This window comes from Papaver somniferum, chromosome 2 (assembly GCF_003573695.1).
Source record: "Papaver somniferum cultivar HN1 chromosome 2, ASM357369v1, whole genome shotgun sequence".
In the NCBI taxonomy this organism is placed as follows: domain Eukaryota; kingdom Viridiplantae; phylum Streptophyta; class Magnoliopsida; order Ranunculales; family Papaveraceae; genus Papaver; species Papaver somniferum.
Window position 1 is genome coordinate 198,842,221 of NC_039359.1, and position 66,653 is coordinate 198,908,873.

Sequence of the window (66,653 nt, forward strand, 5' to 3'; positions counted from 1 at the left end):
TGGCATGCTCCAAATGGATCTTGATAACTATAAAGAAGCCGAGAGAATCCTTTTGGAAGGCTTAAGGATTTGTGATGAGGAAGAAGTAGCTGAAAATGACGATGGGCGAAGCCGGCTTCACCACCACCTTGGGTACCTTTACACTCAGCTGAGGAAGTGGGAAAAAGCGAAAGACCATATACAGAGGGACATTATTATCTGTAAGAATATTGGGCATTGTCAAGGAGAGGCAAAGGGATATATTAATCTAGGGGAATTATATTATCAAGCTCAGAGATTTGAAGATACTAAACTCTGCTATCAAAAAGCTCTTGACATTGCAAGGTCCATGGAAGATGAGGATGCTCTAGTTAATCAAATTCAAGAAAATCTTGGCATTGTTGAGACTGCTATGAGAGTGTGGGATGACATGGGGAAAGAAGCGCAGAACCTCAAGAAGCTGAGCAGAAACACAGGCACAGCCATTGCTAGAGGTAAACCCGACGAAAGAAAGTGTCTTCTCCAGCAGATTAAGTGCCTCGACACCCTCATTGAAAATTCCAGCCGAATCTTTTCGTGGGACAAAGTAAGTTTTACTTTTACTTTCTAACTCGTTTTGTTCGCCTGCCTGTTTACCTGAAGCAAGTTGCATTAGTATAGCTTATGAATATAATTCAAAGTAACATCTGTTTGGGTGCAAGCCTAACTTTAAAACCAAGATGCTCTATTATATCTTAATACATAAAACTTAAGCAACTTAAGCATTTGGTTGGTTGCAATCTTAACTTGAAGCCCAGATTAAGAATAAGCCAGAGAATCCTTGGAGTGAATTTTTTTGATCTGAACAACCTGCAGCTTTGGTTTCTCTTTTAGTCTTTGTTTCTCCTGGAGGAGACCCTCCTTCTCTTCCTCCTCTCAGTCTCAGAAGCTCAAGAAGCTGTGGATAGTTGCAGTACAGCAACACTGGGGGCTTGTAAGCATTTCTGTTTTCCGGGGACAGAATTTCCTGATTTGATGTCATTTTCTTGTGTTCTAGCATCTAGATTTTGCGAAAAAGAAGAAAAGAATAGCAAGAGATCTCGGTGATAAGGAATTGCTGAGTGACTCTCTTCTGGCCATTGGCGAATCATACCATAAGCTCAGGAACTTCCAGAAAGCTCTTAAATGGTACAGAAAGAGTTGGGACACATCCAAGTCTATTAGGAACTTGGAGGTTAGTGAGTCTGAAGCTTGTTTGATTGGTTAAATACAGTCCAGATATAGTATTACCAATCAAGTGATCCTTTTTTTATCTATGCTTAATCAGTATATCATAAATTAGCGTAATCTTTAGTGGATTCTTATCCGATGTTAGTACTTTCAGGGGCAAGCACTAGCCAAGATTAACATTGGAGATGTCTTGGACTCACAGGGTGATTGGATTGGTGCACTGGAGGCATTTAAAGAAGGCTATAGGCAATTATTTCCACTCTATATGTAGCTTTCTTAGTTCTTTTTTATTCGAGAATTGATACTTCCACTGGCAAGAACAAGTTATGTTACCAGTGGTCTCATGGTTCAAAAGTTATACATTGTTTTTTCACATTCAACACTTTGCAGAATTGCAGTTCAATCCAAAGTGCGTCAAGTACAGATTTCTGCACTTGAAAATATGCATTATAGCTACATGATAAGGTTTGACAATGTTGAAGAGGCCAGGTAATTCTGCTTCATGCTAAGCTGCTAACAGACTAGCTAAAGCTTCACAGTTTAGGCCACACGATGTTGTACTCTATCTAAGTAAATATTCTATATTCCAGGAAGTTGCAGCTCAAAATTCAAGAAATGAAAAAGCCTCAAAATGCAAACCATGAAGAAGAAGATCCACTTAGTGAGTGTGCTGAAACTGATACAGAAGAGTTTGATTGCCCATCTAATGAATGCAATTCACCAGAGTTCAGCGAATGTGCCTCTACAAGATCAAAATCACTCAGTACCACTGAAGATGATGTCCCTTTGAGTTCATTACTTCGACCCAGAAAAACATTGTCCAAACAAAAAGTTTCCCAGGTAGAAAGACCCTTAACTACTCCAACTGAAAGTTCCCCTAAAAGTATGAGTAATTCAACAGGTAAACAGAAGATGTTCAGTGGTCGGAAACGTGTACGTTTAGTCATTTCTGATGATGAAAGTGATGGTGGGGACAAGTCCAAATATTCAAGAGAAAAATGTCATATCCCAGATGAGAACTTGCCAACTTCTTATGATTGTTAGTTCCTTTAACAGATATCACCTCTTGCTATTATTTGGGATTTAAATTGTTTTACTGTCTACAAAACTTGGTGAGCTCATGACTTGTTTTTTCACAGCTAGGAAGAATGATGAACTTGCCAACGGAGTTCAGGTAACAATTATGTAGCTAATTAAGTCAACCTCCACATTTCACAATGCTTCTACTTGTGTCGTTTCTCGTGTGAGTTAAGGAGGGTGGAGCAACTTATTTGTTGTATTAGTGACAAGCTGATTTGATTCTGCCAGGCAAGCTTCCATCGGATTGCCTCCGAAGACATACATAGTGTTTCCACTCCTATAAATCATGAAGAAAGTAATTCTTCTTACAAATTGGGGAGCTCTAAGCTCGTGGTTAGAAATGACACATATTTCAGATCTTTCGGCGACAAGGGAGTTGATGATGCTTCACATTTTTCTACGAGTGGGTCTAAAGCTGATGGTGATCATATCTCTGATAACCTTCTTCAAAAACGTAATCCTGCAGATTTTTCTGATGACAATTTGTTGGTAAGTTGTAACAAGTAATTGATAATCACTTCCTGGATGCTCACTCCAGACTTTTGCATTAGACTTTTCTGAGATTCTGTTTTCTGATCTGATTGCAGCATAATATCACATTTAGAATTGATGATAAAGTGATACATCTGGATGCATTCTCTTGCATGGTTGATGAGATGCTAAGCATTGAATCTATCAAATCTGAAGTTGCCTGTCTATATTATTTACAGCTGTCTGATGAGAAGAGGTCCAAAGGTATGCTTATTATCCAGTTTTTCATTTTCTATGAGAATGTTGTAAGTTTCCTCACCGCCTTCAAGATTATTAAAATAACTCTTTTAATTGCCATTATTGTGTTTGTGTCTACAAAATTTGTTATCTGCGTGTCACAAGAAGGGACTAAGAGGTGACTAGAAATACTGAAAGCAATGGGTAAAAAAAGAATATGATGACATTAAAACTACCACTACAAGGAGACAGATGATCAAGAAGCAGAGAAGTTAAGAATGTAAAGCTAGCAAGTGAAAAGGTTAGGCAGAGGGTTTCCAAATAGTAAAGATAGAATGGGATGTGGCAGAATATTTTAAGAATGATTTAGATTGATCAACTAGATGGTAGAGGTTTACGCCAGTGGTACAAGTTCTATACGTCCTACTTTTAAATTCATTCATATCCTCTTATTTTCCAAATAGTAAAGCTTGATGTTAAATCCAAAGGGAGAGTTTTGTTTTATTTTAGTTTCCGATGGTCATGGACTCATGGCTTGGCTAGTTCATAAACTTGTTAAAGAGTCAATGTTTTACCTAGCACGTGAAGAAGTGATAATTCCTGAGCCAACATTTTATAAATTTCATTAAGTATATAACCCATTGTTGCAACCAGTAATAGATGTGTAGATCAAAGAAAATAACTAGCTACTTCTACACATATCTTCAGCATATGACCCGTGGTATTTGAATTCTTGACATATTTTTATCTTCCTTTACATAAATTGGCCTAAGGAGCATCTTTAGTTCGACTTTACAATTTGTGTGTACCTTATCAGGTCTATTGCCTGTTATTCGGCATATGATGTGTGGTGGTAAAGTTCTAGAATCCTTGGAACCAGCCACATTGAAGGATTATATATGGGGAAAAGGCTGGATTGAAGTAACTATTGACGGTATGGTTCATGTCATGCTGTTTAAATCTATGAATCATGTCGAGGACCTATTAAAGTTTTCATGCATCTCTAAGTGGTGCGTAAAGTACGTAGTTACACGTACTGAGCTTTTGTATAAAACTATAAACGTATTTCTGATTGAGTGCATCTGATAGATCTGATGTCGTTGCTGTCGGAGTGAGCGTATCTGATGTATCCGGTTTTGCAGTATGGGTCCAGAAACGCTTGATAAAGTTGTATATTGATTGGTGCAAGAAGTTGTCTGAGGCACCCAGTATCAAGTTGCTTAAGAAATTATACAACTTAGAGGTTAGTCTATTTTATACTTAGTGCTTCAAAGCCTTTAATATTGATACAAATATGCTCTCAGTTATTGCCGTGGGACTAAAGGTATAAACAAACAAGATGGAAAAATCTTCACGACACTGATGATGCATTTTATTTGTTTAACTTCTACGTCTCTGCCTTGAGTTTTATTTTCGCCCAGGTATCAGAAGATGAAATCCTTGGATCTGAATGTGAACTGCAAGATATATCAGTTGCACCCTTATTAAATGCATTAAACGAGCATAAGGCAATCGCATTGTTAGACCTTTCACATAATCAATTAGGTAAAGTTTTTATTTCTGTTCGATCTTTATATTTCTATTTGTTGGTTCTCTCTATTGTTTTTCACAATTCGTACTGCTTTGCTACAAAGTTTTCTAAGAAACATATAGTCTCTCATGTTTTTAATAAGCCATTTATCATCTGCTTATGATTTCCAGGAAATGAAACAATGGAGAAACTTCAGCAGATTTTTGTTTTATCAAGCCAAAAATATGGAGGCTTGACATTGGACTTGCACTGCAACCGATTTGGTCCAACTGCTTTATTTCAGGTTATTTGATTGTGATCTTAATTCGTCTCACTTTCATATTTCCAGCTCTTCACACATGCATTTTCTATTTCGTATTTATTAGATCTACTTGATCATTATTCAAATTTTAAGAAGATCAAATGCAGTAGTGTGAACCTGAAGCTATAGTTACTAATATCATGTTTTCACACGCTTATGCTCTACATCACAAGACATGCACACAAATACACGATGCCTAGAATATCTGTGCAAGTATACTTTGAAGTGTCAACATCTGTCGGTCACGAGTGTCGGTGTTGGCAAGTACTGGCTACCCCTGGTTCTTAGAATCTTCGCGCATTAGAGAGCCGGATTAGTTTCATGTCCCTGTTACATACGGCTAAAGATGTCAAAGCACCTCTAGTAGTATTATAACCAGGTGGAAAGTCCACTTATTTAAGTTATTTCCTAGTAACCAAAATATCAAATGCTCTTCAATCACTTCCATGACAGCATTTCCATATTTCTCTTCACCAGATCTGTGAATGCCCTGTGCTGTTTGCGCGGTTAGAAGTGCTAAATGTCTCAGGGAATCGGCTAACAGATGGATGTGGGGAATACCTCTCAACCATTTTAGGAAGCTGCAAAGGTATGATACTGTTCCGCTGTTTTGTATGGTCGACTTTTGGTTACCTGGTTTATTTATTGAACATCAATTACATTCACAAAAGCAAGTCGTATAAGAAAAAAATTAAAAATGCAATTTATATTTCTAGCATCTTTGGTGTTTATGCCAAAAGCATATGCATGTTTCATATTCTGATATTATCTTCTTCAGCCCTTTATAGCCTGAACATAGAACGATGTTCTATTACATCTAGAACAATTCAAAAGGTTGCAGAGGCAATAAGTTCTGGTTCTGTTCTGTCTCATCTCTCAATAGGTATTGCTCACAATCTCGTCAATGACTGGTACTTCACAGCAGATTAGCTAATATTTACGCCATCTTTTAACAAAATGCCTCTCTTGAAGCGCACAACAACCCAATCTCTGGAAATGCGATGATTAGTCTACTGAGCAAACTTGCTACATTGAAGAGGTTTAAATTTTTTTTACTTTTGTTTTCCAGACATCCTTCGATGACTTTGTATATTTCCTTTTCTTAAACCTTTCTTTAATAATTTGGTGCTGTTAGTGATTGTAACTGTAATCAACTAATGCTTGAATCATTTACGTGACTCTAGATTTTCAGATCTAAATCTAGGTGGTATAAAGTTAAGCAAATCCGTGAGTGACAGCTTATGCCAACTCATGCAAACATCATGCATGTCAAGTTTGATTGTTGGGAACACAAATATTGGTGCTGTGAGTGATTCTTTCGTGTTCAGTTGCCTTTTTTCCTTTTATTCGAGAAAAGAAATATCAAAATGTCAATGTAGGATGGAGCACTGGAGGTGGCGAAAGCATTATCGGTTGGGCCTCAAGAGCTTAATACTCTTGACTTATCATTTTGCGGTATAACATCCTGTCATACTGAGAGATTGTGCACCAATATCTCTTTAATCGGGGGTATTCTGGAGTTAAATCTTGGAGGAAACCCCATTGGACAGCAGGTTTGTCTCTCTTTGATTCTGGTGCTGTGTTTCTAAAACGTTTAACCTATATCTGCTTGCCCTGCAAAGTGCAATGAGTTGGTTTCTTCAGGAAGAATTGAAAGCGCTGCAAACTAACAGTATTGGACTAAACTACTGCAAAATTTAGCATACTAGTTTAATATGTAGAAGAAATATGTGCCCTAAATTACCCCTTTTTTGTTTATATTTTGCATTTTGTTCTCCCTAGTCCTTGACTCTCTTTGTTAAGTGCACTCGCCCTCATAATTTCCTGTAAAATTTTATCTTTCTGTTTAATGGTTCCAACACTAGATTTTATAAAGATTCAATCATATACAAACTTCTAATAGTAGGGTTTTGTCCTCGTCATGGTCTGTTTTATACTTTTTGGCAGAATTAGATTGTATAATATAAGTCAAGCAGCTGAAACATTTGGTGGCCAGAATGGTATAGTTTCAGGCATGGAAAATGTGGTTGATTGTTGACAATGATCTCATGTAGTATTTCGTTTGTTGTAAACGACACTATACATTTGTTTGTTTCTTGTGGACGTCAATATGCAGTATGGGCTGTTTTTTTCTCTTCTATTTTTGCTGAACTTATCCAGGGGTTTCATCTTTTAACACTGTTGGGGGGTTAAGCCTCTCTTTTCCCCCGAGTTATGAATTTAAGAATCCTCCCGTATCCATGAAAGCAGGGTGCCGATGCTTTGGTGTCTCTACTAACGAACCCAGAATGCAGTTTGAAAGATCTGGTTCTTAACAAGTGCAATCTTGGGCTTGCTGGAATTATTAAAATACTGCATGCTCTAACAGGTAGACACTTCAACAATTGTCGTTTTTTTTTTCTTTTTTTTTCCCCAACTTGACTTTGCTGTTACTCCCTATAGAAATGAAAAACCAACCTGTGTTATGCTTTTCATTTTCAGAGAATCAAGTTCTAGAAGAACTCAATCTTGAAGAGAATAGTGATTCAAAAAAGGATAATACTTCAGAATCCGACTTGATAACACAAGGTAGCTTGAAATTCTTACAAGCAGAAGTTGAATCATCGGATGCTAATCCCAATAGCTGTTCACTGAAGGAAGTTGAGGTTACTCATCAAGAAAAAGAAGAATGTATAGTTTATTCTGAAATTGAACTTGAAGTTGCTGATAGTGAAGAAGATCTTCCAACGAAGGGGAAGGCAGTCTTATCTGGTGGATTTGAAAATAGTTGCACCAGCTCTTGCCAAAAGAACAGTTCATTTCAAGGAAGTCAATTAATTGAAGAACTTTCTTCCTCCATCGCTTTCGCGAAACATTTGAAATTACTTGTCCTCAGTAATAATGGATTCACGGCTGATGTCGCAGAAACTTTATATACATCATGGTCTTCAAGTTCAGGTCGCGGGTTGGCACGGAGGCACATTAAGGATCAGACAATTCATTTTTCTGTGGAAGGAAAGTCATGTTGCGGGATTAAGGTTTGCTGCAAAAGAGACTGATATATATGTAAATTGGAATGTTTTTTCTCGTTGTGTTATCATGTTCTAGCAAACTGCAGCTCATTTGCAAAGGATTTTAGGCATTATAAGTAAAACTCTTTGAATATCTTCCACACTGGTTTGTAATAAACTAATACGTATGGAACTTGGAGCCTGGAGATATATATTCTCACGACATGCATGAAAAGACCCCAACCATACTCTAAAATTGCAATTCCAATTAGAGATACCTGCAGGGAGATTCGGAGCAGCCATGCGATTCCTTCAACATGCTAGAAATAAGAAATGCTAGAAATAAGAAATGTAATGCAGGTTGGGGATTCTTTCATGATATACTGGGTGAATCAACTTTAGTACCAAAAGTTAATCTTGAGAATGGTAACTTGCACGGAGTGAATTTAGTAAAACAAAAATTAGCTTCTCGCCCGCAGGATAGTGGTCTAGAATTAGTAGGTGTTTGTGTTTGCTGGGTCAAAACCCTCAATGTTCTTGTGTGTAAGCATGTAAATGGAGTTTGTAATGGTGTTGGTCATCAATTGGAACTGCCATCGTTTTTTAGGAAAAGAAACTAGGGATCATTTGCATTATTTATACTCAATTCGTTCTCCTGATATCATTTTCCTATCAGACTAACACCATGGTTGTTTATTCCTGACTCATCTAAGTCGTCTGGATATGAGTCATCTGGATCTGAGTGAAATCATTTGACTCATCTGGATCTGACTCAATATGTTTGTTGTGAGTCAGATCTGACTCAACTAAATCAAAAATATGTGAGTCAGTGGTTTGATCCTATGAGTCACTGGTATTTTGTTACTGACTCAAACGGGTCCGAGTCAGAAGTTAGGTCTGAGTTAGAGGTCGAGTCAGATCTGACTCAAAGTAGAAAACAAACAGTCTGACTGCTGACTCAGCGCGAGTCAGGGGTTGACTCAGACCCAGATGCCGAGTCATCTAGAAACAAGCAAGGTGTAAGCTAACTGATGATAGGATCCTTAACCTAACTAGCTTTCGAAGAATGCCAAGTAGGAGATATGTCCTTTCTAGAGGTTAAGCTGGAGGTATTCTTCTTCTTTGGAAGGATGGATTTAAGTTAGATGTTGTCCATTTGTCTGATAATATGATACACGCAATAGTTAACAATGACCCTGCAAAGGGTGATTAATTTATATCTTGCATGGTACACCTTATAGAACTGACCAACTTGAGTAATGTCAATACATTAGGAATCTAAATTCTTCAGTTTCTATCCCTTGGGTCCTCATAGGAGACCTTAATACTACTGTGCACATGTTAGAAAGAAATTCTAGTTCAAACTCTACTTCTTCTGAAGTTCTTGAGCACATAAGAGAATCTAACTTGCATGACATGGGTTTTAGTAGAAACCCTTTCGCTTGGACTAGTAATAGTCATGGAACAAGTAAAATAAAATCCAGATCGGATAGAGCTCTCACTAATAGTGAATGGACAATTAAGTATCCTAATGCCACTTTATCTCATCTTCCCCAAATGGGTTCAGATCACTCACCCACTCTTCTTTCTCTCTATACTAAAACAATAATATTAGGGAGAATTAGAAGTTCTTTGAACACTGACTGCAAAATGATGCATGCAAGAATGAAATTGTTAATGCTTGGAAATCTAATAGTTTTGGATCTGCAACTTATGTTTTATCTGATAAATTGTCAAATACTAGACATTTTTTGTCTAAAATGGAGTAAATGTACTCTTGGTTATATTCAAGCAACCATCAACACTCTTCAACAAAAGTTATCACAACTTCAAGCCATAAATGTGCAAGGAAATAACACCATTGAAGTCCTAAAAATTGAGAAAGAGATTGATTCTCCGAATGAAATTCAAGCTTCTTCAAATAGGCAGAAATATAGAAACCATTTGTATAACAATATGAACAAGAACTCCAAATACTTCCATATTAGAGCAAACCAGAGAAGAATAAGAAACATAATTGATTCATTGCAAGCCCGGAATGGAACATGGTGTCAAGATAGAGACTCAATTGAGCATCCGCTTCTCTCTCATTTTCAAAAGATCAGCACCACTTCTAGCCCAACAAATAGTATAATTTTATTCAATATATCTGCAACTGTATTTCTCAAGATCAAAATAATGCTATCCCATATGATCAATTTTTTTTACCAAGCATTAATGTCAATGGGACCATGGAATGCTCCGGGTCCGGATGGTTTCCCTCCGGGTTTTTATGAATCACAATGGCAAGTAGTCACGGAAGATGTTTGTAAGATGATTAAAGATTTCTTTCACTCGGGTTTGCTTCTCAAAAAGCTCAACAATACAAGGGTCAATTTAATTCCTAAAACTTCTACGGATCATAATCTTGAAGATTTCCGTCCAATTTCTTTATGTAACACAATTTACAAGTTAATCTCCAAGATCATTGCTCTTCGTCTTAAAAAGCATATGGTGGATATCATTTATCCAATGCAATCTGCATACATTCCCGGTAGACTGACTTCTGAGATTAAATGGTTCAATAACTGGTTAAAGCTATAAAGAATAAAGGAGGAAGGAAGGGTCATTTTGCTCTAAAAAAGGACATGTCGAAAGCATTCGACAGATTAGAATGTGACTTTTCTCTTGGAAAATTTAAGAAAATTTGGTTTATGTGAAAAACTCTGTCAGCTCATTTTTCAAAGTATCAACACCACTCACTTGGTTTAATCCAAAATTGAATACTCCCAGAACAAACTTCATATAGTTGAGACCAAGCAACTACCCTAGTTCACTTAGTTTCCTCAGTATCCCTGCGCTTCCAACTTCAATGAGTGCATGCACTGGAACAATTCCTTTGGATCGTATTCCAAACAGTAAGGAACAACAAATTTGTTTGGTAACAACTTTTTCGATTCTTCCAAGATAAAGATATCTCAAGTCATACGTAAAAGCTCTTCCGTTTAATATAATAAACTCCTTTGCCTGGTTAGATCAATCTATCCATAACTACCAAAGTAGTCAAGTTTAGATTCGCACTCAATCAAAATAAATCTCAAAGAGATATATTTAGAATACCGATCTTACGCAACTAATCAATCGAATAATTATGATTCTAGTTGGATCCCAGCCGATCAAGGTTTGTGCACACCCAAAGATTTGAGAACTAATAAGAAATCTTCTTCGTCTTCAAATCTTCTTTAATCTTCAGTAAACACCTGCACAACACCACTTGAATCTCTTGTAATCAATCACACACAGAAAGGAGTCTGTTAACAATGGATTATCACAAGATGTCTTTAGATCTACAAACAGTTCTAAAGATCCCGTCGATACCTCGGGATAACAAGCTTGAGATAGCAACACTTGTGAGTTCGACCGAGCAATGCTCTAACAGTCTCCCTAATATGGCGTCGAGTTTGATATTGGATACATGTGTTGCAATTGAGTCGTTTTTTGTTGTCCGATACGAATGTCAATCGGTATCCATATTTTCTTGCTTCTGCGTTGTCGCCCTTTTTTTATTTCTTTTCCTTTGATCTCTTATCATTTGTGCCTCTGTAGTATTTTCCCTTCTTTCTCCGATATGCTACGTGCTTATTTCAGGTTGATCGTGTGGCATTTTTTACATCGTCGTAGGTGATTGTTTCGCTTTAGAGGCGGAAGGATTTTGTGCGAACCGTGATGGTTCCGTTTGAGGTTTTTAAGTATCTGGTTGTAGCTTTTAATGATCAGATCCGAAAACTATATTTACTCTTTTTGAGGGGATCCGAACGTTTTTGGATACTGGCATAGCTATTGGTTAGATAGTCAGCAAACCGTAGTTCAAGATAATTGTGAAAATATAAAGTTTATACACATTGAAATTATAAAGACCACACTGACTGGCTTAGGTATACCACCACATATGCTAACTTTTGTTTTCTCAAGGTTATTCCAAGATAATATTCGGAGCGGATACGCTTTATGGACATGCCTACATGTTTTCGGACTCGATACAATGTTTTGCATTGGACGAATATCAACAAGACAACTCGTAGTTCTTTGTTGGAAATCTTAAATAACTTATCTATAAATATTTTAGTTGTGGTTTTTAAGTAAGTTTTCATATATGTGTTCCCCGAATGGATAACTTACAAAACAACATCTCTTGCAATGATCTTATGTAAGTAAAACACATAACAAGTTTTTAAACGACTTAAAACAACTTAGGCGAAGCAAAGACAAGCACAATAAAGTAAATATGCGGAGTATAAACTTAAAGAACAACGGAAAGATAAAGAACCATAATAAATAAAAGAATGACTAACTAGCATTTTCCCGATTGCATAAAGTTGAGTTGAGAAATCCCCTTAGTCGGCGCCAAAATGTAGTTGCTTAAAATCTAACCACTACACCCAAATAGAGATAAACTCATTACAAAACTAAGGACATAAGTAAAGGGACACTAGTGAGATAATTTGTACTTCATTGATATAATCTTGAGGTTTTCCTTGAGAGAGTCAATGCCATGATCCTTAGCTTTGAGGGTAAGATTACATATTTGCAGGTCGAGGTGGCGCCATCTTCTCAATGAACCGATGCTCCTCAAGGCTAAGTTACATATATTTCAGAGTATTCCTAGATTTATGCACGGGATTTCCGTATTTACGAAATACTAGCCCTTTTGGCTTAGAAGGACACTAATTTGGAATATGGTATCTACACCTAGCCTTGAATATGTGCCAGATAATTAAGCTGCATAATTATGACCATCCTATCATGCCCTTTACCTTTGTTTCATCACTAAACCAAGCATTTAACCATTCATAGAAAATGTTGCACTTATTCTTTATATAATTCATGTCAAAGTTCAAGTGATTATGTACCTGAACTGTAAAGTTACATGTAAAAAAGAGGTGGTTAAGGATTATTCTACCTGGTTGTATAGGTTACATTTTATATCTATGTCAGCGAGAAATACCGAAACTCTCATACCTGTTAATAAAATAATGTAGGCCTCTTTCCAGATAAAGATTTTTATTGTTAACTTATGTTCAGGTTCCAGATTCTCCCCCAGTCAACTGTGTTGTTAGTTGTTGCGATAACTTATGGAATCATAAAGAGAATGAACTGTAAATTTATTATGGTATTTAGATTCCAATGAGCAATGTCTTCCATATCATGCATAGGTATTTCAATATCTTTTTTTTTTATCTTTTATATTGTTTTTGGTTCAAGATAAACATTCAATTTATTATATCCCATGTTTTATTGTCAGTTAACTAGAGCTTAGCACGTGCTGTAATGGCACGAAAATTGATATATGTTGTACTGAATCTTCTTATGGTTAAATTTTATAATTGTTTTTGTGGAATTGATTTGATGGATTCTTACCGTCACAAAATTGATGGTGTGTTGATAATTTTGTTAACAAAATTTTAGACACATTTTTGTACAAAAAATGCAAGTGCTATTGACCATTGGTTGAGTTGGAATGGCCGCCGGGAAGAAAGACAAATACAATTTATGAAAAAGAAATATCAAATAGATGAGTTTAAAAAAACAAAAATTCCCTTCCCGTTATTACATATACATGCTACACTAAAACTGCATAAAACCTGAAAGTTTGGTTGCAAAATAAGCTGCATACAACGATGTCGTCCTAGTTATCTCCAGTTACAAAGAGAATATTCTTATCCACAACCAAAAGACCTATGTAATAACAACAACAATATACGTATTTGTACACCAAGAGATATCACGTTTAAAGACGTAAATTATCTAATTCAAACCAACAATACCAAAACTGAATTAGAAATTAGTTCGTTGTGTTTAACGAACAACTACATCACGTGATTTACATCCTCCAGTAATGCTAAAATGCTAGATTATCACACATACATCAAATTACATATATTTTTTATTTACACTAATTTCAATGTGTGTGCAAAAATGAATCACAAAATTCACCATTCCATAGATTTCATTATATGTTCATTTGTTATATGCATTTGGAGAAGGAAATACAAACCCTCACCCTCCTCCAATAATTGAATTCAATATTAAAACCTTAATAATATTCAACAAACGCAGTATAATTGCAATCAGAAACAATCAGATTGCGTGCATCACTGCAAGATCAAATTCTTGTACATATATCAGCAACGGGACATTACCTTGGATTTGATGTTGGTATGCAGCGACCCACCCAGCTGTAACTATAAGCATTTGCCACCATGTTAACGTTGCATCTTCGGGGGTAATGGATATATCTTTTCCCTGGATGAATTCGATCAAGCCTTTAACAAGAAATTTTCTAAGTCCAGCGTAAAAATATCCTTGGACTAAATGCAAATTCGAAGTATTTCTAATTTTTAGAGAGCTACAATAATGTACTACAACAATGTACATACTCAGTTCAAAAACATAAACCAGCTTCTAACCTCATTAAGATAGAAATAACTGGTTAAGTATCCTAAAAATGAGAAACAAGTGGTCTAATCCAAACTATACTAAATAAATTTCAACTAAAATATCTCAAGTAGTACGTATGATATCACTATATGTAGATATCAATTTTTTAACCTTATTAGTCTTATAATCTTGTATGATATCAGTATGTGTAGATATCAATTTGTTAAACTTATTAGTCTTATAATCTTGTCATGGCGAATGTTGGAGCTATATAACCAAACAAACCCAATAAATATCAAAATATGAACAAAAACAAAAGTAGAAGAAAGAGTCACAGAGTCACATATATATTTTTTTTCCAAGTTCCCCTTAATGCAGAACAAAAGCGTGAATAAAATTTTTTGATATCCAAAGTAGAAGAATTATAGAGCAAATCAATATTGATTCTGAAAAGGAGAGGGTACCAAGTAAACCACCAACTTTTTTGTTCGACAATCTGTATGAAAAAAAACTAATGAAATTGCAAGTAAACCAACTTAATGATCCATGAGTTTATATCTCTACCTCTTCTCACTCAGAAAGTCTCGACAATGATGTTCGTGAACCTGATTGTTAATAAGAGTACTTGGACGATCTCAAAAATCAATATTCAAGATCAATCAAGTCAAATCCAATATATCCAAATCCAAATTCTGCCAAGCATCTATGTTTCAAAATACGAATTCTACAAGAAATGCGTCTGGTAGTTGATGTTAATTATATGGAAGTATTTATTAGAATTTAACATGTACTACTTGTATAAATCCTATTATGAAGATAAACACTATAATACGGAAAAGGAAAAACACAAGACAACAGAAGTTTTGTTAAGGAGGAAACCGCAACTGCATAAAAACCCAGGGACCTCGTCCATATTTGAATACCAAACTGTATTAAGCCGCTAAAGACACTATCCTACTATCAGACTTCGAAATGGAATGTAGTTGATACCGAATTCATCCTCCAAGCAATTCAGTTACGGTCGCACTCCATACGTCTCTTGAACCTCGCAACGCACTACAAAATTGATTCCCTTGGCTGATGTCCTTTACAGCCTAGGAGTTACTTCAGCCTATGGAAGACTTTTGATACCAATCATGCTTCACAACTAACTGAGTTTAAGTGTTTCAAATTTGTGAGGTTTATTAGGTTTTTCTATTGCAAACAGATTTTCAAGCCTTGATCATTGATCTAGAGGGAAATCAAGGCTTATCTGTTAGAGGCAGATTGGTATCAAAAGTCTTCATTAAGGCTGAAGCAACTATTAGGTTGTAAAGGACATCATCTAAGGAAAACTACTGCGTAGAGCCTTGCAAGATTCAAGAGACGTAAGAAGCGCCATTGTAATCGAAATGCTTGGAGGATGAATTCGGTCTCAACTACATTCCAGTTCGAAGCTTGATAGTATGCTAGTATCTGTAGCGGCTTAATACAATTTGGTGTTCAAATATGGATGAGGTCCCTGAGTTTTTCTGCAATTGCAGGTCCCTCCTTAACAAAACTTACGGTGTCTTGTGTTTTTCCTTTTCGACATTATATTTTTTTTTTATCTTTATAATAGGATTTACACAAGTAGTACGTATACAATTCTAGTAGATACGTACATGTAATTTAGATCAATTACGAAACTCGTTTTTTGTAAAATTTGTATCTTGAAAGATAGATAACAAGTTTTATGCTTGGCAGAATTCGGATCTGAATATATTGGATACAACTAGATTGATCTTGGATATTGATTTTTGAGATCGTCCAAATACTCTTCTTAACAATCAGGTTCACGGCTAGTTTGATCTTGGATATTGATTTATAAACTATATATACATATATTGTCAAGGATCACTAAGTTGACATACTTGCAATTGTATTAGGTTTTGTCCATACAGGTTGCCGAAAGAAAAATTGGTGGTGTACTTGGTACCTTCTGTTTTTCAATTGGTACCAGAACAAGCAATCAATAATAGACCTAATAAGTCTGTGTTTGTAAACACTTTAAACATATGTCCATTTACTGTAAAATGACACCTCATGGTTTTGATTATACCAAGTGTTTGGGAATTACCTCATAAGAGTATCTTGACTGACTTCTCCCTAGGTAGAGGCGTGATGGTTAACCAAGGAAGATATGATGTAGTAAATCTTGATTTTTTTTTGAAGCGTACATTAAATTAAAGACTTAAATTGTTATTACATGAGGAAATTGGATCCCCCTAGAGTCACTTAATATTTTTATAGATGCAAGGTGGGATTGCATAGTCTCATATCGTAGTCGATAAGTTTCCTGCTTGGATTCCGTCCGCCGCAAAGTTTTCTAGACCGTCTTTCGCTTAGTTTCCTTCCCGATACGAGTGTTGGATATCGCAACAAGGGATTCGGTGTATATGTTGTTTTTATTTCGACAATTATTTTTGCAATATACCAAGTTGCTTCTGTTGGGGTCTTTATGAATCGCATGAGATTTTTCGAGTCCGTTTCAAACAACACCTTGTTCCACTATCTTTCCGTCGCCGTTCTAGTTGCAAATACAGTCGCCCATGTTTTTGCTGTGATTGCATCCGTCATACCTAAAGGTTGTGCAACAGCTATGAAAGTGTTCGCATCTGAGTTCCTTCAAATGATCCCTGCTCCTGCCATCCCTGGGTGTCCTTGAGCAGCTCCATCAGTGTTTATTTTAATCCAATTTGGTTTTGTTCTGATCCATCCTATGAAAATTGTTTTTGTTATTCTGAGGTTGTTTGGAGTAATCTTGGATGGTGGGTCCCCTGGGAGAATTGGTGGGGTTATCTATTTTGCCCATCCAAATTCTTCTTGTTGTTGTAGGGATCGCCTTAAAATGTCCTCTGGAGTGTAGGTTGTTTGTCTGAAGACGAGTTCATTTCTGGCTGTCCAAAGTGACCAAAGGAGATAACAAACATATGTGATGGTAAAAGGATGGGGAGGACCTTGGATGATTTGGGTTATTGTTGTTTGAGTTGTGGTAATAATTATTTGGTGATTTTTGGTGGGTTGATGTGTTGATGTGTTGTTAGATGATTGGACAACATGTCCCATGTGTTTAATGCAACTTGGCAGTGAATAAGCATGCGTACAACAAATTCTGGAGCGCTTCTGCATCTTGGGAAAATGTTGGAGTTGGTGAGGTTGATACGGTGTAAAAGAGAGAAGGTTAGTCCTTCATTAATAGCTTTCCACAAGAAAATCTGAATTTTTGGTGGACATCGTAAGGTCCATAGAAATTTGGTATTTGAAAGGGGGTTCAGTTGAGAGAGATTATCTTGTTGGATTAGACTATTGTAGCCAGATGCGGTTGTAGTTTTTCCTGATTTTGAGAGCGGCCAAATAATTCTTTCTGGGGGTTGGTCACTTGGTAAGTGGATATTTATTACATGTTGGATCGCTGAAGGTGGAAGTGTACCTAATTAGTCATGTCTCCAATCATGGGTAACAGGGTCAATAATGTCTGCTACTGTTTGGATCAGATAATATTGGGAAGGATCAAGGGTTTGATGGTAAGGTATACATTAGCTTGGATTGGGGTGTCTAAATCGTTTCATATGCGATGAAATATGAGTTGTTTGAAGAGAGGTATTGAGATGCCATTTGTTTCCATTGGGGGATGGCGTAATTAGAAATGGAGATTGTACCTTGAAAAATAGGTTGATGATTGAGGTATTTCTTGGTAAACAGTTCGATGCAGATTGAGTGAGGATTTTCATGGATGTCCCATAAGCGTTTCATGAATAAGGATTTGTTGTGATGGCTACTCTTCCTAATTCCTATCCCTCCTTGGGCAATCAGTTTGTTTAGTTTAATCCATCCTAAAGGGTGAAGTTTTTTAACAGAGGAATCATGGCCCCAGAAAAAATTTCTTGTTATCCTATCAATCTGGTTATGTACATGTGTTGGGAATATTTTCTATTTCATGAGATGATTAGTTGTAGGAGTTAAGGATGTTTTAATAAGAACTAATCTTCCTGCATGATTAAGATATTTTGCCATCCATCCTTGAGACTTTCGAGCCAACCTTTGAAGTAATGGTGCAGATATGTGTCGAGATGTTCTTCCATGTTTAAATTGAACTCCCAATTATATAGGGGGTGTTGCTGTGGTTGGCATGTTGAAGAATTTGTGGAGCGACTCTATATGATGAGGTGGAAGTCCCTGGTGGTGAATGATTGTGGATTTTGCAGCATTGATGTATTGTCCTTCTGATGAGTTGTATGACTGAAGTATTTTTTGGAGATTGTTGTTCCTTTCTTGAGATGCCTTGAAAGAGATGAGAAGATCATCTGCATACATAAGATGTAGTATTGGTGGAGATTTTTGTGATATGCGGAGTCCCCCCTATCTTCTTTTGGCTTCCGTATTGCCCAAATTTGTTGATAATATTTCTGCACATATAACAAAGATATAGGTTGAGATGGGATATCCTTGTCTGATAGTGATTCCTCTTGACGGGGTGATGAAACCATGAAGGGTTCCATTGATGTTGATTGAGTAGGTGACTGAGGAGATACATAATAACATAATACAATCCACAAATATGGTTGGAAAACTTAGTTTGGAAAAGGTTTTTTTGATGAAACCCCAATCTAGACTGTCAAAGGCTTTCTTAATATCTAGTTTCATAGCGATTTTAGGATCTTCGGTGATCAGTGAAGTTCTGATATAGTGAAAGCACTTTGGTAAGGACTTATTAGGAATGGGAGGAGGGGTCTTATACGATTGTCTAGAATTTTTGATATCACTTTGTAGGTAACATTGCAGAGACTGATAGGTACAAAGTGAAAAGGTTTTGTTGGTGTGCCCACTTTTGGGACGAGAGTAATGTTTGTATGATTCATGAGAGGATGAATATTATGTACTTCAACAAAAAAAATCCGTACCATGGCTAATTTGTGTGGTTTCCCAAAAAACTTTAAATAATTTACTGGTGTATCCATCTGGTCCAGGAGCACTTTCATAATTTATTGAGAACAAAGCTTTTTTGATTTCTGCTATGGTGACTTCTGCTGAGAGATTGTCACATTGAGCCGGCGTTAATCTTGGCTTGATTCCCATAAATAGAGTCTCGTCTATTGTTGTGGGAGGAGTTGTTTATTGGTTAGTGAAATGATCGTGGATAATCTGAATTACTTGATCCTTTTCGCTTACCCAGTTGTTCTGAGGATCCTGGAGTTGCTGAATATTATTGCGACTTCGATGAATAGTTGCTCTCCTGTGGAAGAATGTCGTATTATTGTCTCCGGATTGAAGCCATTGTATCCTGGATGTTTGATTCCAATATGTTGCATGACATTCAAGTAAGTTTAGGTGTTGACTTCGAAGTTCTTTCTCCTGTGTTATTTAGTACTCCGGATCGTCCTCATATGTAGTCGCGCACTGATGCTGGGGCCGTTGGATTTGAGCTGTTGATTTTTTAATCAAGTTTGTGATATGACCAAAGATTCCCTTGTTCCATTCCATAAGAATTTGTCCAGTTGTGATTAGCTTTAGCTGGAGATTTAGAGCTGGTTCTGAATCGTTCTGATGAGACCAAGCTGATTCAACAACTTGCTTGAGATGCGGGTGGGTTAGCCACATATATTCAAACTTGTAATTTTTTTGTCCTTGCCAGCAATTGTTTTGGTGTGCAGAAGGATGGAGGCATGATCAGATGCGATTCGTGGAAGACGCGTGACTGCTGTGTGAGGATTTACGGTACGCCAATACGGTGTTGCAAGTCTTTCCAAAATGTTGGCTAGGCCTTGCTGATTGTTTGTCCAAGTGAAAGGGTCTCTATGGAATCCTAGGTAGATGAGTCCCATTTGATCAACCATTGTGAGGAATGGTTGAGTTTGACTATATGTGACCGATCTGCCACCTTTTTTTTTCCCTGATTGATCCATTATCTCATTGAAGTCACCTAATAACATCCAAGAAGTGGAGTTGGTGATGTTGGAGAAGATGGATAGAAAATCTTGCCACAAATTAATCTTAGCGTCTGTATGAGGAGGGTCGTAAAGCCCAATGCATATCCATGGCTGCCCCGGAGAAAGAGGAGTGAAAAGAGCATGGATATAACTTTGGGATTGGAACATTATTCTAATGTTGATGTGTTTTCTCCATATAAGGCAGAGGCCTCATCGTCTTCCAACTTTAGGAACAATTGATAGGTTTTGGTATTGAAATGATTGAGCAAGGCCCAACATATGCCTTTCAGTTACTAAGGTTTCTGAAAGGAAAAGAATGTCAGGTTTGTGTAAGGAAATTAGTCCCTTCAGGTGTTGAATTGTAGTTGGGTTATTAATTTTTTGACAATTCCATGCCAAGATATTAATTTTTGGCTTTTAAAGAAGGAATTGGATTGGGTGTGAGAAGAAGTTGGGTGATGAAATAAAGAGAACTTAAACCAGAACAAGCTTGTTTCCTAAAGATAATGAATAAAAGTATTAAGATGAGATTCTAATAAGTTGCTTTGGTTTTTATTGGGCTTTAATGAGATTGTTTGATAAACGGAGTCTGGGTACGAGGAAGGGAGGAGAAGGTTGAATTTTTGATTAATGATAAATTGGTTGGACTTACCTGGGGGTTACATATAACAGAGGAGCATGGGTTCGAGAAAAGGATATCATTTCTTCATATTCAGCACAAGCGAGAGAGGCGCTAAGGGGTTAAAATAAAACAACTTCTAATAAGAAAACCAAGAAAACTAAGACAATGAAATGTTTGAAAACTGTTAGAGCATAGCTCGGTTGAACCCACCAAGCGTTGGTATGTCAAGTTTGGTTATCATATTTTGATGAACCAAAACTCATTTAAAGAGTCGCTTGATTATGTACTAGAGTCAAATTCGTATAAGATAACTTGAAAGTATTAGGATATGAGACATGACATGTATTGCGAAGACTTGAAGAAGTGAAGAATCAAGGAGCTAACGACAACATCATCCTTCCACTTGAGGTTAGTGATATTTGACTTGAACTGTTTCATTCCATAACGTATCTTTCAAGTCGTGCATATTGAAAACATAACTGCGAAGCATGAATAATTACACTCTAGTTAAACGTAGTATTAAGGAATACAATATGAAGTTTATTGCTTAAACCGTTAAACTTTGTATATAAGACATTGACATAATCGTTTGAATGCTATTGTGATTATGTATGGGTATGAGGTGAAGATTTCATCCTAGGAAACAATGTTTTACATTCGTTTAAAAGAAGTACATTCATAAACTCGTTTTGTGAATCGAAAGAGAAATCGCTACGCTTATAGGTATTGTGATTCATTGAATATCTTTTGAACTACCAATATGTGTGATTAGTATAACCGCTCATGACTTGTTTATGTTCTTGGTAAAACTATTCACAAGGCCTGACTTTTGTATTGGTGTGGCTTTTATTAGTGAAACCGATCTTAAGTAATCACCTGAGATGGTATGATCGATTTAGTGTTATTGGTATGACCAACTCTAGGCAAAGGGGAACCGATCCTATGAAGAGGTGCAACCGATCACAAAGGGGAATCGATCCTTATAAGAGGTGCAACACGTTGGGACCGATCCTATGAACATGTGCAACACGTTTTTAGTGAAAGGGGAACCGATCCTATGGACATGTGCAACAAATAAAAGTAGTTACCATAAGTATGTGGGGAACCGATCCTAGAACTTAGTCAACCGAAATTTTGGAAATCTAGTGTGACTATGCACAATACTCACATGGAGGTAGAACCGAAACATGTTTTGGTAGAACCGTTAAACCCATAATTTGTGATTGAGTGTTCTTAATCAATCACATAGTTATTGAAAGTCAGATGAACCAATTCTAAACTTGTTTGGAAGTGCAACAAATCGGTTTCAAGATTGTAAGTATGATAGAGGACTTATAAAGTAAAGATGTCAACATTCTTTGAACATGTGCAGTAACGCTTATCTTTTATTGTTCAAAGATATTCCTTAATAGCTAAAGGAAAATCCCGGATCGAAATACAAGTTAAGAATATTTTAATTAAGGTTGTTAATTTTATTTTTAGAAAAATGAAAATGGGTAATGTGCATTTACTAATTGGAGATTTTTTAAGAGATTTTCTGTCAATGTCTGGACAAAGCATTTCCAGGAATTATGAAAACCGAATCTGGAATATATTGCATATCTTGAGAATATTTTCGGTTTTGGAAATTCCTTGGTGTCCAAACTTCCTTGGTCTATAAATACCAAAGTTTGCATTTCGATCAAACTAATCCTCAGCGCCAGCAAAACTACCTAGTTGTGTTGTTACTCGTGGAACCGCCTATTCGGAGAGGAAAGTAACCTAATTAAGCAAAATCTCTTACGGCCGTTCAGTTTAAAAACTTCTTTGGGATTGAGAAGCTCTGTTAGTACCGTTAGTGGGAAACTAGATAATTGCAGTTTATTATTAGTTTTCGATTGATTTGATTGACTAACGGTTGTTGAACTTTGATTGCACCTAGTTTGTTTGTGCTTGAGAATCTTCTCTTATGATATAAGATTCACTCAAACTAGATTGAAGTTTCGACGGGGATCTTTAGACTATTTGTAGATCTAAAGACGTCTTGTGATAATCCATCGTTAACAGACTTCGTTCTGTGCATGATTGATCACAAGAGATTCAAGTTGATTGTGTGCAGGTGTTTATTGAAGATCTACGAAGATTTGAAGACAAAGAAGACTTTGAAGATTTCTGATTTGGGTTCATAATCTTTGGTTGTGCACAATACTTGTTTCAGTTAAAGATGATCCAACTATAATCGGTTTATCCTTGTGGTAGATTTGATTAGTTGAGTAGATCGACATCAATACGATTCTTTGTGATTCAAGTTATTGATTACAAAATCTAGGCGATTACTTTGGTAGTCGTTAGTGGATAGATCTAAGGACCTGACAAAGGAGTTTATTGAGATAAACGGAAGAGCCTTTTGTCGAACTCACATCACTTGGTTGAAAAGAGTTGATACCAAACAGATTTGTTGTTCCTTTACTGTTTGGAATGCGAACCAAAGGAATTGTTCCAAGTACGTGACTTATTCATAAGTTGGAGGCGTGGGAATACAGACGGAACTAGGTGAACTATAGGTTTAGTTGCTTGGTCTCAACTATACGGAGTTGGTTTGATTTTGTATAGCGGCTTAATCCTGAGAGTATTCAATTCTGGAAAAGGTCCTAGGGTTTTTCTGCATTTTCGGTTTCCTCGTTAACAAAATCTTGTTGTGTCTTTTACTTTTCTATTTATGCAATTATAATTGTTTTTATTTTAATTAGAAGTAAAATACACAAACGTTAATTCCTATTTACTTGATAGTAATCCTTTTGTGTTTGTTTAAGTCCGAACCTCTTATCAAGTAAAAATACTTCGTTGTTGTATTGTTTCGATCTCGTGTCCATAGACAATAACAGAAAGTGTGAACCGATTAGTTGTATTGTGTCGACTCAGTCCATAGACAATCACTTTCGGAGAAAGGACTTATAGGAGGAAAAGTTTTAGATTGAGGTATATTTGGGTACCCTCGTCTTTTCAATTGGTATCAGAGCAGGCAAACACGAAAGATCTAACAATCTGTGTTTGGTGCGATCCAACCTATAAGACATGAGTCAAAAGAAAGTTAAGCGAGATAGAAAACCAAAGAAAGACTCAATTAACGTATCACAAAACATTGGAAGTTTTGATTTTAAGAAATGTTTAAAAGGGGCTTCTTCATCAAGTTCTACTTGCTCTTCTGAGAATAAGTCTGAAGGTTCTCTAGAGGAGATTAAGTTAATCCCTGTATTTGCAATCAATGATTCAAATTGTGAAAAATCACTTTTTGATGACGAGAATTTTTTGAGTTATATGCTTGAGATTTCCGATGAAAGATCAAGTGTAAAAACTTCTGAACTAAAGGAATTGAGTAAAAAATTTCTTACTTGTTCTAATGAACTTCTTTCAGCACTTGAAAGAGAATGAGGTTTAACTTTAAAGTATGAAAATCTCGATGAAGAGCATAACTTGCTGAAAGAAAAATTCTCACAAATACAGAGTCTTAATGACAAAGTATGTGCTAGTCTTTCTCGAGCTGAGAAAGATCGTAATACGGCTCTTGAAAAAGTACGTTTGTTGGAAGAGAAACTTGTTGAATCTGATGCAAGGATTAACTCTCAACAAAAGAAATTTGAAGACAAAGAAGGAGAATATCTCTCACGAGAAATACGTCTTGAGGATGATCTAGCTAGTGCTCTTGATAAAATCAAGACGCTAGAAGAAGAAAATTTGGACCTTAAAAAGTTCAATGTTAACTCAAACAATTTAACCTCAATGTTAGAAGAAAGTAGAAATCATCGTGATACACGAGGATTGGGCTATAAGGGAATAGATGCTTCAAGTATCAGCAAAGAGGTAAAATTTGTTAAAGCTACAAATTCTTCTAAACGAGAGGCTTCCACTGAGGTAAAATATGCTCGTATTCCTTGTGAAGAAGTAAAACCAGTTAAGCCTAAGAATCATGTTCAACCATACTCTTCAAGAACGACAATCAAAGAGATCACTTCTGCTAATGTCAAGAAAGCAACAAAGTTGAACAAATATAAGAAGAAGAAGAGGAAGAAGAAAAATCATCGAGCTCCAATGCAAGAGGATCTACAAAAAGTTAACATTAAAACTCACACTTCGTATGTTACTAAGCATTGTAGTTATTGTGGTAATAAAGGGCATGTGGAATGGGGATGAAATATTCGTAAGTTAAAAGACACAATTTCTTTTGTATCAAACGAATTGGCTAAGATTGCTCCCCAAAGGAACTCAGACAGGTATTGTCCCAAGTTTAGGAAAAAAATTTATCATAATGATAGTTCAAATTTTGCATATCACTCGACAAGGTCGTTTCATAAAAAACCCAATTATAGAAAGAGAGATGACTTTTTAAATGCAAAAACAAGATCCGATGATCCAAATTGGAGAAAGGGTGTTTCGCAAAATATTCAAAAGGACAATGATCCTAATAGTATGAAGGAGAAAGCTGCTCCTGCAAGATGAAAATGAACAACTTGTTCATGATCTTTCCTCCTTGACGGCGGAATTAGAATCCCTCAAGAATACATCTTCCTTGGAGATCCAATCCTTGGAAGAGAAACTTGATGAATCTAAAGCAAGGATTAACTCTCAACAAAAGAGTTTTGAAGAGAATCAAGGTACATATCTCTCACGAGAAATATGCCTTCAAGTTGAGCTAGCTAGTGCTATTGATAAAATCAAGACGTTGGAAGAAGAAAATTTTTACTTGAAAAAGTTCAATTATAGCACAAAATATTTAACCTCAATGTTAGAAGCAAGTAGAGATCATCGTGATACACGAGGATTGGGCTATAAGGGAATAGATGCTTCAAATATTAACAAAGAGGTAAAATTCGTTAAAGCTACAAATTCTTCTAAACCAGAGGCTTCCACTGATGTAAAAGATGCTCGTATTTCTTGTAAAGAAGTAAAACCAGTCAAGCCTAAGAATTGTGTTCTACCAGCAGCAATCAAAGAGAGCGCTTATGTTAATATCAAGAAACCAACAATGTTGAACAAAGATAAGAAGAAGTATAATAAAAATTGTCGATCTCCAATGCAAGAGGATCCACAAAAAAGTAACATTAAAACTCAGACTTCGTATGTTACTAAGCATTGTTTTTATTGTGGTAATAAAGGGCATGTGGAATGGGGATGCAAGATTCGTAAGATAAAAGATATACTTTCTTTTGTATCAAACAAATTGGCTAACATTGCTCCCAAAAGGAACTCAGATCGGTATTGTCCTAAGTTTAGGAAAAAGAATTATTATAATGATAGTTCAAATTTTTCATATCACTCGACAAGGTCGCTTCATAAAAGGCCCAATTATAGAAAGAGAGATGACTTTTTAAATGCAAAAACAATATATGATGTTCCAAATTGGAGAAAGTGTGTTTCACAAAATATCCAAAAGGACAATGATCCTAATGGTATGAAGGAGAAAGCTGCTCCTGCGAAGCCCAAATCTAAATGGGTCTGAAGTCCTCCATAGCCAAGAAGGAACCAAAAGTTAGTCTCAAGAATGACTCTCAGTTGTTAATTGTTGGTGACAATAATTACAAGAGTTTTCTTGAGAGACTAAAAAAAGACATCATGTCTGAATTCTCTTGCACTAGTGGACGTTGTGATAATGACACTCTTCATCACAAGTCAAATAAGAAAAAAAAGAGATGGAACAAGAGAAAACAAACCAAGCAAGAGGTCAAAAATGATGATTCTGTCTTAGTCACTTGTGACGAACAAGACAAGGCTCAACTCAACACAACCTAGTTGTGTTAGAATGTGCATACTCACCTTAGTGCTCAATCTTTTTAAAGGTGAGAAAGCACATGAAAAAACTGAGCACATGATCTCTCGATTATTTTATGACCGATTCCTAGAAACAAATTCATATAAATGAATGTTTATATTTTTGTTTTGAATATTCAGTTTATGGATGTTTGATTTCGGTTTTCTGACCTTAATATTCGATCTCATATGTTGTGAACCCTTATGGTTTGGGTGACTTTTTGGTTTAGCAGGATTAAGTTCTATCCCTTGTTGGTAAGCTTTATGAAAGGATCATGAGGGGTTCTAATTGAAACAATATGTGAAAAAGTCACAATATGTTGAATCGTTTGGTTTAGCATAAAAGCATATGTGTTTCACGTTTTTCAACGTTTGCTTGCAATAGTTAAAACCGGTTTTCAACCTTTCTCTGGTAAAGGTTGGTTGTTGTTATTCTTTTGTTTTGTATAAGGATGACAACATTATTTCGGTATCAATTCTCCCTGGAAGAAGATGCAAACATATTGGAGAAGTGGATGCGAAATTTGAGGTAACGACTTTGTTAATTAATCGTTTTCCTGTTTAAGAAAAGCCTGAGTTTATTGCATTTATTTATTGCTTTTGCTTAACAAAATTTCGGTACGATTTATGTATTATCCCATTATTTGTGTATGGATGTGTGTGTGATTCAATTGGTTCCGGTTAAGAAAAACTATTGTTATCTTGCTTTATTGTTTGATATCAATTGTTTAGGCTTACAAAATTTCGGTGCAATTGCGGTGTTTTAATGTCTATGTTGTTTCAATTGCTTCCGGTTGAGGTGAATAATTATGCAAGTTGATTTATTTGGTTTGTATGAATTGTTTATGGCTTAACGAAAGAAAAGGTTTACGGGATGAATTGTTTAGTCCAATTCGATTCCGGATAAGAGAAACTAAGTTAATTATGATCTTAGTTAGACTTATCAAAGTGGAGGTTTCGATTATTCAACTCTAACTGAATGCCTTGACAATGAATGCTAATTAACTAACCTAGTACTTGTATTGTTTAAAATTGAAAGGTCTAAGTTATATGGATAATTAGAACCCGATGAGAAAAATAGAGTTATCTTTATTTTGGTGTACAGTCGGTTTAGCAAAGAAACTAAGGTGCTTAGTCGATTTTTTGGTTTACTAAACTATTAGGGAAATTTCTTCGGGAAATTGTTTCCTTGGTAACATATCAAAACAAAATTACTTTGTAGTTTCGGTTTTGATATTGGTTATAAAAAATGGTGTGTGGAAATCTCGTGCTTAACTCTTATAGGTTTTCAAGTCTATTTTGAGATTTGTAAGATTCTTTCGGTTTGTCCTTTATTTTTTCGTTTCTTTGTCATTTTGTGACAAAAAGGGGGAGAAATATATGGAGTAAAGAAATGATACTGGTATTGATTTATATTGATTGTTATCACTAAGGGAAAGGACATTGGTGCTTAAACGTTTATCTAACGAAAAGAGTAAAGCATAGACTAAGGGGGAGTAACATATCATATGATACTTTTAGTTATATGGACTACAAAGCAGAATAACAAAGATGTGTGGATTAAAAATCTACCTATCTTACCTTTAGGGGGAGTATTAGCTTTGTTATTATAATGTCAACAACGACATTTATGGAATGAATGTATACAGGTTATTCTGCTGTTGAATTCGGGAATCAAGCGTATGTGTAATTAATTATTGTAATTTGTTTATCCATATGATGTAAGAGTTTTGTCACTAAAATTTAACAAAAGGGGAGATTGTTAGAGCATAGCTCGGTTGAACCCACCAAGCGTTGGTATGTCAAGTTTGGTTGTCATATTTTAGTGAACCAAAACTCATTTAAAGAGTCGTTTGATTATGTACTAGAGTCAACTTCGTATAGGTTAGCTTGAAAGTATTAGGATATGAGACATGACATGTATTGCGAAGACTTGAAGAAGTGAAGAAGTAAGGAGATAACAACAACATTATCCTTCCACTTGAGGTTAGTGATATTTGACTTGAACTGTTTCATTCCCTAACGTATCTTTCAAGTCGTGGATATTGAAAACATAACTGCGAAGCATGAATAATTACACTCTAGTTAAACGTAGTATTAAGGAATACAATATAAAGTTTATTGCTTAAACAGTTAAACTTTGTATATAAGACATTGACATAATCGTTTGAATTATATTGTGATTATGTATGGGTATGAGGTGAAGATTTCATCTAGGAAGCAATGCTTTACATTCGTTTAAAGGAAGTACATTCATACACTAGTTTTGTGAATCGAAAGGGAAATCGCTACGCTTATTGGTATTGTGATTCATTGCATATATTTTGAACTACCAATATGTGTGATTAGTATAACCTCTCATGACTTATTTATGTTCTTGGTAAAACTATTCACAAGGCCTGACTTTTGTATTGGTATGACTTTTATTAGTGAAACCGATCTTAAGTAATCACCTGAGATGATATGGTCGATGTAGTGTTATTATTATGACCAAGTCTAGGCAAAGGGGAACCGATCCTATGAAGAGGTGCAACGGATCACAAAGGGGAATCGATCCTTGTAAGAGGTGCAACACATTTTTAGAAGATGGGGAAACCGATCCTATGAACATGTGCAACACGTTTTTAGTGAAAGGGGAATCGATCCTATGGACATGTGCAGCAAATACAAGTAGTTATCATAAGTATGTGGGGAACCGATCCTAGTACCTAGTAAACCGAATTTTTGGAAAGCTAGTGTGACTATGCACAATATTCACATGGAGGTAGAATCGAAACTTGTTTTGGTAGAACCGTTAAACCCATGATTTGTGATTGAGTGTTCTTAATCAATCACATAGTTCTTGAAAGTCAGATGAACCAATTCTAAACTTGTTTGGAAGTGCGACAAATCGGTTTCAAGATTGTAAGTATGAAAGAGGACTTACAAAGTAAAGATGTCGACATTCTTTGAACATGTGCAATAACGCTTATCTTTTATTGTTCAAAGATATTCCTTAATAGCTAAAGGGAAATCCCTGATCGAAATATAAGTTAAGAATCTTTTAATTAAGGTTGTTAATTTTATTTTTAGAAAAATGAAAATTGGTAATGCGCATTTACTAATTGGAGATTTTCTAAGATATTTTCGGTAAATGTTTGGAAAAAGCATTTCCAGGAATTATGGAAAACGAATCTGGAATATATTGCATATCTTGAGAATATTTTCGATTTTCGAAATTCCTTGGTGTCCAAACTTCCTTGGTCTATAAATACCAAAATTTGCATTTCGAGCAAACTAATCCTCAGAGCCAGCAAAACTACCTAGTTGTGTTGTTACTGGTGGAACCGCCTATTTGGAGAGGAAAGTAACCTAATTAGGTGAAATCTCTTACGGCCGTTCAGTTTAAAGACTTCTTTGGGATTGAGAAGCTCTATTAGTGCCATTGGTGGGAAACTAGATAATTGCGGTTTATTATTAGCTTTCGATTGATTTGATTGACTAACGGTTGTTGAACTTTGATTGCACCTGGTTTGTTTATGTTTTAGAATCTTCTCTTCTGATATAAGATTCACTCAAACTAGATCGAAGTTTCGACGGGGATCTTTAGACTGTTTAAAGATCTAAAGACGTCTTGTGATAATCCATTGTTACAGACTCCGTTCTGTGCATGATTGATCACAAGAGATTAAATTTGATTATGTGCAGGTGTTTATTGAATATCTAAGAAGATTTGAAGACAAATAAGACTTTGAAGATTTCTGATTTGGGTTCATAATCTTTGGTGTGCACAATACTTGTTTCAGTTAAATAGGATCCAACTATAATCGATTTATCATTGTCGTAGATTGGATTGATTAGTTGAGTAGATCGGCATCAATACGATTCTTTGTGATTCAAGGTATTGATTGCAAAATCTAGGCGATTACTTTGGTAGTCGTTAGTGGATAGATCTAAGGACCTGACAAAGGAGTCTATTGAGATAAACGGAAGAGCCTTTTGTCGAACTCACATCACTTGGTTGAAAAGAGTTGATACCAAACCGATTTATTGTTCATTTACTGTTTGGAATACGAACCAAAGGAATTGTTCCAAGTACGTGACTTATTCATAAGTTGGAGGCGTGGGAATACAGACGGAACTAGGTGAACTATAGGTTTAGTTGCTTGGTATCAACTATACGAAATTGGTTTGATTTTGTATAGCGGCTTAATCATGAGAGTATTCAATTCTGGATAAGGTCCCGGGGTTTTTCTGCATTTGCGGTTGGGGGTTTTAGGCTAAGGCCCCACCCATGGATAACCCATAATATGAGGCCCCTAGTTAAAAGAATTTGAAAACCAGGCCCCTAATTGACAATAAATTTTAATAGATGTGGAATGACCAGAATAACCTTGACTATATAACTATCTACCCTAGGTTTTTTCTTAGGAAGACACATCTATTTTCATTTTTAGGAGAGAGAAAACAAATCTCACCTGAAAAACTGCAGAGCGAAAACTCCAGATCGAAAACTGAAATTTCAGAGAACTTGTTTTTGCAGATCGAAGAAACGAAAACCAAAAGCAGGTAGATTTTATATCAAATCTTCTTCTTCATGTTTAATATTTTCTTCTTCTTCTTTGTGTTTAATATTTTCGATCTTTTTTCGATCTATTTTTGATCTGTTTAATCTCAGTATATTTGATCTGTTTTCGATCTGTTTATTGATTCATTCGTTTTTTGATTCAGTCGTTTTTTGATCAAAGAAGAAGAAGAAGAAGAAGACGAAGAGAGGTTTGCATCTGTTTTAGATCTTCTCCTTTTCATATATGGTTTTAGGGGTTAGGTTTACTTGATGTTTTCAGTTCATGTATCATCTCAATATCATGTTTAGCAGTTTAGGATTTCTGCAAATTGATGTTTTCTTACTGTTTAAACTGCAGATTAAGGTTCAATTTACATTTTGTGAACTAAAATGGTGCAAGAAGATCCTCCCTTAAGAGGTATTAAGATGTGAAATTATTTGAGTATATGTGTTGTTATGATATCATGCTAGTGAAAACTATATATGTGATTTTGCTTGTGATGATCTCATGTTATGATCTAATGTAAATGCCTTTAAATGTGTAACTATACAAACAAGGGCCTGTGTAACTATAAGTTACACATTCAAAATATCACCACTGACTGTATTGTGGTTTGTATATTGAGTGTGTAAGTTGTAGTTACACATACAAATGAGCTTATGTAACTATAAGTTACACATTCAAGATCTCACCACTGACTTGCCAAGGGGATGTGTAACTATAAGTTACACATTTAGAATCTCATGTTTTGATCATATGTAATGCCTGTGAATGTGTAACTTTAAAAAAAAGTGCATGTGTAAGGATAAGTTACACATGCTAAATCTCACCACTAACTTGCCAATTGCCTGTGTAACTAGAAGTTACACATGCAAAATCTCACCACTGATTTGCCAATTACCTGTGTAACTTACATGAAAAAAATCACCTATGACTGTATTGTGTTTAAATAGTAGCTACACATAAAAAATGACGTCTGTAAATGCAACCTAAACACTCGTATGCATGTGTAAGTTAAGATTACACAACACATAATAGAATGATTCAGTTTGTGTACTTGGAAAATACACATTGTTTGTAATATGAATTTGATTTTGCAGTTAAAAAGGAGTGTATTTGATGAGTATACAACATACTGACTTATGTTATTTTTGTGTGTGATCTGTACAGGAAAATTAAGGCAATCGTTGAATGAAATTAAGGATTTGGTAAAGGTAATAAATCCTATAGGCCTGACTGATAGGGCTCAAAAATATCTTAGGAGAGCTGCTTACGGTAAGCTCGTAATGATGTATTACAATGAAGATAATGAAGCTGAACCAAGTACAACAAGACAAATAAGTATCAACAAACACCGCGTTGTGAAGCTTTTGAATTGCTTTGATATAGATTGTGAGATGCCGTGTTCATTCAAGTTTGGTGGTGATAAGTTTATAAAGTCTACACCGGCAAAGTTGGTTGGTATATTTTGCGTGCAAAGGATTGGAAGCAGAAAGGGTCAAAAGCTGTTAAAGTACTTTTCTCATCGTGAATTGAATGACAATGTTTTATATAACAAGTTCTTTAATGATATCAAATCTACAAAACATCAGACGACAGTGACCAAGAAGAACATTATAGAGAAGATAGTACAACTTATGAGCGAAAGGAGCAAAAGTGGAAGAAGAAAGAAAATTGATGAGAAGAATGTAGTTTGGTTGGTAGGTTTTTATCTTTGATGTGTATTATTTTTTGGCGACGTAAATGCTAGTGGAGTGAATGTGTGATATATCGTTGAAACTTATGAGACGGTGCTCAAGGTGTCGTGGCCTGATTTAATACACGCGCACTTGTTTGAATAGATTCATATTAATGCTAATTGTTTGTCAAATGTGAAGGCTTGTGTGCAATACCTACTGGTAAGCTTCTGTGTAATTTCTATTTCAGCAGTTTTACTGTTACGTTCTGGATATTTTTGTTCAATCGACTAATTAAATTTATATGTTGCAGATATTTTTTGTTGAAAACACACCAGAAGGATTAATCCAAAAAGTTGCGGACCACGAACAAGATATCCCAAGGGTTGGAAGGTGGGATCTATACCATATTTCAGATTACATTTCTAGTATACAAACATGACAGAGTTTTCGGTAAGTGTTATATGTTAGTTGGTTTATATTTTTGTAAATTTACGGTACTATAATTTAGATATAAGTTGGATGTAATCAAAATTGTCATGTGTAGCTATAAGTTACACATTGAGATGTGTTTGTGTAACTTATAGTTATACATGCAAAGATAACACCAGTGAATTCAATTTTTGTGTAACTATAGGTTACACATATAAATGTGCTTATGTAACTTTAAATTACACATACAACTGAAAAATTGTAAATTTAGATTGTTTAACTGTTTTTTCTATCTCTTTTTAACCTCTCCATCTGTTAATTGCAGCCAACTGCTAGCTTTGTGGAAGAGTTTTCACAGCTTGAAAAGCAGCTTGGTATAGCAACCGTGGTACCAAGCAAGGACGATCTGCAAAGGTGGCTCCGAGAGCAAACCATTGAGAATGGAAAACTTAAAGAGAAACTACAAGCAAAGCAAGAAATGCTTGATGCAGTGCACAAAATTGCAAGAGCAGGGATAAAAGATGAGAACCTTTCAACCACACAAAATTACGAGAAGCACATTTTATGTTGCAAGATTAGGAAAGCAATGGGTATTCAACCTTACAAAGTGATCCAGGAAGATTATATACAACAAGAAGATGATGGACAAGGCCATGGAGGGACTGAGCATCAGGAAGAGTTTATGCATCACGGACATGGAGGTACTGATCATGGAGCTACTGAACATGGAGAAGAAGAGTCCGAGAAAGAAATTGAGCAAGACAAAGATGACGCGAAAACTTCCTTCCAAGAAGAATGTAAGTAGTTGTTCATTTTTTTTAAAAAAAATTTTTAACATCATCATCATCATCCTAAATAAACAAGTTTCTCATTTCGATTATTGTGCAGTTCCATGTATCAGTCTAGCAGCTGGAAATACGCCAACAATTATGCAAGCTCAAACTGCTGCAGAGGGGCGCAAAACACCTCTCAGGACATACAGTTCAGTTATGAAGAGTGTGACAAAATGCAAGACCCCTCCAAAGAAAAGTCCCGTTGCAAAGATGAACTCCACTAATGAGGCGCAAAAGAAAGCTGATGAAGAGACACATGTTGCTGATGAGACGCAGAAGAAAGCTGCAGAAGGTGGTGTTGAGGTTGAGCCGCAGGTGATGATGTACCTGCAAATGTCGATGAAGAGACACCTGCATCTATTAGTGACAGTTTGGTTATGACTGCTTCAACTCAGCCAACACCTGAAACTTTTGATGACAGTTTTGCTTCAATACAGTTTGATGAGCCTTTGGTGATAACTGCTACAACCCAGCAAGGTGACAATCCAGAGCCCTACAAGTTGATGCAAATAGGACCTAATGGTGATATGATGGATGTTGAAGTACCTGCAAAATAGATGTGGTTGTCAGTGACATTAACAAAAGTGAACATGGACCTGCAGCCAGTGGCGGATCTAAACCTATACTTGGGCTGGCTTAAGCCACCCTCAAGTTCAGATTTTTTTAAAAAAATGGGTAGTGTAGATTAGCTGATGACAATACAAATCCAGTTGAAATTGTTATCAAGCCACCCCTAACATGCATAAACTTTTCCCAAGCCACCCCTAGTTCTGCCCCTGCCTGCAGTGATTGAGAATGCATAACCTAGCTCAAGTTGTAACCACTCTTCCTTGTGTAACTTTTTCTGTTTTTATTTTGCCTCTCAGTTTTGTCTGTAATGCAAGTGTAACTTTCTGTTACACATGCTATGCAAGGCAAGTGTAACTTCAGGTTATACAATCATGACCATATGCAATTTTTTTATTATTATTCCCTTTTTTTTTTCACGGCTCAAAATCAGTTGAACATTGATAGTGATCAAATGATGGAGAATGCAGAACCTAGTTCTAGTGGTAACCACTTTTCCTTGTGTAAATTATTCTGATTTTTTTTCCTTTATGTTTTGTTTATAATGCAAGTGTAACTTCAAGTTACACATTGTAAAACGCATGTGTAACTTGAGGTTACATACAATACAAAATATATTAATGAAAGTGTAGCTTTCTGTTACACATGTTATGCAAGGAAAGTGCAACTTCAAGTTACACAAGTTGAGCATGTGCAACTTTTTTTTGATCCTGCTTATTTTTGTTGTTTCACAGTTCAAACTCATGAGAACATTGGTAGTGGTGGAATAAATTTTAGCCTTGGCTTAGATAACACTCCGAAACCCGTTGGAGAACTAGTCAAGAAAGCTGAAAATGAACAAAGCCATCTAGGATTGATTCAGCAACGCGTTTTGAGGAATAGAACAATTGAACAAGATTTGAAACAGTATGAAAGGAAGTCAAAGAAGATTAAGAAGACTGTTGATGAAGAAAGAATGGTCGCAGTTCCAGAAGAAGAAAGAATGGCCGCAGTTCCAGAAATAGAAGAAGAAAGAATGGCTGAGGTTGTTGAAGAATATGATGGGACAATGAGAAAGGATGTGAAAGGTTCCCAAGTTATCGAAAGGCTGGATGGCGATAAAAATAAGAAAGTGCTTGAATATTTCAATACTCATCCCAAAACGTAAGTAGCTATAACCAAAACTCATGCTTGATTCTGTTATGGTGTTTGAATGTAGATTTTAATATTGAAAGTTGTATCTTAATATTTGATTATGTTATTTTATTTAATTGTTTCCTTCTTTCTAATGTAGAGAAATTGCTTGGATGGAATTAAAAGACAATGGTAGCCTGCTCTTTGATATAAGTGGAGAACTAATGCTCCAGCTTACCAAGAAAGAAGCCTACTTGGAGTCAGAATTCCTTGATTTCTACATTAGCAGGTTGAGGACAAAGATGAAATCAAACAACAAGTATGACCAAGCGATATTCCTCTCGCCGAAAGCATATGTAAGTACTTCGAAAAATTTAAAATCTTCTTGCATTTATAATGTGTAATGGGTGTTGTAAGATTATGATAACATGCTCAGATTTTTTAATGTTGGCTCTGTTTACATAATCACTTGTGCATTTGTAACTTTTTGTTTAAAATATGTGTTTGATATACCAAATGGTTTTTGCAGAAATCTTACTTGGAAAATGACGGTGATTTCGTGAAATTCTGGATTCCTAAGCTTATTCAGGACTATTACAAGTGCAACAACAAAGCAGTCAGATTTTTCGCCCCAGTGTGCAACAACAACACACACTACACAATGCTGGAGTATGACTTGACGAGCACTAATACTTGGTCCCATATGAACTCGTCAGACGTTAAGAAACTCAGGGAAGAACACTTACAACAAGCCAAGAAATATGCATTTGCAATAACTACAGAACTGACACTCCGCTTTCCTCTTGGAATGAATGAAAAATCCATAAATCTCGCTTCGCTCAAACAAGGTTCAATTCCAGACTGTCTTTTATTTGTATGCACTTACATGAAGATCAGGATGAAGAATAAACCATATATTTGTATGCACTTGGTTGGCTGACAAGGTGAACTGCATGAGAGGAAACATGCTTTACAAGATTCTTTTAGATCCATCCATAGATGTGTAAAGCAGTCATTTGGATTACAAAAAGTTCTATACTTGCAAATATGTTGTTAGCTACAAGCTGTTGTTAGACTTGCAATACGTTGTTGAAATTTTAAATTTCGTCAGTTACTAGATTTTAGCAGTCAAACTTCTATACTTTTGGATTGAAATTTCTTGAATTAAAAACTTTTATACTTTTGTTGACTACAAGATGTTATTAGACTTGCAAAAAAATATTTTGTTAGAACTTCTTTGCTGTTTGAAAAGGTTCAATAATTCTTGCTATAAAATAGGCTGTGAATTTTATGGCGGAATGTGTAAGCTGAAGTTTCAGAAGTATCCAAAAGGTTTCAAGTAACCTGATGTAACTTGAATTTACACATAAAGTTTTGATGTGTAAATTCAAGTTACATATGCTATAAAATATAACAGTTTCAGGTCAACAGGTAAGACAAGATAGTGGAATGTGTAACAGTGTCAAATGCTGAAAAAATAAGTTAAGTAAATCATAGTTACATATGCTAAATTAAAAAATTGTAAAAATAACAATGTGTAAGTAATAGTTACACATCCATATTATATAAGTGTAAACCAGAGTTATACATGCATTTCCCCTGTGTTGAGAAGATGCACACCTGTGTAAACCAGAGTTACACATCCATATTTTATAAGTATCCTTGCACATAATCAACGTTGCAGAAAAATAAAAAAGTTTGTTCGATGCAAACCTACATGAAGAAAACCAAAAAAAAAAACAACAAATAATCCAAGTCAAATATAAATACCACACATAAACCAATACTGCCAGAAATGACCTTCAAGCTAGGGGGCGTGTACTTCAGAGGATTCTTACAACCTGCCCTGTTTTGACCAGCTTCCTTGCAATTTCTACAATGAACTTTCCTCTTTGGCTTCATTTCACCTTTAATTATAATCTTTTTCCCTTGGGGTCTACCTGGTTGTGTCTTTATGATAGGCGGGTTGATGGTGTTGTCTTCATCAATATCAACAGGCCTGTTGTAGTTGGGAATTGGCCAGATGGCATGAAAATAAGTCTTCCTAAAATAGTCGCTTGTAAAGTACGGTGAAATGAAATCAATAGCTTCACGTTTAATCTTTCGTATGTCTGCAAGAGCATGAGCACAAGAGAAACCGTATAGCGCCACCTTCAAAAAAAAACAACAACAAAGAATATAAACATTCAAAAAAATAGCATTACATATACAGGATGTGTATCTTTCAGTTACACATGCATATACAGAATGTGTAACTGGTAGTTACATATTCTTATACCTAGTGTAACTATAAGTTAGACACCCTGTAAACTTTCAAAAAATTAGCATACAAAGAGAAAAAAAGCATAAGAAAGAAAACCTTTGACAGGTGCAGGTCGAGTGTTCTAGATCCACTCTGTGAGTTCTTTTGCTTAAAACTTCAAACACGGTAGGACTAGCAACCAATACTTGCCAAGATAAACCTTCATCTTCTAGAGACTCAAGCCTTTTCTCATACTCTGGAGTTAATGGAGTCATCATACTATCACCAATAGCACGATGCTTTGCCATTTTTTTCATAACTTTCATCCTAATCTGAAAAGAAAAAGAAACAAAAAACTTATGAATCTACAAAGTGACAAAACAAGAAACAAAGACAAAAAAAACAGAAAAAGCACTTTACTAACCTGATCAAGAAGAGCAAATGCAGGCATCTTCTTGTGAACTTTAATCCCGCTATTGAATGATTCTGCTAGATTACTAGATATACGTCCATACCGACAACCTTGGAAAAACGCATTCGCGTATGATTCAGGTAGGATGGTTTCTATGCAATCAGCCACCCAATCATAATTCAAATATCTTATTTTCCGTATGTCCTTAGCATGGTTTTCAGGTGAGAGAGCGTACGTCGCTTCTTGGAAGTGGTCAAGCACGAGAGTGTACCTAGGATTTGATCCATTGATGGGGAGATTAGTCTTCAAATGATAGTAACATAAGCTATGGAATGAGTCTGGATAGACAAGTGGAACACCACGCAAGAGTCCATCATGGGGATCCGAATGGAAGGTGATTGGCCTCCCGTCACCAACAACTTGAGTCGGATTTATTAAAAACCACTCCCAGTTATCGTTATTCTCAGAATCGACTAGTGCCATAGCAAGGGAAAAAAATCCTACAAAATGTACGGAAATGAAGTTAAAACAAGTTACACAAAAACAGAAAACAATGTGCAACTTCAAGTTATACATCCTAAAAACAGATATGTAATGTATAACTCTCAGTCATCTCTCAGTTATAGTTGTTCAGTAAACTTAAAAAACATACCTTTATCACCATTGATGCCAGTAGCAGCCATCAAGCAGCCTATGAATCTACCAGTAAGGAAAGTAGCATCCAAATAGACCATTGGACGACAAAACTGGTACCCTTTGATTCATGCATCAAACGAGATGAAAATCCGTTTGAACTCTTCCTTTGCAGGGTTAAATTGAAAGTCTATCACACTACCTGGGTTAGTTTCCCTTATAGCATTAATATACCATACCAATTGCGAGTATGACTTCACATCATCACCATAAATGGTATCATAAACCTTCTTCCTACCATTATAGGCCTGATAATACTCCATGGTAATTCCATAGTTGGTATGGAAATCATCTGCAATTTGCCTTGGCTCTTGTGAGGATTTTTGCGAACTTCTTCCTCGATCAAACTAGACGTGAAGCTAGTTGAGTATTTTTGATTCAAATTGCGCCCACCATCACCACAAGTGTGCTCAGGGTTATAAGCTCTGACCTGAGAAAGTTGATACAAAATATAAACAAATCAACCAAACGCAAATTTGGTGCAAAAAACATCATGTGTAAACCAAATTTACACATACTGTAACAAAAAAATCATATGCCAAAAAATAACAGAACAAAAACAAAGAAAAATACCTGAAACATTTCGTTCCTATCATCAATAGAAGCTGCATGAAATTTCCAGCCGCATTTTTTTACTTCACACTTAGCCATGAACCTATAAAGATCATTGTGTGTTACAACCATGTTGAAACCAGTGCGAAGACGGTACTTGGTGTAAGCAATCCTGACCTCCTTAACCCCTTCAACAAACAAATGACCAATCTCACCAAGGACCTTAGGCCAACCATCCGAAAACAAGGGTTTTGCAGGCTTGCTCCTATCTTCCAGATACATTCCAACTGAGCAATTGTTTCTCGAAGACGTACTAGAACCATTAGAAATAGAAGAAACTGCCCTAGAGCTAGATGAGGAGGCTACATGAGTAACATTTTGCAAGAATATATCAAAACTGGTCTTGTTTTCATTATTTGTGAGAGAAGCAAGAGATTGAAGCGAATAATCACAGTCAACCGGAAGATATTTCCCACCTTCTCGGAAGAAGAAACAAATACCAAGTGGAGTAAATTGCTTCCATTGCCTGCAAACTTTGTCTTTAAACTGATCAAGTGTGGTTTCGATACTAACACGAGTAATAATGAAATCAGAAAAGTATCGAACAACGGCAATGGAACTAGCAACAGCCATGAAAACCTGAAAAATACAAACATACAAATAAAAATATCAAAATAAAAAAACGAACACAATTCACTCGGGGGCGTTGCCCCCCTCATGAGAAGCATATTCTATGCGGCAAGCTAAATAATACAATGAGCAATCAATAAACTCAACAAAAAGGAAAACAAGAGATACAATACAACTGCTATAACTGTTTACAAATACACATGCTACAGGACATATATGTGTAACTTCAAGTTACACATGCAAATATGTAACCTCAAGTTACACATTTCATAAAAAACAACATCTCTACCTAAATTAGTAGTTGTTCTTATGAAACAATGTTGTTTCATCATCGTCTTCTCAATATCAACAAAAAATTCTCAACAAATTTAATACTAATGCTAACTATATTCTCAGATCGGACATGCAAGAAAATATAAAAAAATTGAAAACAAAATTGAAATCAAACAAACAACGAAATTCGTACCTAGGTTGTTGTTGTTGTTGTTGTTGTTGTTGTTCTTCTTCTTCTTCTTCTTCTTCAGAAACAATGTTGTTTATCCTTCCTCTTCTAAGTATCAAATTGAAATCAAAAATCGAAATCAGTAAGATCCAAATAATAAAAATCGAAATAAAAAATCAGAAAACAAACGACATTCATACCTAAATTCGTTCTTCTTCTTCTGAAACAAACTTATATTGATTTCCAACCACTATTCTTCATCTTCTCAAACTCAAAAAAATACAAAACAAACAAAAATTTGAACATCAATAAAAATCGAAATAAAATCTTCTAGGCTGAATACAAACAACGACAACAGAATACAGAATCGATTGAAAATACACCTATTTGTTATACTTCAATGCAACGTCTCATTCCGTCAGATCTGAAAAGTACTGAATCAATTCAACACATCGACCTATATTTTTCTTCCTCTCGTCTTCAATTCAGAGACCTAATAATTAATCCACATGTTTATTGTTCTTCAATTTAATAATTGTCTGAAGAATTTTACTCTCGAGTTTAGAAGATTTGATATAATGCAGAACAAATCTCCAGAGAGCAGAGATATGAGAGAGTAAAAAAAGAATCCGATTTGATTTTCTGTTTCTGTTTGTGTATAAAACGACTATAAATACTGGAGGTTAATTTAGGTATTTTTAAATTTATTAAAAAAGGTGCTGACGTCAACAATCCTGGAGAATTCAAAACCTGGCCCCAAAAATAAAAGTTTTGGGCCTAGAAATATTAAAAAGTGAAAGTATGGAGTTGATAGTGAAGGATCCATTTAGTGGGGCTCCTATATATTTAACCCATATAGTAGGGGTATTCTAGTATTTTTTACTTTGGGGGAAACGGTTTCCTCGTTAACAAAATCTTGTTGTGTCTTTTACTTTTCTATTTACGCAATTATAATTGTTTTTATTATAATTAGAAGTAAAATACACAAACTTTAATTCTTATTTACTTGATAGTAATCCTATATGTTTGGTTAAGTCCGAACCTCTTATCAAGTAAACATACTTCGTTGTTATATTGTCTCGATCTCGTATTCATAGACGATCACACGAAGTGTGAACCGATTAGTTTATTGTCTCGACTCAGTCCATAGACAATCACTTTCGGAGAAAGGACTTATAGGTGGAAAATTTTTAGATTGAGGTATATTTGGGTACCCTCGTCTCTTCAAAAACAACAAAAAATTAAAATTAATCTTTCGAGAAGGTTAAACTCAAGGAAGAGAGATCCTATATTACAGAACATGAAATAAAAATTCCTAAACAAAAACACATAAGAGAATAACGAAACATATAAGAGATTTCTATAGAAGGTTAATTAAATCCAAATCAAGTCATTAAACACTAAATTTATATAATAAAATCCACTAAAAAAACAAAACAAAAACACTAAACCATATACAACTAGCACATGACTAGACTAAAGATATGGGAAATAACTAGGATTCAGAGTAGGATAAATGCAGGGATTGGATAGTAACTCCAAACTAACATTTCAATTACCAGGGATTGAATACTCCAAATTAACATTTCAATTACCATTTCATTTTTCATTTCTTCAAACAGATAGCAAAACACTAAAAATTACCATTCCATTTTTCATTTTTCAGACAGATAGCAAAACACTAAACTGTAGGTTTAAACACAATTTCGAAAGAAATTACACGATCCTAGAAATAAATAAGAAAATCACACAAGTCATTTCTAATCCCAGAACATATCTAAATTAGTTTTGAAAACAATTTTACAACACTAAACTGAAGTATAATTATACAATTGCAAAAGATATTTCCCATACCTAAAACATACATAAACCTCACATTTTGATTACTTTCACAAATTCAGAAGAAATTACACAGTACTAACCTAGATTAAGCTAATGATCATTATCACAATTTCAAAAGAAATTGCACAACCATAGATTAAAATTAAAATTGACATGAATCAATGATGATCACTACCACAATTTGAGAAGAATTACATAATCCATTCACTGTACTTCACCAACAATTCAAATTAAAGGAGATAGTAAAGGAATCATAAGGAAAAGGAGCACATCCAACCAATTGATTAACTAATCAAGAGACCCCCGTTTTTTTTTTTGAAAATAAGATAGATTACCAAAAAGATCGTTAATCCCTTGATTCAGTCTCATTTGGAATCAACTCATTAAGAGTTGTTCTGTTGATGACTGAATCTGCAGAATTAATAACATATGTAACAATTACAAGAGAGTTTTGATTATTACATGCATTTTGTTCTTTGACAGAGTCATAAGAAATTGAAGGAAATAAAAACATAGGTACATCATTAAACCAACATGCGACATCATTTTCCTTTCTCCCTTTCTTTGCTAATAAGTCTGCAACTTTGTTGGCTCGCCTGTCAACATGTTTAAAACCGAATAAAGAAACTAGTTTTGATGCTTCAGTTTTAACTTCTTCCAAGATAGCTATGCTTTGCCATTGAACTGAAACTGTTTTCCCTTGCAGATAGTTAATAGTGACCTGGTTATCCCCCTTTATGACTAGATTTTGTAGATTTCTGATTGGCCCATTTGGTTGTTTCCATAAGAGCTAGAACTTATGCTTCTTCATCTGTTGAGTCCCTGAAGACTCCCATTGCTGCTCCTTTTCCTGTGCGTAACAGGTTACGAAGAACACAACCAAAACCTGCATTAGTGTATTTTGAAACCCAATAAGCATCATAGTTTAATTTGATGGTATCTTTTGCAGGAAAGTTCCATTGATTATGCAGAAGTGTCTTTATTCTAATCTGTGCAGTAGCAGTATTAAGATTCTGTGGATGCCAATATACAAAATGTCGTGAGATATCTACAACTAGTTGTTCAGGTGTTCATTCTTATTTTTTGAAGACTCTCAGACATCTTTCTTTCCATATGAACCAGCATTTATTTGCAGCTAGAGCCATAGATATGGAGTTTATGTCCCCTTTCAACCATTCATTATATTTATCTAAGAAAGAAGTATTATTTGTGATTGAATTTACTTCCTGTAATGTCAATAGTACTAAATTCCAGACTGCTTTAGCATAAGAACAATAAAAAACATATGATAAGTTGATTCAATGGCTTGTTTGCAGAAAATGCATTGAGTTTCCACATCAAGGATTGAGCCTAATTTCCTTCTTGTTGGTAGAGTTTCTTGCAAGCATTTCCAAGTAAAAAGCTTTATTCTTTATGAGGTATCCATTCTCCAAAGACCCTGCCAGAATATTTTAGTCTCAGTAGAAACTGATCCCATGGGATTTAACAATTTAGCATATAGAGATTTGACTAAGAATTCACCATTCCTGGTGAGCAGCCATCTCAGTTTATCTTTTTTCAGATTGCCATTATTGGAAGTGTAAAGTCTGATGTTCAAAATTTCATATACTAAAGAAAGAATGTAACAAGGATTCATTCCACTTCTTTTTGTCATGATTGATCAAATCAGACGCAAGTGTTATATTGGAAAATCTGGTAATTGAGTTTGCCAGAGGTTGGTCCCTAATGGGCAACCATTTGTCATCCCAAAAGTTAATAGAGAAGCCATCTCCTACTTCCCAAAAGCTGTATTTCTTTATATGTTCAATACCTTGCAGGATACATTTCCATATCCAAGAAGCTGATGATATCTTCTTAAAATGTAAAGCTCCTGTCTTCTTAAAGTATTTTCCTTTTAAAAATTTTTCGCATAAGTCATATGGTTTGCTAACTAATCTCCATGCAATCCTACTGATCATGGCTTGGTTTACTTTGTTAGCTTCTTTGAAACCCAACACCCCCTGGTTAATAGGGTTACATAGAAAATCAAAAGCTTTGATATAAATGCCTTTAGAGTTAGTGTGTTTCCCCCACCAAAAATCTCTGTGTATGTCATTTATTCTTTTTGTTATTTTTTTTGGTAAAATAAAACAACCCATGCTAAAAACATGCATACTTGAAAGAATTGATTTATTTAAAACGATTTTGCTGGACTGAGAAAGGACTTTTTCCAGCCAATTTTTGACTCTTTGTTCCATTTTTCAATTATGTTATCAAAGGATTTTAGTTTTGATCTATCAACAAAGAGGGGGACTCCTAGGTCAGTATCTCTTATGTTGATTTTCTTAATTTTCATAAGCCTAGAGATTATCCCCTAATGTTTACTATGAACTCTCTTACTGAAGAATAATCCTGATTTCGTAAAGTTTATAACTTGTCCTGAAGAGTCACTAAAAAGATTTAGGGCATCTAAGAGGTTTTTGCAACTGCCTACGTCAGCCTTAGTGAAAAGAAGGAGAAGGTCATCAGCGAAAAATAAATGAGTTATAGGGGAGATTTATGAGTGAGTTTGATGCCTGAAATATGTTTTTAACTGTTTCCAAAGAGACCCCCATTCTAAAACTGAACCTAATTCAATAGTAAACAATCAAAAATCCTAATTCAAACATTTATAACCAATCAAATGCTTAAAGAGAATAGAGAAAAAAAGAATCCAAGAGGATTAAAATTGAAAACCCAAATGAAGACCTCTGATTCAAAATCAAATACCAACCCCTATTTCAAAATCAATCACCGATTAAAATGCAAAACTATCTTGCTAACCCTAGTTATAAACCCCAAAGAAGAACTACTCAATTAAATATAGGAATCTTATGAATAAATCCTGATCAAGATTTAACACTATAAGTTTAAGTAAATCAGGCCTAGGTGATTATCCTATTGGACGGATATAAGAATATTTCTAAACAACGGAACTTGAAATAAAACCTCTCCCCCGTGAACCACCCCTTGTGCCTTAATCAGATCCCTCATTTACATCCCATGCTCGTGATTTATGTTGTCCCCCAGGTGATCCTTAGGTTTGCTCGTAGATGAAAATTTTCGCCATGAAATCGTTTTTCGGGTTTTGTATTAGTGGGAAAACGAGAAAAGGAAACGGGTTTTTTCTTGCAGGATCTTTGGTTGAGCTCAATGCTTGTAGTATTGCTTAGGCTAAGTCCTATGTGTTAGATTAGCAGAAAAGTGTTGCATTTCAAAAAAAAAGTGTGGTCTATTTGTTAACACTAGTTCTCTCTCCTATCATGTGCTCGCAGTTGAACTAGCAGCGAGATTGAAAAAATCACCTTTTCGCTGAACGGTTCAGCGCTCAACGAATATTCCTACGTAATAATATTCCTACGTAATAATACGGTGCATCCTGTTTGCGCTGAACGGAAACGCGCAACATACCTACGTTGAACCATTCAGCGCTTACCAACTTCAAATTATTTATGGCGATGTAATGACTTCTCTCTTAATCCAACAGATGTAAGGACTTATGTCTTTATTATTTACGGTGATGCAAGTCTCATCTCACTTCAAGACAGACTGAGACAATAGTCACGTGGGAGTAAATGAATGAGTATTATTTTTTGGGAGAGATCTTTGTGTTTCCATTATCATCATTTCACTTTATTTAGCGTTGTTCCATTCGGCACAAATTTTTGAGCGTTACTGTTCGGCGCCGAATGCTAAACTATTCGGCGACTAGCCTACTAATCCAGCTGCTAGGTTAGTCCCCATAGGACTAAGCCTTATTCATTTTATTTTTTATTTGAAATAAATAAATATAGGACCTCCGTTAAACCAGTCTGAGACTCTGAATAGAGGATTATCCAATGGGCCCATAAACCTAAAACTACACCAGATCAGTTGTCAAATTTTTTTGGACTTCCTGAAGAAGTCGTTCAAATGGAATAGTATCTCACTCTTTCACTTAACTAACCCTTATGGTGATTCAAGCTCAAGCAAAAACTTGAATACAGGTCAGCTTAAATTGAATAGTTAATCTGATCTCTATAGAATCTATCGGAATAATACTCTTAACGACATATTAACAACAAGTACATCTACAGCGCTACGCCCCTGCCGTGATCGAATGAGAATGGATAAGAGGCTCGTGGGACTGTGTGAACCCGTATGTGAAAATCTGATGGCTCAGATTCTATGCACAAGAGTGTGGAGCCGTCGGATCACCATTACAGATGTATCAATCTGATGTTTAGACTTCTCCACGCCCAATGTTGGGGCACAAAAGTGAAATTTCTCTGCACCCAACTAATTCTCTGGACGTCCAATAAAAATGTTAGAGAAGATGGCAGTTACTGGGGAAGCGAATTGAAGTGGAGATGTTGCAGTTCTGGTGGTAGCTAATTGTGTTGGCAAGCAGGGAAAGCTGAAATGAAGATGGAATTGGTGGCACAAGTATGTTGGTCTGTGTTTGAATGGAATAGCAGGCATGGGCTGTGAGTCTGTGACAGTTCGTATGGGAAATGGATTGTTGGTTGAACTGATGATGCAGTTGTGTGTTTTGCTCGCAATTGAGATATGAGCAGAGAAGAGGAAGTTGTTGCAGTGATGAAGCTACATCTGAGTCGCTGCAATGGGTTTGAAAAGGTGAAGCTACAGTAATGAAGACTTTGGTGGCAAGGTTGAGCTGCAGAAATTGATATGAGGCAATGAAACTGGTAACGACTGGTGCTTGCGGCAGTTTGTATTGGTGCTGATGTGAATGCTGGAACTCAGTTGAAAGATGAGGGCATGGCAAGAGATGCAGCTGCTGTTGGAATGTGTGAATGGTTGGAACGAACTGAATATGCAAGGAACTCAAAGTACAGGGAATTCAGAGAGCTGGGTTTGATTCAGAAACTACAGCGAGGTTATAGATTGGTGGAGCTGTATGAGCTAGCTGTTGTGGTGCCTGAGCAATTGCAGAAATGTTTGAAGCCAGGGAATGAGTTGAATGAGTTGGGATTACAGTGGGGTTATTTGCAGTTGCAGGTGATAGCTATGGAGGTGGTACTGAAGCCGAGTTGGTACTGGTGCAGTTGCAGATGGAGGAAATGGAATGGAACTGTGAAGCGCAATGATGATGCAGTACAATATCAAGCCAGTGCAACAGCTCAGGCCTGTGGCCAAGACCAGTCAGATGCTGACTAGAAATGACTCTGCTAAGTTGCCTTGACTTAGCCTCAGACTCAGTGACTTTGACTGAGTTGACTTCACGTTTGACCGGTGACCGGGTGGACTTGCCGGTCACCTGAGCTATGTTCCGACAATTTTCCGGCCATTTTACCAGTTTTCTGGCGACCAGTTTTGGGGTATATTTTCACATGGTTATTCCTCACATATGGGCTTCGACCCGTAACCAATTTCCTTACATATGGGCTTCGACCTCAAGCTCTCAACGATTTCTTCGACCCGTAACCAATTTCGTCGATCTGTAAACATTTTCTTTTTTCAATCTCAATTTTGAACCATTTTTTTCTCCTTCTTAAGTGGTAATGATAATCTGAAAAACCCCTAAATCGAATATTGAATCTTGTTTTCCTGCTGGTAAATGATAATCTCAAAAACTTGTGACTGTAGTTGGTTGTTTGAGTCTGATTTAGTATTTGAAAACCCAGATCTAGTTTTGTTTTACTGAAGCTTTGAGCGGTGAAGATCGAGCATAGCTTGTAGGTACTCTTAAGGTAGTACTTGTTATGTAGTTTTGAGTTTCATTGTTTTTCTTTTTTAAAATTTTGTTTTTGAATGCAGGGTTTTGATTTTAGTTGGGGTTTTGTTGTTGCTGCTGCAGGGTAAGCTAATGCCATTGTCACAAGGAGCAAAATCTGAATTTCTTGATTCCCTTTCAATAAACGTGTTGAAGCTCCGCAAGAGATTCAGGTCTGTTTTAATTTTTAATTTGGGTTTCTATTTGTACGAATCATAGTTTCACTCTGTGTCATTTCTGAATATTTTTGTTTTATGTTTCAGTTAGGGATTTGGTTTCAATTGAATGTCCTTAAGTTGTTGAAGATCAATAATGGTATTAGGTTCACTCGATAATGAATAATACATTAATATTGCTTGATTCCATGTAGCATAGCATACAAGTATGGTGCTTCTAGAAGATAAGTATGGTTCTTCTAGAAGATATTCATTGTGGTTATTTGCTTTTGATTACAAAATACCCGCGCTTCTGAGAGTAATCTACGAAGCTAATAAGGTAAACATGGTTGAATTTCTTGATATGAGCCATTATCGATAGTTCTGCTTCAGAAAATTCTTGATAGAAAGAATTGAAATGACTATTTTTGTTTATCTTTTTTATAGATGTGTGTATGAAATTTTCATAAAGATTAATGAGTTGAATCGGTGTTTTAATTGAGAAGCCTATGAATCTATGATGATGTTATCCAATTAATTGAGATGTAGGGGAACTGAGACCCTGTGTACAGGGAGAACTCATTGGGGAAACTGTATTCATATTGTGACATTTTTCATACAGATGCGGCCTGTAATTTATTTTATTTTGTTCAATTGTTGTTAGTTCTTGGTAGTAGTTTAGTTTACTCCTGAGTTTCATCTATCTTGTTAGCTAGTGTATTTGGATAACTGTTGGACATGAAGACTGAAACAACTCTTAGGTATGCTCCATCTGCATCTTGTTGTGTTTGTGTTCTGTAGCATGTATGCTTCTCTTACTGTGTTCAGTAGCATCTTGTTGTGCTTGCAAGCCACAGTTTGATTTGAGTATTCTTATGAATATGCTGCAGTACTGGGAATTTGCTAGGACTTTCCCTTGGTAAGATGGTTTTAGGGGGTTTTGACTGATCATTCTTGTGTCTCATGTGATCTCCCTAAGTTCCTTATAATTTTGTTTTCCCTCTCCGTAAAAACATTAAAGATGGGTAGGATGTTAGTTATATTTGATGGCGAGCATCAGAATCCCCCTAGCTACAGAACCAATTTTTCCAGGTGGCTTTAAAACATCTTCATCATGGTTATTATTTTTATCTATCGCTCCCACATTCATCTCCACCACACATGCACTTTATAGCTGAGTTCTGTTTTTCTTTTTTTCTTCGTTTTTCGAAAGTAGTTAAGATTTTATGAGATTGGCGTTGCGATGATTATAAAAATTCCTCGTACAGAATGTTAAATTGCATGATAGACTCCATATACCCATAGAATATGAGCTTCCCAATCAAATCTTAACTTATTTTTTGTACCTCTTTAGTTTTCTTATAATATTTATTTACGCGCAAGAATTAGGTTCACTCGATGTGTGGATTGTTTCAGTTTTATAGAGTTTGTTGTACTAAACGTACCATGTTTTTAGGAAAGCATCTCCAGAATCTTTAATGTTGCACGTCGATCAGCTCACTAGGAATGTGAATGAGGGACATCTGAAGGAGATTTTTGGTAAGTCATTTCCTTCGTGATCTGGATTCCAATAAATCTGGTGATAACGCATCAAGTTCTTTGTACCTGGAAACAGATATTGCATGTATTCTTTTGCTTGGCTCAGCATTCCTTTCAAGCCAAGCTTTAATTCTTTTACCTCTTCAATTTTAATGTTGGACTTTCTTAGGTGGGTGTGTAAGGAATTATGGGAAAAGCAAGTAATTGACATGCATTTTTATAGATCTTATAGTTTAGTGCTTGCCACTGTTTTTTCGTCGGGGCATATTGGCTGTCTAGGTTGCGATAGAGCATATTGTGGGGCATATTGGTTGTCTCAAGGGGTGCCTACAAGTAATAATCATAATGTCTGCAGTCCAGAAACCTTTAAACCAGTATGTAATTGTTTCTAAAACTATGTAACTTGTTGTAAGCAAAGTTCCTGAATTTTAGTTTCAGTTTTGTGCTGGAATTATGTCTTTGATTAAGTAGACGACAATATTTATTGTTGAATTCCCAGTTTACTTTGGTTAATATATACAAAGACTAACCACGGGTCTCTAAATTATCTTGGTTTGAGACACTGTGAGCATTCTTAAAAGGTCATGTTTGGGTAGCTTTAGAGACTAGAGCTATGCGGAATATACTCAATTTAAAATCGAGGATGTTTAGGTTCCGTAACTAGTGTGTATTTGAAATCAGTCTTTAAAATGTCATCCTAGTAGAACAGTCTACACCAAGATGCTCTTAGCTTCTATCAATTAATCCTCATTAACATTATATTAGATAAGCCTTACAGTAATATGGCATGATGTAGTAACTGCTGCCCCATGTCTTCACAACTTTTTGGTACGTTTTAGATCATCTTTGACATCATCTGCAGTTTGATTTCTTTAAAATTTAATACCATATTTTCTTGTTGCCTTTGTTCTAGCAATGGGTGCTTCTCTGAGTGCCTAAGAAGGTCTTTTGAGAAACACCATAGATTTCTATGTCCCAGTGTCGTGGAACTGTACGATTTGTTGGTAGAAACCACTTTTTGCATAACATCGAGGAGGTAAATTCTTATAATATCCTATTTAAGATTTGTTGACAACATGTTGGTTTTGTAGACTTATTTTAGATAAATAAATAACATATTTAGTCATCTTACATAGGAAAGGATGTATTATCTGTTGATCTACCACCACTTATATGATGTCTCAACTCAGTTTTGGTTTGATTGCTTTGTAGGAAATACTACATGCTGACTCTTAACTAAGACGTGGAAGTGATTAAACCACCTCGTTGAATAAATGTGCTTCCATTAAATCAAATCTTGTAAGTACATCCCTTAACTCCACCACTTCTAAACATTCTTTCTTTGCATGTTGTGTTGTCGTCGCTTTTTGTAGAGAACTTGTGGAAATACATGAATTCTCGCCCACAAATGAAATTGTACATTGCGTGTGAATAGAGGAAACCATTAATAAAATATGAAGTTAGATTTTTTCCAAGTTCCAGTTGACATTTGATTTAGATTTTGTGTTTACTATGTTATTGTTTAAGGATAGGATAACTTGGGTTTAGTTGAGTTAACAAAAATAGTGAAGCATACCAAGTCTGATTCTTGTTGTAGTACTGAATTTTAGTAATGGTTGCTTACGACTTACGAATATTCAGTTTTCTGTTTTTTTTTCTATAATTCATTTGTTGGTTACTTGTTCAGTTGAGTTAACAAAAATAGTGAAGCATGCCAAGTCTGATTCTTGTTGTAGTATCGAATTTTTGTAATGGTTGCTTGCGACTTAAGAATATTCATTTTTCTGTTTTTTTGTTTTTTGTGTAATTCATCTGTCTGTTACTTGTTCAGGTCATTAACTCAGCTAAAAGGTCAAGGTGGAAAAGACCACATTCACCATCACCGACAGAGGAAAATGAAGCTGCAGATATTTCATGTCCTCAATGTGGTAACGTCAATTTCATACAAATTCGTTTTCTACACATCTTGTGTCATTTGCTATTGTAACCAAAACTAAAGAGGAAAAAAAACAATAGAAGATATATATATCCCCAAATCTAAAGGAAAAAAACATAAAGAGAGGAAAATGTGTAATTGTTAACAAATGGTTTACCAGATTTGCATTGTGAATTTGAAGTAGTTCCTAGCCGGTGTACCATTGGAATTGTTGTGTTATTTGATCTACCTAAAAGATATCATATCTTATCCGTTAAACTTCATTGTTGTTTCAGTGTTGGAGTTGAACAATATCTGATTTTTGAATGGAAAGTAGTTGCAGTGAGGAAAAAGGATGTTGCGGAGTCGTCATCATCTTTGGACAATCACTAATTCAAAGATAAGTTTTTGTTTCCGTTTGTTCAACCCTTTACATAATATTTATATGAAAACCTATGCATTTGAGCTCGACAAGAACTGATGCAATGCATTATAATGCAAACCATGATATGTAGAATGAATCTGAAGGGATGGAGAGCTATAGCCGTTGTTGAATATTAACCACAATTACAGCTGTCAAAACTTGCACAAGACAAGCTAAAAAAGTCATGGTGAATAGCTGCAAAGCTTTAAACTGGGTTTGTGCATCTTGACTGTCGGAAGAAGATTCTCCATGATAACTGATAGCCGAACCTGGCTGCTGAGTTTAGCCAATTTGTTATCTTAAGCTCGTAATTATATGAATGTAGGTTAAGGTTTTCCAACTTACTGTTAGAATTTTTTGGGACTTTGAACTTGCAGTATTTTAGATAGTTGAAATTATAAACTGAATACACTTTAAGTACAAATTGAGTTTTAAGGTTATTATCAATTTAATTTTGTTAAGTTCAGATTTGAAGTCATTATTAATTTAATTGTGATTTAGCTTTTAGTTTTTGATTCAGTTGAATCAGCTTTGGATTCAGCTGAATCAATATCATTTTTTTTTATAAACTATCATCAATAAAACGACTATCTCTGTCAGTGCTGCCACAGAATGTTGATGGAAGTAGTTCTTTTAATGAATTCAACGATTGCCAGGCACAGTCGTTTTGGGAAAAACCACTTCAATATTCCAACTGATGGACACAGTCGTTTTTAGTGATATTACTTCTTGTCCTGGAAGTGGTTTAACTTCCATTTTCCACTAGTGTCGAAGAGGCACAATACTCCAACCAAGTCAAGGTACAACGGAAGAACAACAGTTAGAAGTGGAAGAAGAGTTACAACAAGAAGTTCTAAAACAAGAGGAACCGGTTGAACAAGAACCACCTTTTGAAGAAGAAGAAGCAGCAATGGGTGATGCAAATCGTACATTCAAGGACTTGGCATCTCACAAGTTGGATACACAACAAGGGTGTATTCAAACGAACTCTACTTTTGAGATCAAGACGGGGTTGCTTAGAGAATTACCAAAGTTCCATGGCATGGTGAATGAAGACCCAAACAAGCATCTAATGGACTTCCACACCATTGTCACGGCCATGCTTCCAGTGGATATTGAAGCGGATGGTGCAATGTTGAAAGTTTTTCGATTCTCGTTGATGGATAGTGCTAAGGATTGGTTGTGTTATTTACCTCCCGGAAGTATCACAACATGGAATGGGTTGAAGAAACTCTTTTTAGAGAGGTATTTTTCTGCATCAAAGGCTACTCAAATTCGCAAGGAGATTTGCGGGATGAAGCAAAATGTGGGAGAATCTTTATATGAATGTTGGGAACGATACAAGAGATTGGTGGCAAGCTTCCCTCACCATCAATTCAGCGACGCGATGATTATCCAATACTTCTATGAAGGACTCCAATCAAGCGATAGGAATCTTCTTGGCGCTGCGGGTGGTGGTGCACTAGTGAGCAAAACGGTGGCACAAGGTAGAGAATTGATTGAAAACATGGCAGCAAACTCCCAACAATTCTTGAGTCGTGGTTCAGATGTGATTCTTAGGAGAGTAAATGAAGTGAGTGAGGTGGAGGAACTTCGTCAACAAACGGGTAACATGACAGCTATGATGCAACAAGTTGCAGCCGCGGTGATACCAAGTTCTTCTCAAGGGTATGAAGACTCCAATGAACAAGCTAATATGATCTTCCCAAATCAGCAAAGATGGTATGATCCCTACTCCAACACTTACAATCCAGGATGGAGAGATCACCCCAATTTTAGCTATGCGAACAAGCAAGGAGCGGTTCAACAACCTAATTTCAACCATCCGAGTGGATTTCAACCTCAACAACAACAATTCCAGACGCGTCAACAGTTTCACCAACCACAACAGCAACAACAACAACCTCAAAATCAGGGGTCAAGTATGGAAGAGTTGATGAAATCTTTTATGCAAAGGACGGAGAGCACGGTTAAGGAGTTGCAAACTCAAGTTGGTTCTATGGCTATTGAGTTGAACCAATTGAAGGCACAAAATAGTGGGAAACTCCCTTCTCAACCTATTAACCTAAAAGGGGATGTGAATGCTATTACGTTGAGAAGTGGTACACAACTTGTGCAACCCGAAGTTACTGATTCGGGCAAGGTGGAAACACCAAAGGAACCTATTTTGGAGGAGAAGAATAAGGATTCTCCCCAAACTTCTGAGGTACCTATTCCTAACTCTAAAACTCCGGTTTCTACTTATGTTCCTCCTTTACCTTTCCATCGCAGATTCGCAAAGTCCAAGATGGAGGAATTAGAAAAGGAGATTTTAGACGTTCTAAGAAAGATTCATGTGAACATACCGCTCGTAGATGCTATAAAGCAAATGCCAAAGTATGCAAAGGTGTTGAAGGACTTGTGTACCAACAAGAAAAGGCTCAAAGACAATGAAGTGCTAAGTGTGGGGGAGAATGCTTCGGAATCTTACAACACAAACTCCCACTGAAATGCAAGGATCCGGGTAGCTTTGACATTCCGTCACAATTGGTAACACTACATTTAACAAAGCTATGTTGGATTTAGGTGCATCCGTTAATGTTATGCCTGCGTCCATGTATAATTCACTTGAGTTAGGTCCTCTTAAAAAGTCTGGAATTTGTTGCAATTAGCCGATCGCTCTAATGTTTACCCAATGGGTATTGTTGAGGATGTTCTTGTGCAGGTTAATCAACTTGTATTTCCAGCTGACTTTTGCTGTTAGAGATGAATGAAGGTTCACCGGACTCGTCTCTTCCATTGCTACTTGGGCGTCCCTTCATGAAAACGGCGAAAACCATTATTGATGTGGACAAGGGAACGTGACTATGGAGTTTGATGGAGAAATAATACGTTTCAACATTTTGAGACGATGAGATATCCTAGTGATGTCCACTCTTGTTTTCCATTGATGTTATGGATACATTGGCACAACAAGTGTTTCGAATTGAATGGTGATGATGCCTTGGAAACCGTTTTAACTACATCCATGGATAATGGTGTAGAGTGTGGTAATGAAGTCAAGAAGCCCTTGGTGATCTTAATTCACACAAGGCCCGGAAACTCATAATATCTCTTTTATTTCTTTACCATGCAGTGATGAAAAACTTTTACCATCTATTGTTAAATCTCCAAAATTAGAATTGAAACCTCTCCCAAGTCACTTAAAGTACTTGTACTTGGGTGACAAGGAAGAGTTACCTGTGATTGTTTCTAACGAGCTTAGTGAATTATAGGAGCAAAAACTTCTAAGGGTGCTAAGGAAGTACAAGACGCCATTGGATGGACAATCGCTGATATCAAGGGTATAAGCCCTGCCGTTTGTATGCATAAGATTCGTTTGGAGGACGATGCAAAGCCTACAAGGGAAGCGCAACGTCGTTTGAATCCTCCCATGATGGAAGCTGTGAAAAAGGAGATAGTCAAGCTTTTGGAAGTGGGTGTTATATACCCCATATCTGATAGCAATTGGGTAAGCCCGGTGCAAGTGGTACCAAAGAAATCAGGTGTGACGGTGGTGGATAATGATAAGAATGAACTTTTCCCAACTCGTGTGCAAACCGGTTGGAGGGTTTGTATTGATTATAGAAAATTGAATGCTACCACTAGGAAAGATCATTTTCCATTACCTTTTATTGATCAAATGCTTGAACGTTTAGCTGGACACTCTTACTATTGCTTCCTTGATGGCTATTCAGGTTATAATCAGATTGTCATAGCACCGGAGGATCAAGAGAAAACTACTTTCACTTGTCCGTTCGGTACTTTTGCTTATAGAAGGATGCCTTTTGGCTTGTGCAATGCTCCAGCTACCTTTCAAAGGTGTATGATAAGTATCTTTTCAGAATATGTTGAAAACATAATCGAAGTGTTCATGGACGACTTTAGTGTCTTTGGTGATTCATTTGACCTTTGCTTGAACAATTTGTCATTAATCCTTGAACGATGTGTTGAAACAAATCTTGTACTGAATTGGGAGAAGTGTCATTTTATGGTAACTCATGGCATAGTTTTAGGCCATATAATATCTTCTAAAGGCTTGGATGTTGATAAATCTAAGATTGACCTTATTCGTGCTCTAACCCCTCCCACTACGGTGAGGGAGATACGCTCTTTTCTTGGACATGCAGGTTTTTATCGTAGGTTTATCAAGGATTTTTCCAAGATAGCGTCACCACTTTGTAATTTATTGCAAAAAGATGTGGTTTTTAACTTTGATGAAAAGTGTGTGGAGGCATTCAATCGCTTGAAATAGCTTTTGATTTCAGCCCCTATCATTAAACCACCGGATTGGAGAAAGCCTTTTGAGCTCATGTGTGATGCAAGTGACTATGTGGTTGGTGCAGTGCTTGGGCAGCGTGTGGGAAAGATACATCATGCTATTTACTATACTTCTAGAACATTAAATGAGGCCCAACAAAACTACACAACCACTGAAAAAGAGTTGTTAGCCATTGTTTTTGCTTTGGAAAAGTTTCGCTCTTATCTAATTGGTACAATAGTTGTTGTCTTTTCTGATCATGCAACACTTAGGTACTTGCTACTGAAGAAAGAAGTGAAACCGAGGCTCATACGATGGATTTTACTCTTGCAAGAGTTTGATCTTGAAATCAAAGACAAGAAAGGAATTGAGAACACCGTTGCAGATCACTTGAGCCGTCTTACTGTGGACACGGAAGTTAGCCCATTGCGTGAAAGCTTCCCGGATGAGCAACTATTCTCAATTGCCTTTGGAGAACCATGGTATGCCGATATTGTTAATTACTTGGTGTATAAACAAATCCCAAAGAACTTGTCTCGTGCTGAGAGGGACAAACTTAAGAAGTTGGGAAACCAATACATATGGGATGATCCATACTTGTGGAAACATTGCAGCGACCAAGTAATAAGAAAGTGCATTCCCGAATATGAATTTAATTATGCATTGTCTTTTTGTCACTCTTATGCTTGCGGAGGACATTTTGGGAGTAAGAGAACCGCTCACAAGGTGCTTGAAAGTGGTTTCTATTGGCCAACCTTGTTTAAGGATGCATATATATTTTGTACAACTTGTGATAGGTGCCAAAGAACAGGCAATCTAGGTGCTCGAAATCAAAAGCCACAAACTTTTATTCAATTTATTGAAGTTTTCGATGTATGGGGTATTGATTTTATGGGTACTTTTGTCAACTCCCATGGGAATTTTTATATCTTACTTGTTGTTGATTATGTCTCTAAATGAGTGGAAGCTAAGGCCTCCCCAACTAATGATTCTAAAGTGGTTTCAGATTTTGTGCAAGCTAATATTTTTGCAAGATTTGAAATTCCAAGAGCCATAATTAGCGATGGGGGTTCTCACTTCAAAAACAGGTTCTTACAAAACTTGTTGAAGAAGTACAATGTGTCACACAAGATTGCAACACCTTATCATCCCCAAACAAATGGACAAGCCGAGGTTTCCAACCGAGAGGTCAAATCCATACTTGAGAAGACGGTGAATCCAACAAGGAAGGATTGGAGTATGCGACTTAATGATGCTTTGTGGGCTTATAGAACCGCATACATGACACCTATTGGGATGTCTCCTTTTAGGCTTGTGTATGGTAAACCTTGTCACTTACCCGTGGAGATTGAGCATAAGGCATTTTGGGCTATTAAGCAATACAATATGGAGATGGATGGTATTGGAAAGCAAAGGAAGTTACAACTCCAAGAGCTAGAGGAGCTTCGCAATGATGCATTTGAAAGCTCACACGTTTACAAGGAGAAAACGAAGGCATTTCATGATACTATGATTTCTAGAAAATAATTTTGTGTTTGGCAGAAAGTGCTTTTGTTTAAGTCTCTCTTACAATTATTTCCGGGTAAATTAAGGTCACGTTGGATTAGACCTTTCATTGTTACTAATGTGTTTTCTCATGGTGCATTCGAAATTCGTAGCATAGCTACAAGCAAGGAATTTAAAGTTAATGGGCACCGGTTGAAACCATACTATGAGAACTTCTCTTCCGAAGTGGTGGAAGGAGTTAATTTTGTGGATACAATCCCTCTGGAGGAGTCATAGAAAGCAAGGAGATAGTCGGGATGACGACTTTAAACCAAGCGCTAAGTGGGAGGCAACCCACCGGTTTTTGATAGACACATTTTTGTGTCTAATTTGTCTCGATTCTATATATTGTTAGAGATCATTTTTGTACTTATTACGGTGTTTTATGTGTGTGTAGGTATTTTTGGCCAATAAACATTTTTGGAAAAATCGGCTCGAAAAGTTGTCTAAAGCACCTGGAGGAAATGATATTGGCACCCAAAAATTGGATAAGGGGCACCCCATGGCACCCCCAAGAGAGCTGCTATCTACACCCCTACTATGGATAGGGGGCACCCTTTATCTTCACCAGAATTTTGGCGGGAAAAACTGAATTCAAATTCAGTTTTGCAGCGGAATTTTCAGGCGAGATTTTGCTGGAGTTTTGGCCGGATTCAATGGGCTCTTTGGATTGGATATATCCTGTTATGACTAAACAGGGCTGGTAGGTGTGATCGGATCCAATGAGTTGGGCTAGATAAGCCGGAAGAAGAAATCAGAGATGTGGAGTTTCACGGGACTGTTGAGATTTCATGAATCGGATTTGGAGTGATTCAGCTGCATATTTTTGTTGGGATGGACTTCTTAAATCATAACAGGGTTGGTGTGTATGTTTGGATCAAGTATTTTGGGATGAAAAACCATGTTGGAGAGAAACAGATGAGCTGGATGTTTATCGAAGTTCTGTTGATGACTAGGAGGAGATTTAGTCGGAGTTTGACGTGGAGATGGATTGGAATTTAGTTGATGAGTCAAAACAGGATTGGTATGAGCTTTAGATTCGATAAAACAGTGACAAATATTCGGTTTGAGCGAAACAGGGAAGTGAAGTTATTATCGGACTTTCTGGTTATATATATGGGAGTTGGCGAGATTCTGGAGAGGTTAACTATATTTGGGACTCTGTCTTACCTTATTTGAGAAGTTTACAACTCACAGAACCTCGTAGAGAAGCTTGGCAGGGAAAGAAATCCCGAGACTTGAGGTGGAGGAAAGATAAGAATAGCCGAAGATTTCTTGAAGTTCAATCGACCTGTGGGCTATAAAAGGAGTTGGGATAGCTTATAGAAGATCTACGTACACTTTGGGGAAGTTTAGAACATATCAGAGCATAAAAACACCAAGTTGCAGAGATACAAGTGAGAGGAAGAAGAAGAACACAGAACAACAATAAGAGACAGTCGCAGAATCCATGGCCTTTTCTTTCAAATTCAATCACTTTGTCACAATTTCTGTAACAATTATTCGGAGTTAGAAATAGTTCTGTGTTAGGCTGCTTTGTAACAGTGGTTCGTAACAATTATATCCGTTACAAACACGCTGTTTTATACCTTCTCTTCTTTTTAATCAACTTTTGAGCAACAAACATGTATTTTGAGAAAGTGGTTAATATGAGGAGCTAAACCCCATTTCTGAAGAGATAGAGGAAGCTAATTTTCCAACAAAAAGTGGTATATTCTTATTTATTTATTTATTTATTTATTTATCGCAATTATTTTTATGATTGTTTTGCCTTGAGTGAAAATTGTTTGAATGATTCTTGTTAAGCAATTGTTATTTCTTTTGATAGAGCATGCTTGGACCTAGGTTTTTGATGTTCTATGCTTCCGATTTACACTTGTTATTTTGAGAATCTACTTGTTGCAATAGTTTAGAATCAAATTGAACGAAAAAATTGCATGAATATAAATATTGGATTAAATCACTTTGAACTTGGAAAATAGTGGAATCTTAGCCTCAGTGTTCTTTTAATATTGATATCAACTTTGATTGAGATTTCTATAATTTTTAGTGAGTTTTCTATTTTAATATTAGAATTTAAGTCTAATTAATTTCCTTCGCAAGTCTGAGAACCGAACAACTTCTACCACTATCTATAAATCATATCAATTTTTGGCGCCGCCGACGCGGACTTGTTTTTAGGGTTTTAGATTTTTTTTTATTTTTTATTTTTTTTTAATTTTTGTTCTTTTTTATGTTTTTGGGTATTTATCTTGTGTCTACAGGTTCTGGATCATAAAGAAAATTGAGCCAAAGAGTTTGGTGATTTCATAAAGACTTGGAGATAAAGATTAAAGCAAAAAAAAAAAAACAGAAAAGAAGATAATTTTATTTTAGACAATTTTAGTTTAGGGTTTGTTTATTTTCTTTAAATAAAAAAAATACTGTATTAAGGTTTATTATTTTTGTAATTTTTCTTTACTTTTTGGACTTTTGGACTTTGGGACATTATTTTTTTACTACCCTACGGAAGGGTACTTTAAATATAAACTGTTTGCAGAGAAGGAGGACAATTACGATATTGTCTCTGCACCTTGGGTTCGTAAACTTGACATCGGAGTCAGTGGCCCGAGTCGACTACAACCGATTCATCCCCCATCTGGAACGGGAGGTAAGATTCTAAACACTTGCGAATCCCCTGTCAGCGAGTTACTGGACTCCTACGTATGCATATATGTTGAGGACTGAATACAGACATTTATTTTTCTAGTAAAGGGCAAGGCCTGGCCATACAAGATAAGGGTTCGGATTTCATCACCGTTCTCTTCTTGCCCGCTTTAGGAACACGTAACCTACGCGAACCTAAGCCTAAAATTTTTACTAGAACGAGACCGACAGGGTAACGAGCTTAACAGGAAATTCATTCGAAAAATATTGGTTACTCTTTTAAGCATACTTCGAAGATCTTGACGGTTTCTGTAAGTTGAATGCATGACTGCGCCGCCTTGTAATACCGGTGAGGCCTTGGGTATCAAAGCTCCACCGAGCTTCCCTCGCCTCTATTCAACTTACTTTAACTCGGATTGATTCCAGAGGGGTTTGCTTAAATTGTAACGAATTAAATTTCGAAGGATTAGAAGCTGGTCTAGAAACAATCTAAGTGGAGCCATCATGCTTTTTGTTTGCTAGAAATCAATAGGTTTGATTTGGTTAAGTCGGCCTTGATCTGTGTTTGCTTACCCTTCCAATTTAGAAAATTCTATTGTATGCCTGAACGTAAAAGAGACGCACTAGGTAAATTTGTTAAAGAGAAACCTAGTAGTTCGAAGCATCTCGATTACCTTAATCTAGAGAGTCCGACTTTTGAAGAGTCTGTTTTCGAACGTCCGCTTGAGGAGTCTGTTTTCGATAGTGCCAGAAATGGCAACTTTAAAAGTTTTGTTGAATCCGACTAGAACTACTCGTCCTTCGTGTAATAAGTTAGCTGAAACGGAGGCACCCTATGAACTTAAACCTGGGACCTTAAAGATGCTCCCAATCTTTTTAGGGAAAGAAAATGAAAACCCCTATTACCATGTTAGGGATTTTGAGGAAATTTATAGTACTCTAAGAATTAGAGGCTTAGATGATGATGCTTTGAAACTTAGGTTATTCCCATTTTCCCTGAAAGATAAGGCCAAGTCGTGGCTATATATTTTGGACTCCGAGTAAATTGAGACATGAACAACTTACATCTGCCTTTTTCAATAAGTTTTTCCCTAGGCACAAAACATCCTCTATTAGGATGCAAATATGCACATTTTCACAACAAGAGGGAGAATCTTTATATAGGTATATTGAAAGGTTCAATGATTTATTATCCCAGTGTCCTCATCATGGTTTAGAAAAGGTTAGGCTAGTTCAGATCCTTTATGAGGGTTTAGATTATTCCACAACGACCATGGTTGAGTCTCTATGCACTGGTGGATTTGAAAACCAAACTGTTGATGCGGCGATGGAATTTTTTAATGAAATCGCCGAAAAAACCCAGCAATGGGAAAATAGTAGGGCACCCCAGAAAACAATTCTTTTAAGTAGAGGAAACGTTAATAGGGTAGAAGGAGGCTATGAATCAGATGCCAAAATTGCTGCTATAGCAAAAAGGTTAGAAGCCTTAGAAGTGGGCCAGACTAGTGGTAGAGTGGAGCCTTTTTGGGAAGGCCAGAATATTGAAGAGCAGCCAATGCTCTTTATAATAACACTAGATTTGATAACCGTCAAAAGATTGACCCATATTCAGAAACCTATAATCCTGGTTGGAGAAACCATCCGAACCTTTCGTGGTCTAAGGGCCAAAGTCAAGGTCAGTTTAGTAATTCTAATGCTCCCCCAGGTTTTGGCTATACTAAGAATCCTTCAGGACTAGCTCAGTTTCAGAATCAGTCAGATAAGAAAATCCTAAGTTTAGAGGAATCTCTCGCCTTGTTAACTCAGCAAACTGCAAAATTCAGTTATCCGTAGAAAGAGTCTACAAGCTAGTAACAGGATAGGACAAGAAAATAGTCAGGCTATTTCCGAGTTAAAAACCCAGGTTGGTCTGATAAGTGATTCTTTGAGAGAAAAAGGTAAGTTTCCTAGTCAAACACAACCCAACCCTAGAGGAGTTCATGAATTAGGTGCAAAACCATCGAATCAATTGAATGTGTTAGAACCCTTAGAAGTGGTAGAGTTGTAGACAATAAGGTAACCATGCCCGATAGTGAACATACTGTAGTTCACCCCTCAGGATCTCACCTCTCAGGACCAGTAGCTGAGAGACTGATAAAGTTTCTGATGATGTGAATTCGGTTCCTGAAAGGTCTGATTTTAGGCCTAGAGCCCCATTTCCTCAGCTATTAGTACCAACAAAGAAGGAATCGAACTTTAATGACATAGTGGAGGTTTTTAAGCAAGTTACCATAAACCTTCCCTTATTAGATGCAATTAGGCAAATTCCTGCTTATGCCAAGTTCCTTAAGGATATGTGTACGCGAAAGCGAAAACTTAGCGTCCATAAGAAAGCCTTTTTAGCTAGTCACGTAAGTTCAATCATTCAGAACACCACAACTCCAAAGTACAAAGACCCAGGTTCTCCTACCATTGCTTGCACAATAGGTAACTTCCGGGTAGAAAAAGCTTTACTTGACTTAGGAGCCAGTGTGAACTTACTGCCATTCCATGTATACTTACAGCTAGGACTTGGTGAAATGAAACCTACTCAGATGACACTGCAGTTAGCTGATAGGTCTGTTAAAATCCCTCGAGGTGTTATCGAGGATGTTCTTATTGAGGTCGACAAGTTTATTTATCCAGTGGATTTCGTGGTCCTAGATACCCAACCTGTCCCTGACCCAGAGAACCAGATACCTGTGATTTTAGGTCGCCCATTTTTAGCTACGTCTAATGCGATCATTAACTGTCGAAATGGTGTGATGAGTTTATCTTTTGGTAATATGACTATGGAGATGAACATTTTTAATGTCAGTAAGCAACCTCATGAGCTAGATGACACATGTGTTGAGAGGTGAACATGATAGAAGCCTTAGTTCAGGAGTCATTACCAAACATTTGTCTGAAGACCCATTAGAAAGTTGTCTATCCCATTTTGGTTTAGATTTTGACGACGATAGCACTATTGAACAGGTGAATGCTCTATTAGATTCTACCCCGTGTTAGACACTGATAGATGGAAAGCTAGGTTCGAACCGTTACCAGTTTCTGAGACTACCCTAATTCCTTCTTTAGAAGAGCCCCCAAAGTTGGACCTTAAACCACTACCCGATACTCTAAAGTATGTGTTTTTAGGCCCATCTGAGACTTTACCTGTGATTGTAGCTTCCGATTTGGATAGTGATCAGGAAAGTAGGCTAGTAAATGTACTTCAAGACAATAAGGAAGCTTTAGGGTGGACTATAGCAGACATTAAGGGTATAAGTCCTACTGTGTGTATGCATCAGATTCATTTAGAGGAAGACTCCAAACCTTCTAGGGAGATGCAACGTCGACTGAACCCTAACATGAAAGAGGTAGTTCGAAAAGAGGTGCTTAAGTTGTTAGATGCGGGTATTATTTACCCAATTTCAGACAGTAAGTGGGTAGCCCTGTTCAGGTTGTCCCCAAGAAATCAGGTATCACTGTAGTCCAGAATGATAATAATGAATTAATCCCAACCCGAGTGACCACGGATGGCTGGCGTGTGTGTATTGACTATAGGAAATTGAACAAGGTCACAAGGAAGGATCACTTTCCCCTTCCTTTTATCGACCAAATGCTAGAGCGATTAGCTGGACATAGTCACTATTGCTTCTTAGATGGCTACTCCGGTTATAATCAGATCGTTATTGCCCCAGAAGACCAAGAGAAAACCACTTTTACCTGTCCCTTTGGTACCTTTGCGTATAGACGCATGCCTTTCGGGCTATGTAATGCCCCTGCAACTTTTCAGCGTTGTATGATGAGCATATTTTCTGATATGGTAGAACGGTTCTTAGAGGTCTTTATGGATGATTTTTCAGTGTTTGGTTCATCTTTCGATGAGTGCTTGCATCATTTGACATTAGTGTTGACTAGGTGTAAGGAAAAAAATTTAGTGCTTAATTGGGAAAAATGCCATTTCATGGTTAAATCAGGAATTGTTAGGGCACATCGTCTCTTCAAAGGGTATAGAGGTAGACAAAGCCAAAGTTGACCTTATTAAGACTTTACAGGTCCCAAAAACCGTAAAAGATATTAGGTCATTCCTAGGGCATGCAGGTTTTTACCGTCGATTCATTAAGGATTTTAGCTTGATTTCTAGACCTCTTTGCAATTTGCTTGCAAAAGATGTTAAGTTTGTCTTTGATGATGCTTGTTTAGAGGCTTTTGAGAAGCTTAAAACTTTACTCACTACTGCCCCGATAGTCCAGGCACCTAACTGGAACCTACCCTTTGAGATTATGTGTGATTCTTCAGATTATGCTATAGGCGTCGTTTTAGGACAACGAGAAAACAAATTACTTCATGTGATTTATTATGCTAGCAAAACTCTGAATGATGCCCAAATGAACTACACAACTACCGAGAAGGAACTTTTAGCCATCGTGTTTGCCTTGGATAAGTTTAGGTCCTACCTATTAGGTTCTAAGATAATCTATACAGATCATGCTGCTTTGAAATACCTTTTATCTAAGAAGGATACCAAACCTAGATTGATTAGATGGATCCTTTGTTACAGGAATTTTCCCCAGACATTAGAGACAAAAAGGGTGCAGAAATGTAGTAGCAGACCACTTGTCTAGGCTAGTTGTTAGTTCCCCTAGTGATTCCCTTCCTATAAGGGATAGCTTTCCTGATGAACAATTGTTCTCTGTTTCCCAATCACCTTGGTATGCAAATATAGTGAATTATCTTGTTACTGGTCGAACCCTCAACATTGGGGTAAGCAAGATCGTTCTAGGTTTTTAGCCGAGGTTAAGCATTTCTTTTGGGACGATCCTTATCTGTTTAAGTATTGTCCGGACCAGATTATTAGGAGATGTGTATCTGAGAGTGACCAGTCTAGTATTATCTCCTTTTGTCATGAACATGCATGTGGGGGTCATTTTAGTGCTAAGAAGACTGCTGCTAAGATTTTGCAGTGTGGATTTTACTGGCCTTCGTTGTTTAAAGATTCCCATAGTCATTGTGTTTCTTGTGAGCGTTGCCAGAAGTTAGGAACCATTTCCCGTAGAAATATGATGCCTTTGAACCCTATTTTAGTGATTGAGGTCTTTGATGTGTGGGGCATTGATTTTATGGGTCCATTTCCTATTTCGTTTGGTTATCTTTACATACTTGTCGCTGTAGACTATGTGTCTAAGTGGGTTGAGGCGGTTCCGTGTAAACGAATGACCACAGGGTCGTAGTCCAGTTTTTGAAAGAGAATATACTTACACGTTTTGGTACGCCGCGAGCTATAATTAGTGATGGAGGTTCACACTTTTGTAATAGACCGTTTGCTCTTTTAATGAAACAATACGGTATTACCCATAAAGTAGCAACCCCATATCACCCTCAGACTAGTGGTCAGGTAGAGGTTTCCAATAGGGAAATTAAACGTATTCTAGAGAAAACAGTTAATCCAAATAGGAAAGACTGGTCGTCGAGGCTTACTGATGCCTTATGGGCTTACCGTACTGCGTTTAAGACACCCATTGGAATGTCACCTTATCGTTTAGTGTTTGGCAAGGCATGTCACCTGCCTTGAGTTAGAGCAGAGCCTATTGGGCTATTAAGAACTTAAACTTTTCACTTGACAAGGCAGGAGCTCAAAAAAGCTCCAGCTCAATGAGTTGGACGAGATTCGTAGAGATGCATACGATAGTGCTAAGGAGTATAAGAACAAAATGAAACTTGTGCATGATAGGAATATTTTACGAAAGTCATTTTCTCCAGGTCAAAAAGTTCTGTATGACACTCGTTTGCATCTATTCCCCGGGAAGTTGCGCTCTCGGTGGACCGGTCCTTTTGTGGTCCGTACTGTTTTTCCTCATGGCGC

The 66,653-nt window shown here is 36.4% G+C and overlaps 2 protein-coding genes, 1 long non-coding RNA gene and 2 other non-coding genes across 7 annotated transcripts in view; 4 read left to right on the plus strand and 1 right to left on the minus strand.

Annotated features, from left to right (window-relative positions):
• LOC113350189 (protein TONSOKU-like) overlaps positions 1-7,997 on the plus strand; it is a 9,053-nt gene extending 1,056 nt beyond the window's left edge. The window contains exons 2-20 of one of the 2 annotated variants that reach the window (XM_026594290.1): positions 1-565; positions 1,016-1,192; positions 1,343-1,434; positions 1,579-1,677; positions 1,779-2,227; positions 2,328-2,362; positions 2,497-2,757; positions 2,856-3,003; positions 3,794-3,910; positions 4,119-4,219; positions 4,398-4,521; positions 4,678-4,790; positions 5,286-5,397; positions 5,587-5,691; positions 5,781-5,847; positions 5,993-6,113; positions 6,188-6,361; positions 7,059-7,176; positions 7,290-7,997. The exon at positions 1-565 is cut by the window's left edge and continues 242 nt beyond it. In XM_026594290.1, coding sequence (XP_026450075.1) covers positions 1-565; positions 1,016-1,192; positions 1,343-1,434; positions 1,579-1,677; positions 1,779-2,227; positions 2,328-2,362; positions 2,497-2,757; positions 2,856-3,003; positions 3,794-3,910; positions 4,119-4,219; positions 4,398-4,521; positions 4,678-4,790; positions 5,286-5,397; positions 5,587-5,691; positions 5,781-5,847; positions 5,993-6,113; positions 6,188-6,361; positions 7,059-7,176; positions 7,290-7,846 — 3,535 coding nt within the window. In that variant the 3' untranslated portion in view covers positions 7,847-7,997. The remainder of the gene's footprint in view (positions 566-1,015; positions 1,193-1,342; positions 1,435-1,578; positions 1,678-1,778; positions 2,228-2,327; positions 2,363-2,496; positions 2,758-2,855; positions 3,004-3,793; positions 3,911-4,118; positions 4,220-4,397; positions 4,522-4,677; positions 4,791-5,285; positions 5,398-5,586; positions 5,692-5,780; positions 5,848-5,992; positions 6,114-6,187; positions 6,362-7,058; positions 7,177-7,289) is intronic. The other variant, XM_026594291.1, reaches the window with a different exon arrangement.
• A 29,202-nt stretch (positions 7,998-37,199) lies between these two features.
• LOC113352569 lies at positions 37,200-39,347 on the minus strand. The gene is made up of 8 exons (XM_026596379.1): positions 39,227-39,347; positions 39,044-39,145; positions 38,404-38,891; positions 38,186-38,311; positions 37,806-37,888; positions 37,560-37,736; positions 37,358-37,450; positions 37,200-37,206 (listed from the first exon to the last, which is right to left on the minus strand). Exons 1-8 carry the CDS (start codon positions 39,345-39,347, stop codon positions 37,200-37,202), a joined length of 1,197 nt encoding a protein of 398 aa, XP_026452164.1.
• Positions 39,348-48,009: 8,662 nt separating this feature from the next.
• On the plus strand, positions 48,010-52,783 carry LOC113354361. Of its 2 annotated transcripts, none has more exons than XR_003361838.1 (7): positions 48,010-48,261; positions 48,369-48,457; positions 49,896-49,978; positions 50,892-51,014; positions 51,191-51,277; positions 51,810-51,906; positions 52,190-52,783. It is a non-coding gene; the product is annotated as an uncharacterized LOC113354361 (long non-coding RNA). The 2 variants fall into 2 exon arrangements; XR_003361839.1 differs by having other exon boundaries at positions 49,901-49,978.
• Positions 48,725-48,811, plus strand: LOC113354888. Its single transcript, XR_003362090.1, has one exon. It is a non-coding gene; the product is annotated as a small nucleolar RNA U36a (small nucleolar RNA).
• On the plus strand, positions 49,672-49,757 carry LOC113354880. Its single transcript, XR_003362083.1, has one exon. It is a non-coding gene; the product is annotated as a small nucleolar RNA snoR8a (small nucleolar RNA).
• Positions 52,784-66,653: the final 13,870 nt, after the last annotated feature.

Bases quoted from the DNA above. Each gene is read 5' to 3' on its own strand.
- LOC113352569 (XM_026596379.1), bottom strand. From the start codon at position 39,347: ATGGAGTATTATCAGGCCTATAATGGTAGGAAGAAGGTTTATGATACC. The intron at 38,892-39,043 runs GTATGTTTTTTA...TACATTTTGTAG, and splicing joins TGGCATCAATGGTGATAAAG to GATTTTTTTCCCTTGCTATG. The intron at 37,451-37,559 runs GTACACGCCCCC...TTCTTCATGTAG, and splicing joins GGTTGTAAGAATCCTCTGAA to GTTTGCATCGAACAAACTTT.